Source organism: Hakea prostrata, chromosome 4 (genome assembly GCF_041222555.1).
Source record: "Hakea prostrata isolate BN-2017 chromosome 4, UWA_Hpros_2, whole genome shotgun sequence".
NCBI classification, from domain to species: domain Eukaryota; kingdom Viridiplantae; phylum Streptophyta; class Magnoliopsida; order Proteales; family Proteaceae; genus Hakea; species Hakea prostrata.
Window position 1 is genome coordinate 29,505,391 of NC_142603.1, and position 72,089 is coordinate 29,577,479.

The following is a 72,089-nucleotide window of genomic DNA, read 5'->3' on the forward strand; positions in this document are numbered from 1 at the left end:
GCTTAGTCGACTCCTTGGTCGACTGGGCCAGTCGACCAAGCACTCGACCAAAGGTTTGCTAAATCCGAGAAAATGCAATTTTTGGGTTTTTCACTTTTATTTAAACCCTACTTCGTGTTTCTTAGTTACAGCAGCCTCCTAAACACTTTTTGAACGTGAGAAGACCTCTCCGAAACTCTCTTTGGTGATTCGAATGATTTCTCTGTAGATCTGAAGCATCTCATCTCTAATCTGCCAATTCAAGGTTATTAATCACTTCGACATTACGAATTTCTTTTCTTTAATCTTATTCTTGTTTGAGATTACGAAGAAGATGCTGCATCCTTACAACCACCCCCTCATGATCTCATTCTATTCTTTAAGATCTATGACATCGTCATGATCTTAACCCTAACCCAAAACTTTTCTTGAAACCATGGTATGATCTTTCTGGAAACCTTTGGTAACCTCCAATGCGAGGGAAACCTCATGGGCAATGTTTAGATTAATCCAAACTTGTTTTTCAATGATTTTCTTGTTATTTTTGGCCAAGCAATTTATTCCCTTTCATCCTGTGATCATAGCCTTTTCATGGGAGCCATAAGGTTGAAACCCTAGTTTCTTGGGTCAAATCAAGAACCCATCTTTTGACCATGACTTGATGTTTTTATCTTCCTAAATGATTCTAATACATTCTAGGAAGTTCCCCTTCAAATTTCGGATCAATCCGACTTCAAACGAAGGAGTTATGACCAAATCAGTTTCCGCAATTCCGTACTGACTCGGTTGGTCGACTAGGTCAGTAGACCAAGCACTCGACCAAAGGAGGCAGTAGCTTCATTTTTTGCCCGATTCGATTCGTTTGCTCTCTGATCTTTTAGATATCTTTCCTAATGTTGTATCTATGCTTGTTAGGAGTCTATTTGCTAAGTTTGGAGTTGCTCTCTTTGATCTTTGGATTATCTTCGGCGATAATCAAGGTAAGGACAGTTATTTCATAATTACATAGATCGTATACTCTCTGGTTTCTACTTTATGAAACTCTAAGTTTATGTATTGTTCTTGTAATATCCAGCCCTATTCTAACCCTGACCCTAACCCGGATCCACTGTTGTATTCAGGTCCGAAGACCCGAAGCGGTGGTAGAAGAGACCTATAGACCATTCTGGTTGATGATCATGATTCGGAGACTGAGCCTATGGACATTGATGATGATACCCCTTGCTTAAATGCATTATCAGTGTTTAAGGAAAGTCTGCGCATCGGAGAAGATTAATCTAGTTGATGTACCTAATGACCTCCTGTGTACAATCCAAATTGACCTTGTATAGCCTTTCAAATCCCTACTTGAAGTTGCTGAACTAAACCTGTTTTTCTGCTGAGAAACATTTTGGTCAATCCTTTTGATCTATGCCATCGACCAAAGTTTCCCAGTCTGCCAAGTTAAAGATTCCATGGAATATTCCTATTCTATTTATTATGACCTCGAGCCTTGAGCCTTGTGCAATCATTTTTCTCACCTGAAACTGTGGGGAGAGCTTCCCAAGGCACCTCCTTGGCTAATGTGAAGGGAACCTCATCAAAAACACATTGTTTACTATTGATTATTTTCTACTTCTTCCACACTAAGGTATGAATCACCATTCCACTCTCTATCCTACCATTTTCTACTCTTTTCTATTCCTTTCTTGCTGGTGAGATATTGGAAATGTTGTTGCAACCTTGCAACCACCACTCCAAGTGTCTACACATGATTAACCTATGATTTCTTAGCCATCCATTGATGCTATGCCTCCACCTCATGCCTAGCATATGTATTCCTCTATTTTTCTATTAACATCATGTCATTTTGTACCAAACTGAGTTGTAGGACATGCTATGTTCATGTTTATCACTTCTATATGATTCCAATCGAAATTCTATTAGTTCCCCTAGCTATTACATGCCATTTCCATGACAATGCAATCAATCCCAATTCATGCCATGATGTTTGTCACTTGAACTTGTTAGCTCAATTTGGGGCTTTTTGTTTGGACCATTGGATTGGGTAAATTTCTTGACTTATAGTGTCCTACTACTGTTGTTAAGTGTTCGTCCAAGTTTTAGATTGATCCGAACACCAGAAAACCAATTTAGGATGAAAATACCCCAAATCCATTATTATGTCCCTTAGGAAATTTTGGTCGATCCTTTTGGTCGATACCATCGACCAAAACCATCGACCAAAGTTGTTGCTGACAGCAACCTTGGCCAGTTTTGATCCAATTGATATCCAATCTTCCTAATTTCTTCTCTAACTTATTATTGATGTTTGTTTAGGGCCTTAACAATTATTTTGGACTATTTCTTGGTACTCTCAATTCATCATCAATTCAACCCAAGGTAAGGATGGTTATCTCCATAAACATATAAATCACCAACTTATGATTTATGTTATTGTCTATGAATAGAACCTTTTGATTACTTTTAGATCTTTATAAGACTGTTATATATATGTTAGAACAGTAGTATTGACATCTTCATACTTTTGTCATGTTACCTTACTATTCTTGTTTACTTACGTCTATGATGATTCATTTCAATATCATGATTTAAATTTTATGATAAGATGCATTGGATGCATGAAAGATGATGAACTTGAATATGTGATTGCTTACGTATGACTTGGGATTGGGGAGTGTTCTATTGACATTTCTGTCCTTAGGCCTCAGAGGGAATAGTATGGGATGTTTTCCGATGCTGCCTATAGACACTTTCCCGGGTTATTGGATGACATACATAGGACTGTCTAGTTGGTTGGCTAGGTTTATGCTTGTCGTGTCAAACCCGTATCGGAAGGGCATTGAGACCGAACAACCCGTGGTAGTGTATGGTTGGATGGGCGCTCTAGGCCGGTAACCAATCCGATAGGGGACATAAATCATGCTACGGATACCCGAAAGGGGCCATTTATTGGTAGGGTTGCAAATGGCTAGACTTGGGTTCACGGGCGCTCAAGACCGGTAACCAATCCGTGAGAGGACGTGAGAGCTTCCCGTTTACTATTTGTGGATGACCAATAGGGTTGATGAGTCCGAAATCCGAGATTTCGCTGACTCTAGTGTGAAGGATACCGGAAAGGATCGCCAGGGGCGAGGAATGGACGTATCTGGATCTGACTTGACCAACTGAGTAGATGACTTGCATTGGGCTAGGCTTTACTGTGACATGCGCCAGTACTTATACCAAATGGTGATGTGAGAGAGTGGTGACCTATTCCCTTACCATGGTTTTTTAGATGACTTTATCGAACTTCCCTAGCAGACCCAAGATATCTTGTATGATTGAGGGGGAGTGACTGACCACCCAAAGAAGTATGGTGCTATGACTTAAAGCATGTCTACCCTAGAGACTAGCATTTATAGAGTTAGAATCATACTGCATCATATGTTCCATATCACATTGCATTATGTATGTTCTGTATGTGTATGATTTGTAATTATGGAATAACTGCCTTGCTGAGTTCTTCGAACTCATTACTTTTGTACAAATGTTTTTAGATTATCCTACAGGTACCGAAGACTACGATGGCACCCCCTTCGAGACGGACTATGATTCCGCATACTACCCTTCGAGTAGTGGCATCTGTGAAGATCCGAGTGTTGGTGCCGAGGAGGATTACTATCCGGACCGGGTTAGCCCCACGGTTGTGAGGGGAGCGGCAAAGCTGGGTTTACTTCATCCGTACCATTGAGGAGACTGTTATTAGAGTAGAGGAAACCCTAGCTTAGTGCCCCATTTCTCTGGTGTATTTATGGAACCTTTGGTCATGTAACTAACTTGTCTTTGGGATTATCTTTTGATACTTGAACTTGTAATTAACATAATCACACTTCTTTTCCGCTGCTCTGAGAGAGTGGTTATCATACCTTCTCTCACCTTTATGATTATATTCACACTTTACTGTTATTGTCTTCCGCACTCTGATTTATTTAATCTTATCTTATTCATGATACTTAGTATTAAATGTTTTACTTTGATTATCTTTGTTCATGATTATGTCATTGTGTATGTGGGAGGCATGGACCTACGAATCTTGATCCTTGGACTGTGGATCACATTCCCGGGTATTCCAAATGGGGTACCGGCTGGGTGGATGTGACAGTTCTTGTACTTTATACTTCTGATGTACTACTGTAAATATAGTAGCACTTCACTTATGTTTTCTTTTTCATTATTGAACCTTATATGAATTGCTTATTACTATATTGATTTATGATTAGATCATGACTTTATATTCTCTTTTATATGATGAACTGTTGATTGTGTATGACATGACTGATCTGAGAATGTGTTTGATTAAGTATGGTTTGGGATTGAGAGGTGTCCTTTTGACACTTCTGTCCTTGGACATTATCAGAAATAGTATGGGATGTTTCCGGGGTTGCCCATTGACGCTTTCCCAAATCATTGATTGTCATACCTAGGAATGTCTAGCAGTGTTTGGCTAGGATGTCCCAGTTATATCAGACCCGAACCGAAAGGGTATTGAGACCGAATGACCCGTGGTAGCAATGTGATTCACAGGCGCTCAAGACCGGTAACCAACTTGTGAGAGGACGGGAATCATATTGTGGGGGCCATTTATTGGAGGGTTGCAAATGAATAGACTTAGGCTCATGGGCGCTCAAGACCGGTGAGTTATATCCGTGAGAAGACATAAGAGCTTCCCGTTTACCATATGTGGATAACCAATAGGGTTAATGAGTCCGTAGTCCGAGAGGGAATACGCTGACTCTAGTGTGAAGGATACCGGAAAGGATCCCAAAGAGGAGGAATTGACGTATCTGGATCTGAATTAATGTAACTAAGTAGATGACTTGCATTGGGCTAGGCTTAACCCTGACATGCACCAGTACTTAGACCAATGGTAATGTGAGAGAGCGGTGACTTAACCCCCAGCCATGGAATGTCCCGAGGGATGCCGGACCCACTACCAAAAGGCGTTGTGTAATTGACCTACCCAAAGAAGTACGGTGCTATGACTTAAAGCATGTCTGCCAATAGAGACCAGCATACATAGAGTTTAGATGCATACATACATTATCTATTTCATACTACATTGCATCTTGTTATGATTTGCCGCATGCTATTTATGTTGTTATGAGTTAACTTGCCTTACTGAGTTTCTTTCGAAACTCATTCCTTTTTTGTACAATGTTGTGTTAGATTATCCTACAGGTACTAACTACTATGAAGGACAGTACGATGAAGTGCAAACCGATGAAGCGTACTACACGCAAGGTGTTGGCGACAATCAAGATTACCTTGATGATCCCTCGAGCGATCAAGTTGCGTACTACGATTAGACGTAATGTAGAGCTGGAACATCTATGTTGGACTGACGAAGTCCACTATTTTGAAGATGTCATCTATAAGATAGAAAACTCATAATTTTGTTTGATCTTCTTTCCTTACTTTTCTTTAGAATCATTGTAATTCATTTTAGACTTATGCACTACATTTCCGCTGTATCTGTGGAGTGAGTTTCCGCCTCTCTCTACTCTATTTTGATATCTTCGGATATCTGGTATCATTTTCCGCACTCTGATTATATTGATTATTCATTTCCTGATTTGGATATTTTGTTTATAATATTAAACATTGATTATTTCCTGTTTATGATTATGTTATTGTCTGTGTGGGAGGATGATTTCCTTGATACTTGATCTTCGAGGCTGTGGATCACACTCCCAGGTATGCCAGTTAGGGTACCAGTTGGGGGAATGTGACAGATGGAGTCACGGCAGGATAGGATAGAGTCACAGATTACTCAGATGGCCGAGGACTTCAGAACATTCAGAGATTAGAGGAGATCACCTAGATAGATTGTACTTAGGATTTCCCTTTATGCTAAAACTTTTCTTAAAGTTAACGAAGTTCTTTTTGTTTCACTTTATTATTGTGTATTATGCACTTTTCTTTTATTACATTATATGATAGTTGTTAAAATATAATTATTGTACAATAACATAATCATAAACAGGAAATAATCAATGTTTAATATTATAAACAAAATATCCAAATCAGGAAATGAATAATCAATATAATCAGAGTGCGGAAAATGATACCAGACATCCGAAGATATCAAAATAGAGTAGAGAGAGGCGGAAACTCACTCCACAGATACAACGGAAATGTAGTGCATAAGTCTAAAAAGAACTACAATGATTCTAAAGAAAAGTAAGGAAAGAAAATCAAACAAAACTACGAGTTTTCTATCCTATAGATGACATCTTCAAAATAGTGGACTTCGTCAGTCCAACATAGATGTTCCAGCTCTACATTACGTCTAATCGTAGTACGCAACTTGATCGCTCGAGGGATCATCAAGGTAATCTTGATTGTCGCCAACATCTTGCGTGTAGTACGCTTCAACGGTTTGCACTTCATCGTACTGTCCTTCATAGTAGTCAGTACTGCCAGAATAATCTAACACAACATTGTACAAAAAAGGAATCAGTTTCGAAAGAAACTCAGTAAGGCAAGTTAACTCATAACAACATAAATAACATACGGCAAATCATAACAAGATGCAATGCAGTATGAAACAAATAATGTATGTATGCATCTAAACTCTATGTGTGCTGGTCTCTATTGGTAGACATGCTTTAAGTCATACCACCATACTTCTTTGGGTAGGTCAACCACACAACGCCTTTTGGTAGTGGGTCCGGCATCCCTCGGGACATTCCATGGCTGGGGGTTAAGTCACCGCTCTCTCACATCACCATTGGTCTAAGTACTGGCGCATGTCAAGGTTAAGCCTAGCCCAATGCAAGTCATCTACTTAGTTACATCAATTCAGATCCAAATACGTCAATTCCTCCCCTCTCGGGATCCTTTCCGGTATCCTTCACACAAGAGTCAGCGTATTCCCTCTCGGACTACGGACTCATCAACCCTATTGGTTATCCACATATGGTAAACGGGAAGCTCTCATGTCCTCTCACGAATATAACTCACAGGTCTTGAGTGCCTATGAGCCCAAGTCTAGTCATATGCAACCCTCCAATAAATGGTGTCACATCGTCCCAGCTGGTACCCTATCTGGCATACCCGAGAGTGTGATCCACAGCCCGAAGATCAGGTATCGAGTAATCAACCTCCCACATAAACAATAACATAATCATGAATAATAACAATAAAAGTGCGGAAGATAAACCATAGATCCAATAAGGAAAGAATGAATCATATATAAATCAGAGTACTAGATATAATCAGAGTGTCAAAACAGATAAGTAAAGTGAGGCAAAATCCCACTCTACAACCAGCGGAAAAGTAGTTCTAAAAGAGAATAAACTAGACAAAATCTAATCCCAGTAGCAAGTACAATGGGTAACTAAATTGTTCTCCACTTTATAGACAACATCCCTATAAGTATAAATCTCATAAACGGCACAAGGGCGCTTCCACTCAATGGTCGGACTAAGCATCGTACGGAGCATAACCACTCGCGGGATCTTCACTGTAATTGTTGTAACCGCAATCACCTTCCTGGAGATATGCCTCTTCGCCTTGCGCTTCTTCATAGGGACCGTCATAATATTCAGTACTGCAGAATAGTCTAACAAACATTGTACAATAAAGGAATGAGTTTCAAAGAAACTCGATAAGGCGATTAAATCCATAATAACATAAATGGCGGATTTCGGAACAAACATAAATGCAATATGGTATGAGACAATCAATGAATGAATGAATCTTACTCTATATATGCTGGTCTCTATTGGCAGACATGCTTTAAGTCATAGCACCGTACTTCTTTAGGAAGGTCTCAATCACTCATCATCAGTTGGTAATGGGTCCGGCATCCCTCGGGACATTCCATGGCTGGGGGTTAAGTCACCACTCTCTCACATCACCATTGGTCTAAGTACCAGCGCATGTCAGGGTTAAGCCTAGCCAAATGCAAGTCTTCTACTTAGTTACATCAAGTCAAATCCAGATACGTCCATTCCTCGTCCCTGACGATCCTTTCCGGTATCCTTCACACTAGAGTCCTCATAGTCCCTGACTACGGACTCATCAACCCTATTGATCATCCACATATGGTAAACGGGAAGCTCTCACGTCCTCTCACGGGTTGGTTACCGGTCTTAAGCGCCCGTGAGCCCAAGTCTATCCATATGCAACCCTACTAATAAATGGCCCCCACAATGTGATTCATGTCCTCTCACGGGTTGGTTACCGGTCTTGAGCGCCCATGAATCCCCATTGCTACCATGGGTCGTTCGGTCTCAATACCCCTCCGATTAGGGTCTGACATAACAGGACATCCTAGCCAAACACTACTAGACAATCCTAGATATGTCATCCAACAGTTTAGGAAGGTGTCCAGAGGGCATCTCCGGAAACATCCCATAATATTTCCGTAGTAGTCCAAGGACAGAAGTGTCAAAAGGACACCTCTCCTTTCCAAACCATACTTAATCATACACATGCATCAATTCATATCATCACATATATGGTAACTTCATATATGGAAAGAAATCAATAATTACAATCACTTTGTATATAATTGGTAAGTAAATCATACATGAGTCAATTCAATATGATTAAGTAATGCTACTGATATCAAGATAGTACCACAGTAGTATAACATCATCAGAATCTAATTAAAGAAATAACTTAACAAGGTTCTAATATAGAAACTAAGATATGCAATTTATGTTGTTAAAGAAGTAACCATCCTTACCTTTTATAACTCGCAAAGGAGTCCTAAGAAATCAAGTAAGATCTTAGCAAACTTGAGAAGAAGGTCCTAAACAAGTGTATACAACATATTAGGAAAGATCCCTAACAGAAAAGATACCAAAACATCCAACACAGACCAATTCTGGAGTTGCTGTACTCATTGGTCGAGTGGATTGGTCGACTGGTCCAGTCGACCAATCAGTCGACCAATGCAGATAATAGCCTAAACAAAACAGAGTTTTAAGATATAAAATCCGAATTTGGTGGTTCAAAAGGGTACTAATCAAGGGGTAAACTACATCAGTAGTATCCTAACATAAAGGGAACCTCAAAACACTAATCCAATCAAGCCATCAAGATCCAAATTAGGAAACAAAAAGTTACCATAATTAGATCAACCATGGATCTTGAAGAATTCAAGATAGAAATCAAAGACAAGAACAAAGGAAGAATGGATCATTGCTTTAGGTAAAGGTATCATGAAAAGCATACTTAGATCTTCAAGGAATTGGGCTTAAAAGCATAAATCTAAATAAGGAAACAAAACCTACCATATATGTAACTATCATGATTCATGAAGAAAACATGGTATGGTAGAAGAGAAACAACTAGAGATTGATAGATCATGAATCATGAAAAGAAAACACAGCAATTGACTACTAACATGATCAATATAGAAGATCCAAGGAGATCAGAATTCAAATCATAAGTTAAACAGAGACTAGATCATGGTTTGATCATGATTCCTTCAAAAGCTTGCAATGATCATGGTTAAGATCATTGTTCTAGCCATTAATCCTTAGGATGATCATGAGAGACAAGTCCAGAGATGTTTGCAACAGAGAATGCAGCATCTCCTCTGCTGTCTCAACTCAAAAAGGAAAGAAAAACAGAGATGGAGGAGAAGAAGAGAGTGTAGACATACCTTTGATGCAAAAGGAAGAGTTTCGACGAAGATCCGTCAAGAAAATCACCAAGGATGCAAGGGAGATGACTTGCAGAGGTCTTTGGTTCGTTCCAAAGAGTTTCGAGGCAGCAAATACAAAGTAGACTCGAGATTGGACTTAAATAGAGCAAACAAGACCTAATTGCCAAAGACAGCACTCATTGGTCGAGTGGATTGGTCGACTGGTCCAGTCGACCAATGCTGACAGCAATTCCAAAACAGGGAATTGAAGACCCAGATCAAATCCAATCCTAAAGGGGTTTTGCACACATAACAAATGACTTACCTAATAGGTAGAAATGCCTTCAAACCATGATAGAGAGCACTCCAAGTCCATCAACTAATCCGATCTTCATCAAGATTCAGTTTCCATAAATAGAACTTCATCATCAACTCTCATGGATTCAAAGCCAGACACCAAGTCCTCCACTGGGATGGCCCAAAGCTGACTTCTTACTTTACTTCGGGTCACTTGGACCTACAAATAACAAGGTTTCCGGGTCAAGGTTAGGGCTGGGTTTTACATTCTCCCCCCCTTAAAGAAATTTCGTCCTCGAAATTGAAAGCGTACCTGTGTTTCCAAAGAGGTAAGGAAACTTCTCCTTCATGTCTTCTTCCTTCTCCCAAGAAGCTTCTTTAGGGGTATGGTTCTTCCACCGAATCTTCACCAAAGGGATGGTGCGATTCCGCAGCTGCTTGTCCTTCCTATCCAAGATTTCGGCCGGTTTTTCATCGTAGGTCAAATCAGCACTAAGTCCTTCAGGTGCTTGCTGCAAAATGTGTTCCGGATTCTCTATGTATTTTCGGAGCATCGAAATATGAAACACATTGTGAACACTAGCAAGAGGCGGAGGTAATGCTAATCGATACGCAACAGGTCCAACCTTTTCCAAAATCTCGAAAGGTCCAATGAAACGAGGGCTAAGCTTTCCCTTAACATTGAATCTCATCACACCCTTCATTGGTGAAACCTTCAGAAAAACTTTCTCTCCAACTTGAAATTCCAAATCGGTCCTTCTCTTATCAAGCATAAGATTTCTGTCTTGATAGGCGGACTTAATCCTTTCTCTTATCATATCTACCATAGCACTCGTAGCTTCAATCATTTCAGGACCTAAGACTTTTCTTTCACCTGTCTCGATCCAGTACAAAGGTGTCCTACAAGTACTTGCCATACAAAGCCTTGAATGGAGCCATGCCTATTGTTGCTTGATAAGCTGTTGTTATAGGCAAACTCAACCGGAGCTAGGTGTTCATCCCAATTACCACCCATATCCACCACACAAGATCCGAGCATGTCTTCCAATGTCTGAATTGTCCGCTCGGATTGTCCATCGACTCGTGGATGATGAGCTGTACTCAAGTTCAATTGGGTTCCCAAGGCCTTCCGCAAACTATTCCAAAACCTTGAGGTGAACCTAGGATCACGATCCGAAACAATACTCAATGGCACACCATGCGGGACGAACCACATTATCCACGTAAAGCCTCGCTAGCTTATCCAGTATGAGTGATCTTCATAGGAATGAAGTGGGCTGATTTGGTCAACCTATCAACAATCACCCACACAGTGTCATTGCCTTTACTTGTCCGAGGCAAGCTAGTCACAAAGTCCATAGAGATATCCTCCCACTTCCAACTAGGAATAGGAAGAGGTTGAAGTAATCCAGATGGGGGTTGTCGAACGGCTTTCACACGTTGGCAAGTCTCACACTTGGCAACAAAATCATCAACATCAACCTTCAGACCAATCCACCAAAAATGTTCCTTCAAGTCCTTGTACATCTTGGTGCTTCCCGGGTGCATAGTAAAGACTGACTGGTGTGCTTCCTTTAATATTTCTTTCTTAACTTCTTCATTTGCAGGCACGCACAGTCTTCCTCTAAACAATAAAGCACCATCCATGGATATACCAAAGTCGGGGTCCGACTCGAGATTCGAAGAAATCTTCTCAACTTTGATCAAAAGCTCTTGATCGGAACTCTGTGAGCAACAATCTTATCTCTAAGACCAGATCTTGCCGTCATGGCGAAAGAATAAAATCAGAATTCTCAGGGACAATTTCCAAATCAAACTCTCAATAGAAGACCACAATGGTAAACTCAAAGCATTCAAATCCAAAGTCTTCTTCTGGTTCTTCCTACTAAGAGCATCAGCAACAACGTTTGCTTTCCCATGGTGATACTGAATATCACAATCATAATCGGAGACTAGTTCCAACCATCTCCTTTGTCTCATGTTCAACTCCTTTTGGGTAAAGAAGTATTTCAAACTCTTATGATCCGTGAAAATGGCAATCTTCTCACCGTAGAGGTAATGTCTCCAAATCTTCAAAGCAAAGACAACAGCGGCAAGTTCTAGATCGTGAGTGGGATAATTCCGCTCATAATCTTTCAATTGCCGAGAAGCATAGGCTATGACCTTGCCATGTTGCATCAGTACGCAACCCAATCCAATCTTTGACGCATCGGTATAAACTTGTCATACCACCGGAACTATCGGGTATAGTCAAAACCGGGGCACTTGTCAATCTATCTTTCAACTCTTGGAAATTCTTCTCACAGGCGTCAGACCAAACAAACTTTTCTTCTTTCCTGGTCAACTTAGTCATAGGAGCAGCCAACCGAGAAAAGTTCTCAATAAACCTTCTGTAGTAACCCACCAATCCAAGAAAACTTCTTATTTCCGTTACCGACTTCGGTCTTTCCCAATCAGCCACAGCTTGAACCTTTTCAGGATCGACACGAATACCTTCGGCTGAAACCACATGACCAAGGAATACTACTCTCTTAAGCCATAAATCACACTTGCTAAACTTAGCGAACAACTTCTTTTCTCGCAACCTTTGCAAAGTGAAACTTAGATGACTCGCATGCTCTTCTTCGCTCTTCGAATAGATCAAGATGTCATCAATGAAAACAATCACAAACTTATCAAGCACATCGTGAAATACTCGGTTCATGAGGTCCATGAACACCGCAGGAGCATTGGTCAATCCGAAAGGCATGACTCTAAACTCGTAGTGACCATACCGCGTTCGGAAAGCTGTCTTGAAGATATCACTAGACTTCACTTTCAATTGGTGATATCTGGACCTTAAGTCAATCTTTGAGAACACAACTGCACCCTTCAGCTGATCGAAGAGATCATCAATTCTGGGCAGCGGGTATCTATTCTTGATAGTCAGCTTATTCAACTCACGGTAGTCGATGCACAAGCGCATACTACCGTCTTTCTTCTTGACAAACAAGACCGGAGCTCCCCAAGGTGACACACTAGGCTGTACGAAACCTCTATCAATGAGCTCATTCAACTGATTTTGCAACTCTTTCAACTCAGTAGGAGCCATCCTATACGGAGCTTTAGATACCAGAGCGGCACCAGGGACGAGATCAATAGAAAACTCGACATCCCTGTCTGGAGGCACTCCCGATAGATCATCAGGGAAGACATCAACAAAGTCGCAGACAACCCTGACTTCATCGACTCTTTTCTCCACTTTACCCTTGCCTTCAGATGAAGCATCATCCACTAGGGCATAGACTTGCATCAGTGCGAACAGCACCTTCTTACAAACCCTTCTCTTTTCCCCCTGAAATTCTAAGACCGGACTTCCACAAATATGGAACTGAATCTTCCTTGAGGAACAAAGGAACACAACTTTGTGGGCTGTTAACCAATCAATTCCCAAAATAATATCGAAGTCCTTCATATCAAGAATTACAAAATTGGCTTCCAAGTTCTTCTCACCAATCAACACAGAACATTTAGATAACCCCTTATCTAGTTTCACAACAAGACCAGTAGGTGTACTAATCAATAAACAACTAGACAACTTCACAGGGATTAGGTTAGTCTTCTTGATGAATGCGAGATGACATGAACGAATGAGATGCACCCGTATCAAATAAGACAAATGCAGAAATAGAAGCAACTAACAATGTACACCGTAATCACTTCATGGCTTGGATCCTGCTCAAGCCTTGAAATATTGAAAACTCTACCAGAGGGAGGAGCAGGAGCACTCTTCACCACTGGAGCGAGGCTGCTTGGCGCGGGCCGCTTCGGACAGTGCACGAGCGAAATGACCAGCTTGCTTGCGGTAGAAACAAACAGGATTGCTTTGGGTCCAACAGGGGTGGCTGCAACGAGAGGGCTTCCCGAACAAAAAGGCCTAGCACTTGCACTTGCACTTGCTGGTGGTCGGTTTCCGCCATCTTGTCTAAACCGACCGGGCTGCTTTGAAAACCCGAGTTCGACCTACACTCTTAGGCTGAAAGGTAGGAGTGGGGTAGGGTGTAGGTCTCACAAAACGCCGATCATTACGATCCACCAACCCGAGTTCCTTGGCTGCCGGGGCTTTTGCACACGTGCACTTTCCTTCTCCGTTTCTTCCAACTTCTTCGAGTTACTCACCACTTGAGCATAGCTCACTATAGGCTGAACTTGTGAGGTAAGCTTTAATGGCGGGCGCAGTCCTTTGAAGAACTTCTTCGCTTTGGCGAGGTCATCCTTCGAGAGAATCTGGAGCAAAGAAATGAAGCTCCTCGAACTTCGTTTGGTACTCCAACACGACGAGAGATCCTTGTGTAAGAACCATGAACTCAGCTTCCTTCGCATCTTTCACCGCCTCGGGAAAGTAATTCATACAAAAAGCCTCTTTGAACAATTCCCAAGTTACAACTCCCGCATGCAAACCTTCCAAAACAGGCCGAGTGGAGATCCACCATGCATCGGCTTCTTGTTGCAACTTCGTTCAGCAAACAGAATCTTCGAGCTTCCGAGCATTGCGGATGTCGGAAAGCCTTCTCCAACTCACGAAGCCACTTGTTAGGAAACAAGGGGTCCTTGGTAACTCCGGTGAAAGTGGGTAATTGCATCTTCGAGAAAACTCTCCATCGAGGCGAGTATGAGGAGTTCCAGCTAAACCTCCCGCATTCGGGACTGCGGCATGAGGATTCACATTAGCACCAGCTCGAGTCTCATTATGCGAGTCATGAAACCCACCAACATCTGGTTGAACCGAGCTGCTTGTTGCTTTGCATCATATTGCCCATAATATTGGCAATATCTCGGAAACTTCCGACATTCGGGGCACCAGGTATCTCATGGGTACCCTGATCAACATTAGGTATCTCACCACCTCCATGAGGTACTTCACCACCTCCTTGAGGTATTTCACCACCTCCTTGACCACTGGATTCACCACGCCCACTTCTCAGAGTAACCATTCTGCAAAACTAAGAACATCAATATACCGAATTTCGAAGTTTCAACATAAACCACAAGTTCAAATGATTTGAAAACTTAAATCATGCTTAAATATATACATATAGTCATCAAACAATAATCCATAAGGCAAAATCACATTTTCCAAAAATTCAACAGCAAAAGAGGTCTCTGTGACCATTGGTCGAGTGATTGGTCGACTGACCCAGTCGACCAATGAGTTGACCAATGCAGACAGAATGCGAAAATTCGCATTATAAGCCTCATTTCCACATTCCAACTTCATTCTAACTTCTTCCAAAGGTGAGAGAGCTCTAGGGAAAGTCTCCAAAGGTTCTCACAAGTGTTCTTGAGGTGTTTTGGTGCTTCAACAACAACACACAATCATCACAAACAAGGTAAATCTCTCATTCTTTCTTCCATTTTCATCTTCTCATGCTTGCATTTCAATCAAAACCATGCTTTGCTTGTATCCAATGCTAGAAATCATGCTTAGGAATGCTTAGAAACATATTCCCTAGGTTTTAAACACAATGACATGCATAGACAACAAGTTCTAACATATTGGTGTTCATCTCGCAACGTTTTCATACCGAAATCGTTATCTTTAGAAAAATTTCGTTTTCTCTCAAACCGCTTGAAATTTTCGCACGAGATCAAATGCTACATGCTCAAGATGATATTGTAGATAGGTCCATACAGTTTGATTAAACCAATTTCAACTTTTCAAAAATCCAATTTTGACCTAAATTGCAAAATCCCCAAATTTCCTTCTTGCTGAATTTTCGCTTTAATCCAAGTTTTCGATCGATTTTCTTCAAACAAACCTCATAGACATGAAATTCCAAGTATTGCGCACATGCTAGTATGTTCAAATCAAATTTCCCCTAAATTTGAAATTTTCCGAAAAATTACGAAAATACCCTTTTGGCTCAAATCTTAAGGTAGCACTAACTGGAATTGTCTCTTGTCTCTTTCACAGGTACACACTATGCAGAGGGGAGGGCGAGGACGAGGTAGATGTCACGCCCTCCCAGCCGGTACCCTATCTGGCATACCCGAGAGTGTGATCCACAGCCCGAAGATCAGGTATCGAGTGATCAACCTCCCACATAAACAATAACATAATCATGAACAATCATAACATGAGTGCGGAAGATAAATCATAGATTCAATAAAGAAAGAATGAATCATAACTGAATCAGAATAATAGATATAATCAGAGTATCAATCAGATAAGTAAAGCGAAGCAAAATCCCACTTTACATCCAGCGGAAAAGTAGCTCTAAAAGAATAAACTAGACAAAACCTAATCCCAGTATCAAGTACATTGGGTAACTAAATTATTCTCCACTTTATAGACAACATCCTTGTAGGTGTAAATCTCATAAATAGCACAAGGACGCTTCCACTCAATGGTCGGACTAAGCATCGTACGGAGCATAACCACTCGCGGGATCTTCAGAGTAATTGTGGTAACCGCAATCACCTTCCTGGAGATATGTCTCTTCGCCTTGCGCTTCTTCATAGGGACCGTCATAGTACTCGGTACACAGGGATAGTCTAACAACATTGTACAATAAAGGAATGAGTTTCAAAGAAACTCGGTAAAGCGATTAAAATCCATAATAACATAAATGGCGAGAATTCCGAACAAACATAAATGCAATATGATATGAGACAAACAATGAATGAATGAATCTAACTCTATGGATGCTTTGGTCTCTATTGGCGGACATGCTTTAAGCCATAGCACCGTACTTCTTTAGGAAAGTCCACTCACATCCTCAACCATTTAAGATATCTTGGATTCTCTCACGGATCATTTCACCGGTCTTGAGCAGCCGATTGGTAATGGGTCCTTCATCCCTCGGGACAAACCTTGGCGGGGGGTTAAGTCAACACACTCTCTCACAACCATTTGGTATAAATCTTGGCGCATGTCAAGGTAAAACCTAGCCAAATGCAAGTCTTCTACTTAGTTACATCAAGTCAGATCCGGATACTTCCATTCCTCGTCCCCGACGATCCTTTCCGGTATCCTTCACACTAGAGTCGGCGTATCCTATGGCACCAACCAACTCGGACTACGGACTCATCAACCCTATTGATCATCCACATATGGTAAACGGGAAGCTCTCACGTCCTCTCACGGGTTGGTTACCGGTCTTAAGCGCCCGTGAGCCCAAGTCTAACCATATGCAACCCTACCAATAAATGGCCCCCACAATGTGATTCCTGTCCTCTCACGGGTTGGTTACCGGTCTTGAGCGCCCATGAATCCCCATTGCTACCACGGGTCGTTCGGTCTCAATACCCCCTCCGATTAGGGTCTGACATAACAGGACATCCTAGCCAAACACTACTAGACAATCCTAGATATGTCATCCAACGGTTTAGGAAGGTGTCCAGGAGGGCATCTCCGGAAACATCCCATAATATTCCCGTAGTAGTCCAAGGACAGAAGTGTCAAAAGGACACCTCTCCTTTCCAAACCATACGTAAGCATACACATGCATCAATTCATATCATCACATATATGGTAACTTCATATATGGAAAGAAATCGATAATTACAATCACTTGTATAACATCGGTAAGTAAATCATACATGAATCAATTCAATATGAATAAGTAATGCTACTGTAATCAAAGTTATGCAACAGTAGTATATCATTGTAAGAATCTAATTTAGGAAACATATTAATGATATTCAAATATAGAAACTAGATTCATGCTATCTATGTAATTAAGGAAATAACCATCCTTACCTTTTATAACTCGCAAAGGAATCCTAAGAAATCAAGTAAGATCTTGGCAAACTTGAGAAGAAAGTCCTAAACAAGTATATACAACATATTAGGAAAGATCCCTAACAGCAAAGATATCAAAACATCCGAAACAGACCAAATCTGGAGTTGCTGTACTCATTGGTCGAGTGGATTGGTCGAGTGGTCCAGTCGACCAATCAGTCGACCAATGCAGACAGTAGCCTATAAAATCAGAGTTTTAAGATATGGAATCCGAATTTGGTGGTTCAAAAGGATACTAATCAAGGGGTAGACTACATCAGTAGTATTCTAACATATAGGGGACCTCAAAACACTAATCAAATCAAGATATCAAGATCCAAATTAGGAAACAAAAAGTTACCATAATTAACTCAAACATGGATCTTGATGAATTTGAAATAGAAAACAAAGACAAGAACAATAGGAGGATGGATCATTGCTTTTGGTAATGAAAACATGAAAACATACATAGATCTTCATGGAATAAGGCTTAGAAGCATAAATCTAAATAAGGAAATAAAACCTACCATATATGTAACTATCATGCATCATGAAGAACACATAGTATGGTAGAAGAGAACAACTAGAAATCTATGGATTATGGATCATGGAAAGAAACACAGTAATTACTACTAACATGATCAACAAAAGAAGATCCAAAGAGATCAGAATTCAGATTAGAAGTTTAACAGAGATTAAATCATGGTTTGATCATGAATCCTTCAAAAGCTTGCAATGATCATGGTTAAGATCATTGTTCTAGCCTTAAATCCTTAGGATGATCATGAGAACATGTTCAGAGATGTTTGCAACAGAGGATGCAGCATCTCTTCTACTGTCTCAACTCAAAAAGGAAAGAAAAACAAAGATGGAGGAGAAGAAGAGAGAGTAGACATACCTTTTGATGCAAAAAAAAGAGTTTCGACGAAGATCCGTCAAGAAAACACCAAGGATGCAAGAGAGATGACTTGCAGAGGTCTTTGGTTCGTTCCAGAGGGTTTGGAGGCAGCAAATACGAAGTGGACTCGAGGTTGGACTTAAATAGAGCAAGAACAACCTAATTGCCAAAGACAACACTCATTGGTCGAGTGGATTGGTCGACTGGCCCGGTCGACCAATCGGTCGACCAATGCGACAAACAAGGCCAAAACGAGGGAATTGAAGGTCCAGATCAAATCCAATCCTAAAGGGGTTTTGCACACAAGTCAAGTGACTTACCTAATAGGTAGAAATGCCTTCAAACCAAGATAGAGAGCACTCCAAGTCCATCAACTAATTAGATCTTCATCGGGATTCAGTTTCCATAAATAGAACCTCATCATCAACTTTCATGGATTCAAAGCCGGACACCAAGTCCTCTCTTGGGATGGCCCAAAGCTGACTTCTTACTTTACTTAGGGTCATCGGACCAAAAAAAAAACAAGGTTCCGGGCCAAGGTTGGGGGCGGGTTCCACGGTAAACCAAAAAAAATTCTCCCGGGTCGGTGGTGGGGGGGGTTTCCCAGTGAGGTCGTGGTCGCATTGTAGGGGCACTTAGGGGCGGAGGTCGGGTTCCTTCCGAGCCTAGACGGGAGGTTAGGAGACCGGACATGTTCGACACACCTCGGGCCGAGTTCTCCGTACGAGGCCTACTTTAGTTACTTGCAATATCGAGATGGGACGTCTACTTCACTTACGCCAGCTCGAGTCTTTAGGATTCGGCGAGAGATTCGACACGTTGCGGTGGACTCATCTCTTCACCGAGGATCCGCCGGTATACCGGAGCTAGTGAGGTTGTTCTTCAGCAACCTTACCTACACGAGGAGGCTCGAGGCCAAGGACATCCACTTAGACTTGTCCTAAGGAGCAGGGGTCTTCCGGACTCGGATTCGCTTCTCCACCCGAGCACTTGGCTGAGATCTTGCGGGTTCCTTACTATCCACGGCGGTGTGCGTGGATACCTGCGGGAGCAGATCTGGACAGCCATCCGATGACGTACGAGCTTCGCGAGATATGCTCTACGCTATGGGATAGTCGTCGATGCTTCACTCCGTGGACTAGCGGACGGATGACGGATTCTCGCAAGGATTATCGGTCGCATAGTCGGCCGAAACATTATGCCGAAGGCCGGTCATCACCATCGGGTCACGGTGATGGAGGCCTTAGTCATCTACCGCATCTACATGGGCTTCGAGATCGATCTCTCCTACATCATTCAGCGGGTCATGCTGGACTTGGTTCTGCGGCCTAGCATGCGGAACCTTTGCTATGGGAGGCTACCGACCTTGATCTTCGGGCATTTCGGGGTGAGTTTCGAGGATACACCGGTGGACACCGGTTCACGGGGATACTCAATCGGGACTCGAACCATTCGTCGATGATGAGGCTGCGGCGATCGAGAGATCTCCTGGTCCGGAGGGTGAGGATGATGAGGAGTCGGAGGATGAGGATCGGGGGTCGGAGGATGGAGGAGAGGATATCGGTCCCGATAGTGATGATCGGGCCGGAGATGATGCGGATATGCACGAGGCTGAGCCGGTGCATCACGAGTTTCCTTCATCACACTTTGAGGCGGGTGGCCCTTCACATGCGGTTCCAGAGACTTCAGATCTTGGTGCACGAGATGAGATCGATGACTTCCATGCTAGAGAGAATGGAGGTCGGACGGGAGCAGATGTACGAGAGGATGGAGTCACGACGGGATAGGATAGAGCATCGGGTGACTCGGCTAGCGGAGGAGTTCGGAGCATACGAGAGATCGAGAAGATCACCTAGATAGACTGTACCCTAGGATTTCCATTTATGCATTTCAAATGTAATCGTTGTAAAAGCTTTTGAAATTAATGAAGTTCATTTTGTTTCACTTAATTATTGTATATTATGCACCTTTCTTTTCTTTGCATTAGTGACATTTGTTTAAGTATAATTATGGTATGTTATTCGGAAATGTTCTGTTATGCTTCATAGATTAAGTTTCTAATCCAAGTGTTCTATTATTCACTTCTAATAGTAGAAGAGTCATTTCAGATCCATGACTCAGGAATGTTCAGTTATTGTCTTTTGTGGTTCGGATTTCCTCGAACCTTGGGCTCTGATACCAATCTGTCACATCCTCCCAGCCGGTACCCTATCTGGCATACCCGAGAGTGTGATCCACAGCCCGAAGATCAGGTATCGAGTAATCAACCTCCCACATAAACAATAACATAATCATGAATAATAACAATAAAAGTGCGGAAGATAAACCATAGATCCAATAAGGAAAGAATGAATCATATATAAATCAGAGTACTAGATATAATCAGAGTGTCAAAACAAATAAGTAAAGTGAGGCAAAATCCCACTCTACAACCAGCGGAAAAGTAGTTCTAAAAGAGAATAAACTAGACAAAATCTAATCCCAGTAGCAAGTACAATGGGTAACTAAATTGTTCTCCACTTTATAGACAACATCCCTATAAGTATAAATCTCATAAACGGCACAAGGGCGCTTCCACTCAATGGTCGGACTAAGCATCGTACGGAGCATAACCACTCGCGGGATCTTCACTGTAATTGTTGTAACCGCAATCACCTTCCTGGAGATATGCCTCTTCGCCTTGCGCTTCTTCATAGGGACCGTCATAATATTCGGTACTGCAGAATAGTCTAACAAACATTGTACAATAAAGGAATGAGTTTCAAAGAAACTCAGTATGGCAGTTAAATCCATAATAACATAAATGGCAGGATTTCAGAACAAACATAAATGCAATATGGTATGAGACAATCAATGAATGAATGAATCTTACTCTATATATGCTGGTCTCTATTGGCAGACATGCTTTAAGTCATAGCACCGTACTTCTTTAGGAAGGTCTCAATCACTCATCATCAGTTGGTAATGGGTCCGGCATCCCTCGGGACATTCCATGGCTGGGGGTTAAGTCACCACTCTCTCACATCACCATTGGTCTAAGTACCGGCGCATGTCAGGGTTAAGCCTAGCTAAATGCAAGTCTTCTACTTAGTTACATCAAGTCAGATCCAGATACGTCCATTCCTCGTCCCTGACGATCCTTTCCGGTATCCTTCACACTAGAGTCCTCATAGTCCCTGACTACGGACTCATCAACCCTATTGATCATCCACATATGGTAAACGGGAAGCTCTCACGTCCTCTCACGGGTTGGTTACCGGTCTTAAGCACCCGTGAGCCCTAGTCTATCCATATGCAACCCTACCAATAAATGGCCCCCACAATGTGATTCATGTCCTCTCACGGGTTGGTTACCGGTCTTGAGCGCCCATGAATCCCCATTGCTACCACGGGTCGTTCGGTCTCAATACCCCTCCGATTAGGGTCTGACATAACAGGACATCCTAGCCAAACACTACTAGACAATCCTAGATATGTCATCCAACAGTTTAGGAAGGTGTCCAGAGGGCATCTCCGGAAACATCCCATAATATTTCCGTAGTAGTCCAAGGACAGAAGTGTCAAAAGGACACCTCTCCTTTCCAAACCATACTTAATCATACACATGCATCAATTCATATCATCACATATATGGTAACTTCATATATGGAAAGAAATCAATAATTACAATCACTTTGTATATAATTGATAAGTAAATCATACATGAGTCAATTCAATATGATTAAGTAATGCTACTGATATCAAGATAGTACCACAGTAGTATAACATCATCAGAATCTAATTAAAGAAATAACTTAACAAGGTTCTAATATAGAAACTAAGATATGCAATTTATGTTGTTAAAGAAGTAACCATCCTTACCTTTTATAGCTCGCAAAGGAATCCTAAGAAATCAAGTAAGATCTTAGCAAACTTGAGAAGAAGGTCCTAAACAAGTGTATACAACATATTAGGAAAGATCCCTAACAGAAAAGATACCAAAACATCCAACACAGACCAATTCTGGAGTTGCTGTACTCATTGGTCGAGTGGATTGGTCGACTGGTCCAGTCGACCAATTAGTCGACCAATGCAGACAATAGCCTAAAAAAAACAGAGTTTTAAGATATAAAATCCGAATTTGGTGGTTCAAAAGGGTACTAATCAAGGGGTAAACTACATCAGTAGTATCCTAACATAAAGGGAACCTCAAAACACTAATCCAATCAAGCCATCAAGATCCAAATTAGGAAACAAAAAGTTACCATAATTAGATCAACCATGGATCTTGAAGAATTCAAGATAGAAATCAAAGACAAGAACAAAGGAAGAATGGATCATTGCTTCAGGTAAAGGTATCATGAAAAGCATACTTAGATCTTCAAGGAATTAGGCTTAAAAGCATAAATCTAAATAAGGAAACAAAACCTACCATATATGTAACTATCATGATTCATGAAGAAAACATGGTATGGTAGAAGAGAAACAACTAGAGATTGATAGATCATGAATCATGAAAAGAAAACACAGCAATTGACTACTAACATGATCAATATAGAAGATCCAAGGAGATCAGAATTCAAATCAGAAGTTAAACAGAGACTAGATCATGGTTTGATCATGATTCCTTCAAAAGCTTGCAATGATCATGGTTTAGATCATTGTTCTAGCCATTAATCCTTAGGATGATCATGAGAGACAAGTCCAGAGATGTTTGCAACAGAGAATGCAGCATCTCCTCTACTGTCTCAACTCAAAAAGGAAAGAAAAACAGAGATGGAGGAGAAGAAGAGAGTGTAGACATACCTTTGATACAAAAGGAAGAGTTTCGACGAAGATCCGTCAAGAAAATCACCAAGGATGCAAGGGAGATGACTTGTAGAGGTCTTTGGTTCGTTCCAAAGAGTTTGGAGGCAGCAAATACAAAGTAGACTCGAGATTGGACTTAAATAGAGCAAACAAGACCTAATTGCCAAAGACAGCACTCATTGGTCGAGTGGATTGGTCGATCGTCCACGGTCCATCGATCGACCAATGCTGACAGCAATTCCAAAACAGGGAATTGAAGACCCAGATCAAATCCAATCCTAAAGGGGTTTTACACACATAACAAATGACTTACCTAATAGGTAGAAATGCCTTCAAACCATGATAGAGAGCTCTCCAAGTCCATCAACTAATCCAATCTTCATCAAGATTCAGTTTCCATAAATAGAACTTCATCATCAACTCTCATGGATTCAAAGCCAAACACCAAGTCCTCCACTGGGATGGCCCAAAGCTGACTTCTTACTTTACTTCGGGTCACTGGACCTACAAATAACAAGGTTTCCGGGTCAAGGTTAGGGCTGGGTTTTACAAATGGCCCCCACAATATGATTCCCGTCCTCTCACGGATTGTTTACCGGTCTTGAGCGTCCGTAAATCACATTGCTACCACGGGTCGTTCGGTCTCAATACCCTTCCGATTCAGGTCTGATATAACGGGGACATCCTAGCCAAACACTGCTAGACAGTCCTAGGTATGACACCAAATGATTCGGGAAAGCGTCAATGGGCAACCCCGGAAACATCCCATTCTATTTCCGGTAATGTCCAAGGACAGAAGTGTCAAAATGACACACCTCCCAATCCCAAACCATACCTAGTCAAACACATTCTCAGATCAGCCATGTCATACACAATCAACGATTCATCATATAAAAGAGAATATAAAGTCATGATCTAATCATTAAACAATATAGTAATAAGCAATTCACATAAGCTTGAATAATGAAAAAGAAAACATAAGTGAAGTGCTACTGTACTTACAGTAGTACATCAGAAGTATAAAGTACAAGAACAATATAAACTCAGAGTTTCATAAAGTAGAAACCAGAGAGTATACGATCTATGTAATTATGAAATAATTGTCCTTACCTTGATTATCGCCGAAGATAATCCAAAGATCAAAGAGAGCAACTCCAAACTTAGCAAATAGACTCCTAACAAGCATAGATACAACATTAGGAAAGATATCTAAAAGATCAAAGAGCAAACGAATCAAATCGGGCGAAAAATGAAGCTACTGCCTCCTTTGGTCGAGTGCTTGGTCTACTGACCCAGTCGACCAAGCAGTCGAACAACCGAGTCAGTACGGAATTGCAGAAACTGATTTGGTCATAACTCCTTCGTTTGAAGTTGGATTGATCCGAAATTTGAAGGGGAACTTCCTAAAATGTATTAGAATCATTTAGGAAGATAAAAACATCAAATCATGGTCAAAATATGGGTTCTTGATTTGACCCAAGAAACTAGGGTTTCAACCTTATGGCTCCCATGAAAAGGCTATGATCACAGGATGAAAGGGAATAAATTGCTTGGCCAAAAATAACAAAAAAATCATTGAAAAACAAGTTTAGATTAATCTAAACATTGCCCATGAGGTTTCCCTCGCATGGGAGGTTACCAAAGGTTTCCAGAAAGATCATACAAGGTCAGGGTTTCAAGAAAAGTTTCGAGTTAGGGTTAAGATCATGACGATGATCATAGATCTTAAAGAATAGAATGAGATCATGAGGGGATGGTTTCAAGGATTCAGCATCTTCTTCCTAATCTCAAACGAGAATAAGATTAAAGAAAAGAAATTCGTAATGTCGAAGTGATTACTAACCTTGAATTGGCAGATCAGAGATGAGAAGCTTCAGATCTACAAAGAAATCGTTCAAATCACCAGAGAGAGTTTCGGAGAGGTCTTCTCACGTTCAAAAAGTGTTTAGGAGGCTGCCATAACTAAGAAACACGAAGTAGGGTTTAAATAAAAGTGAAAAACCCTAAAATTGCATTTTCTTGGATTTAGCAAACCTTTGGTTGAGTGCTTGGTCGACTGGCCCAGTCGACCAAGGAGTCGACCAAGCAGAACAGCAAGGCCAAAATAGGGAAATGGAGGATCAAATGGACTCTAAACCGCAAGGGCTTTTGCACACATATCAAGTGACATACCTAGTGTATAGAAATGCCTTCAAACCAAGTCAGATAATACTCCAAGTCCTTCAACTAATCTCATCTTGAGACAGGTGTAGCCTTCTTTCCAGATCAGCACAGGCTTCCAAGATTTGAACTCCACCATCAATATCCATGGGTTCAAAGTCAAACACCATGTCTTCTATTGAAATGGCCCACAGTTGGCTTCTTCCTTTACTCCGGGTCTTCGGACCTACAAACAACCGGGTTTTCGGGTCAAGGTCAGGGTTAGGTTAGGGATGGGTTTCACAATACGGGGTCAAATTGAGTGGGGTTTCTCCTACAAGTCAATCAAGAAGTCTAGTTTCCAGAAATACATTCGGATTGAGCACGGGAGTTCATTAGGTACTTCAAATAATTCACCCCTCTTCGATGCGCAGTTTCTCACTAAACACTGACAATGCTTCCAAGTATAGAGCACCATCAACAATATCCATGGGTTTCGGGTCACACACCATGTCTTCTATAGTGAGGGCCCACAAAGACTTCTTCTTTTACTTCGGGACCTTGGATTTACCCTAAGTAAAGGTTTGACATAACTTCCTAAGGCTTTCAAAGAGTAGTAACACTGTTATCAAGGTCAAACATTAAACTAACCTTTCTTCACCCAAAACAGATAGGGTGTCCTGGCTAGGTTTGGGCGGGATTTCACAGTGCCAATTGTTACTGTTGAATTCTGTTGGTCCACACAATCAACTGTACTTGCAAGAATGTGCTCGACCGAGGTGGTCGAGTTGCACATCCGAAGATCAAGTCAGTTGAGTATTCAACCTAGAAATCGAGAAGGTTGATTGCGACGGGTTAGATAGCTTTAATCTCAAAGAATGTACCTCCTTAAGGATGATGGCATAGCTATTTATAGTTTGGAATTACCTGAGTCCTCTTGTCATTGAGTTCGATTTGAACTTTCATAAAGAGGAAGAGTTCGACTTGGACTTCAATAATGATTGAGTTTGACTTGGACTCCAATATTGATTTGATCCTTTTGATTCTTATCCCTAATTTCAAGGGAGTTAACTTAGAATATTTCGAGGCTAAAAATATCTTAGGTCGTTCTGGTTCGACCAGTTGACCAAATCGAACCTGGTCGGTCTTCGTCAACTTGGTCCAAAGGACTTTATCCATATCAAACAATTACCCCCAATAACTTATAGAGATTAAGACAGCAAAGTTATCAACATAAACTATCAATTCATCACTCATCCTAGTATTTAAGAGCTGCCTACATAATGAATTTTCAGTACAAAGCTGAGGTGATGGATCTCACAATAAAGAGTTCATCACACTTATTTTTGTTGCTAAAAAACCTTTACAGCACAAAAGAATCTGATCTTCAGAATTGCACTCTAAATGAAATTGTCAATGTAACTAGTCTGTCGCCAAATGCTCTCTGTTCAAGAACATGAACTGCCTTTGAGATGAATCTCAAACCAAATAGGGAAGCGACCTCTGGAATACCCCATGAAGAATCAATCAGAGATACCACATTGAGCATCTGAGTAGCTCCTGTGAGATATATGAGTTCTGAAAAATCTGGAAATTGTATACCAGCCTGAGTTATCAAACAGTAGCAGTGGAGAAAATAGCATTCCTTTTCTTGATTCATGATTCATTTTTAAAAACTTTCTAAACACTCCATTGGTTATCTAGTAAGCAGTTGCTCTTTATGTTGTTAGTGTTATCTAAATATCCAGAATATAACAAAACTTTCTCATAACTGCAATTAAAGGACAAACGGTATATGTGCTTCATCTGGTGCCAGCAAAAGGGGCACGTTTTTGAGCTCAAAAAATGTCAGTATATAACATTTGCAAACAGGCTCCATGTTTCACATGATATGGGTGAAGAAGTATTCTGAAATACATCTTGAAAGTAACAAACAGGATTTCCCCTATAAATGTTGCGAATTAAGAACTTGGTAGAATAACTACAACAAATCCAGGGAGATGTCTCAAATATAGCATACTTTATTACTGAAGTGTCATGCACTACATTAGGCAAGTACAGAAGTCAACAACCGGACACTGCAGAACTACTTTCATAGGCAAGCAACTTGGCTTTGTTAGCCATTGACACTAGTTATAAGAATGAAAGGAAGCTGACATCTCTCTCTCAAACATTTCATTTCCACAGCCACACGCACGCAGAATTACACTTTAACACACATTTATTTTCTCTGTGCGGGATCAAGTATCAAAAAAGCTCGTATACTTATATGTCTACAGTTAGTGAACCAAATACAATTAATTCAACATTGTCTGGCAACTCTTATTTCTCGTTTATTTTATATGTGCTCTTTGGATATACCATTTCTTGCACAGGCACATGAGTGAGTGAGTGTGTGTGTGTCTGTGTCTGAAAGAGAGAGAGAGAGAGAGAGGGGTTCACAAGCATCATCGATTTGAGTCGTCATCCACTACTCTCAAGCATTCAGAATTTCAATTCTGGATCCCCATCAAAAACCCATTTCTTATGATTAAGAAAAACAGCACCACAAAGCAAAATATTGAAAGATCTTTGTGTGCATTCAAAAGAATACACCATGCATGGTTATTCACTTCTAACACTCATGCTGGAGAAGATAGTAGCGCTTTCAATTGAGGGAAACATCCAGAGGCCAGATATAACCCCTTCAAATCAATAAAAGTATCAACTGGCACAAACCAATCTATTGCTTCCAGTAGTGACCATAATGTTTCTTCCTTAGTCAATGTTCAGCAGCCTGACGAATGTATTCCAATTAGTTTTTCAAATGTTCTCTCTCTAGTGCACTCAGCTTTTTCCTCATCTCTCAAATACTTTTTCTGTTTTCGTAGTGTCTAAGGATGAAGAGAAAAGAACCAACAGTGTTGGGATTGCCAAAAATCATTTATTTGCATTAAGAGTTTTCTAATTGATTATCAAAAAACCTGTACATATTTCCCTAGCAGTCACAATGTCTTGACTTCAAAGGTCTCCATGCAAAACACAATAAAAGCATCACCTCATGGAAGAAAAATACAAGGATTAAAAGTTCTCAATGAAAGCATGTGGATTGATTCTATTAACTCTGTCTGAAAGATTTCATTCATGAAAAGACGTTATGAGGGGTTCTGTGGAGTCTCTGGATATGTTGCTGTAATAGCCATACAACATTAATTGTGTTACCCCCAGAACAGATCCGATCCCATTTGGCACCTGAAGATTAATCAACACAAAATAATAATTCGAAAGAAACAAAACATTGAACATTGAAGAAGCATCAACTGAAGGAAATCCTAAATTTGGTTGTTGAGAATACTTACATAAACAAAAGGATCACCCTTAAGGATTCCATAGGCAAAGAAAGATATGCTCATCAAAAATGTTGAAAATGAAAGATGAAATGGCATGAACTCAACACTCCGTGTTCTGATCACCAATTTCTGGCAACAATAATATATCATATATTAACATAACAAAACGGCAAAACCAAATAATCAGGGCATTTGCTCAAGTGCAGGCGTAGGATCTCCAAGAAGGTGGACATACTACAGATGAGTGCTATATAGAAACAAAGCATGAGTGACATTTTGGATAGACGTACAATTATAAACAATGGGGAAGCAAACATGGATATGAGCGAAGCAGCACTCAAGTATCCAACAAAGATCTCTCGCATAGGAGAATCAAGCAGCCTCAAGCTGACAAATACAATCAAGGCAAATGTGCATAAAACGGCAAGCAAAAGTCCTAGCATTTTCACCTGTCATTAACATAGAGAGATTATATCAATGGATCTTCATTGTATCAAATACAATTACAGACATGAGAGCAACAACATTTGCAGATAAAAAAGGAAAACTAATACCTTCTTTTGTTTCTCGGTATATGTAATAAACGTGATTATATAGGTAAACTGGAAAAGTGCCCCAATGGAATTGACAGTCGCAACCAATATAATATTAGGTGATACAATGGGCACCCCATACCAGAAGCAGATCAAGCAACTCAACAGAGCATAAATATAAGGCAAACCAGAGAACTCTTCTGTTGATTTGTTTCTGATGATTCTTCTAAATGTGGGTCTGCCAAAGGAGACAGTAAGTTCTTTACCTCATTGACAAAGAGTTCTTTTCTTTTAGAATCTTCGCAAGATGAAAATAGACAAGAGGAGGGTTTAATCTTACATAGGCGAAAGAAACAACACAAATGCAAACACATTTCCTGCATTAAACAAAAGGGTATTAGATAGCTTTTCCCGAGCATTTTACAACAAAGTTAAGAAGACTGTCTTGAAGAATATTAGTACTTCACCCAAAAAAAAAAAAAGAATATTAGTAAACAAGAAGCAATATTATGGAGACTAGAGGTATCAAACAAGAAAAGCTTTCAGAGGCTTTTTATTGTTGATTGGCTTATTATCTGTAACAAGCCTCCTGTTCTGCAAGTTCTCCTTAATACAGTGAATCGAGAGAGTCCATTTTTAAAAAAAAAAATTTATTGACCTTTTCTAAATTATAAAAAAAATAAATAAATAAATAAAAAGCTCCTTTTCTTCAGTGAATCGAAAAAGATAAACCCATCCAACAATTATTCCCCATTAAAATCAAATTGCTTGTTTTTTGTAAAATCTGATTGTGAGCGTCCAACTCAAATTCGATATTCTTCTTCTTCATATCTGTTTATTTTGAACAGTTGGTTTTCTGGTGGTAGAAGACCCCAATTCTTTAGAACATAATAGGCAAGACCTATTTTCAGAAATAAACGAATGCCGCCAGGAAAACGGCACAATCTGTAACTAATACCATGAAACACAAACATCCCTACAAGGAAACAATTTGAGCTAAAAAACTAAAGAACCGAAAAAAAAAATTCTAGTTTGAAGTTTATTTCCATAAATATTACAAAGCTTTTTCTTTAAAATAAACAATACAAAGGAAAGAAGTAGAGCGAAAATAAAATCAAGATTCCAGCAATCAAAAGTTAAAACTAACAGTACCGGCGATTCCAGCTGCATCGCTGAGAACTGAATGAACAGAAGTAAGTTCAGAAGTAATCATCAATCGCTTCTACTACTTCTAACCAGGAGACCAAGTACAGTAGGCTACTTTTACCAAAAAAATTCCAGTAGGCTACCGATAAATCAAGTCTTAAAAGTTATAACTCTTTAAGTCTCATCTCTCGCAAATCTTACTTTTATGAAAACAGACCATAATTAATCAGCAATCTATAAGCACACGGCTCTTGTAGCCTCGTGTGTCTCACAGATTACCCAGAATAAATTAAAAACTGTTTTATCCTATTTATTTATTTGTTATTACTATTTTTTATTGAAATTCGCCTTGCGTGCTTTATTTTTTTGTGTGTTAACGGTGCGTGCATATTTCATGAGATTCTTATTTCTAAAGAGGTTCCAGATTTTCAATTGCAGTTTACCAAACAGTTGCGATACCACGTGGAATCATCCTTTTCTTAGGATTACTTTTGAAATGGAATGTGTGGTAGAAGGTAGTGTCAATCTATCCTTCTTCAAGTGGTTGCCTTAATAAAAGGTGGTCCTTCTACGGTGTGTCCCACAATCTATTTTTGTTTTATTGGTTTAGCTACAATTTGTATGGGTTTTACTTGGGAGCAGTGTCACAAGCAGCAACTACTTGAATTTAATCTTGACCGTCATTTTTTTGCATGTGCATAAATGCTCTTTAAGTGGCATTGACTTGGTTTGCTTTGGCTTTAAGTTGGACCATAGAATCAGTTCATTTTGAACCAAACAAACCATAACCATATGAAACAGTATATTGTCGTTTTGTGTACTTGTAAAATGGCACTATGCCCTTTCACTCTGTGGTCACAGTGATAAAAAGACATGGTGCTTTTTTCATGCACTTGTAAAACGGCATCATGTTGTTTCATTTCTGTGGTCACAGTGATGAAACATCATGGTGTCTTTTCAGTTTGAGTTTAAGCAAGTAAACTGGGACTGGTCCTCACTTAAAATCTGAAGTTTTGCACATGCACGAAATCCATGGCAAGAATTTAATCTAACACCCAACTTTAAATCTTGGTCGTTTGTTGCTTGGAGCAGTGCCTGCTCCAAAGCAAAATCTTGAAAATCCCTTGAAGAAAATGTATTTAATTATAATATTAGCATTTAGACCCTAGTGTTGCTCTAGAAAACCTAATCACTACTATCCTTGAAGATGGGAATTTGCAAAACAACTTGGCCAACCACCGGTGGTTTAGGGGATGTCTTCGACGATTAAGTCAGTGGTAACACAACATCTTTGAGGAATGACTCTGGATGTGAGTCATCTCAAAGCTGAACACTAAGAGTGAATAGTGAGAACCTACCTCTATATGTTGAATAGTTGGGTTTATATAGATTTAAGGCGTTTACCGTAGTCTATTAGATGTATAGTAGTTCTTGAATTTTTTATCATAGGATGTAGGGCATCCCCATGTGTCATAGTGTCCCACTCAAATATGGTATGCGGCTATTAGACCTAGTCAATCCACGACTGTTTGGGATTTCCTCTATAAATCTTGGAGTGCTCGTCGAGTATCTCATAACCTCACTGGATTCAGACTCCTTGGAAATTGTGCGCATAACTGTCAAGCCAAGATTTCAGACCGTTCAATCTCAATCGTAATTTCGATCTAACGGTCCGAGATGTGTGGCTTGATGGTTTTGCGCATTTAATGCGCAGGACCCAAGCAAGACCCATTTAGGCCACTTACCCTAGTCGACCAGATCAACCATTTCTAAGTTGCCTTGCTAGTCCTATTCAGTCCAACTGTATTATTAGTCCCCCAACCTATGAGTCTGGGTGAATATGGGACTCGTGCTTATGGGAATGGTATGCAATATCACCAAATTTTGGCGGTTTCGGTTCATGGCGAATCGAAACCGAAGGTGATATTTGAACTGGTGGGATATCGTTGAGATATCGCACAATATCTCTCCATTTTATCATCAAACTGGCGATATTTTCAGTGATATAAGTGAGAAGTCGCTGAATTTTGGGTGAATTATCTCATTATTCTTGGGATTTTCTCTTTCCTCTCCAAACCTCCCCCAAAGCTTCTCTCTCTCCTAATTCTTGGCATTTTTGCCATATTTTCATTTGATCTTTGACATAAAACCTTAGTTGTGAAACCCGGCCCTAACCTTAACCCGGAAACTCTGTTGTTTGTAGGTCCAAAGACCCGAAGTAAAAGTGAAAGTCAACTATGGGCCATATCAGTGGAAGACATGGTGTTTGACTCTGAACCCATGGAGATTGACGATGATGCCCCATACTTGGAGACCTTGATGGAGTTAGGAAAGAGACTACACCTTGATGAAGGGATGTATGGTTGATGAACTTAGAGCTTGGTTGGACATGGTTTGAAGGCATTCCTCCATGCTAGGTGAGTTATAGTTTATGTTGTGAGAAGCCCATTTGATTTTGACAAGAGTTGGACCTTCATTTTTCTGATTTAGGCTTTGCTGACAGTCTGGGTCAACTACCTGGGTCAACTAGGCCAATAGACCCACAGAGATAGAATCTGTGCAAGATCCTCTGTTTAAGTTTATGATGCTCTATATAATAGAACTTCATGTTTCTTAGCCTCCTTTGTTTCTAAAACCCCTAGAGAACGTGGAGAACTCCTCTCAAAACCTCTCCTTGATGTTGGTGAAGAGCTCTTGTGAATTCTCAAGTTTCCTCTCTTGTTCTTCAATCAAAGGTTAGTAATCTCTCTTGTATGATATTGATCTACTCTTACTATGATCTATTCTCTCGTATTGAGATTATGAAGAAGATGCTGCATCCTTGCAATCATCTCTTCTATAATCTCCATTCATTCTTATATGCTATGATCTTCATACTTAATCTTAACCATGATTCTTATGATTTCTTCATGAAACTATGATCATACTCTTGATTTGATTTCCCTAGCATAATAGATGCATCTTCATGATTATTCATATCCTTGATTTATTGTGTTAATCTACTAGAATGAGATCTCATCATCTCTAGTTCTTTTCTTGAGTTCATAGCTTGTTTTCATTGAAAACTATGATTTTATCAAATTAAAAAGTTATGATTCTAAATTAGTAAGTATTGGTTTTGATCGTTGTTTGATGTATAATCTATGCTAGTTAGTCTTAGATTACTGTTTTAGAGATTCCTCCAAGTTTCGTAGCAATCCGAATCTTGTAGAATAGGTTTCGGATAAAAAATCAGATTTTGGATGCGTACTATTCATTGGGTCGACTGCCTGGGTCGACTGGACCAATCTGCCCAGTCAGTCTTCCCAGCATGACAGCAAGGGATTTCTTCATCTGTCTTGATCCATTTGATGTCTATTCATTTAGGATTGCTTCCTAATGATTCTTTAATGCTTGTTTAGGGTTTGTTTTCTAACTTTGGATCGGTTCTTTTGTTCGTTCAAAATATCTTCAAATCTATTTAAGGTAAGGATAGTTGTTTCCATATTAACATAGATTGCATGAATCCTAGTTTCAAAATTGGGAAACACATAGATTTGCTACTGATATTGTAGTTTCTAATTATGATATGACCGTTGTAAGTACAATAGGATCTTACTTTTATATTTCCTTTATGTACTTGATCATGTATGGGCTTTTACTCATATATATTGCATATTCAATTAATCTTGTTTTATTGTATTCTTATATGATGAGATATCAGTTGTGTATGTTATAACTGAATTGGGATGCGATTGATTTAGGTATGATTTGGGATTCGGGAATGTCCTTTTGACATTTTTGTCCTTGGACATCAGTGGGAATAGTATGTGATATTTTTTTATGGTGCCCTTTGATGCTTTCCCGGATTATCGGTTGTCATACCTAGGACTTGTCTAGCAATGTTTGGCTAGGATGTCCCTGTTATATCGTACCCGATTCGAAAGGGTATTGAGACCGAGTAACCCGTGGTAGCAATGGGGATTTATGGGCGCTCAAGACCGGTGAGTTATATCCGTGAGATGACATGAATCACATTGTGGATACTCGTGAGAGACCATTCATTGGTAGGGTTGCAAATAGTAGACTTGGGCTCATGAGTGCTCAAGATCGGTAGCCAACTCGTGAGAGGACATGAGAGCTTCTCGTATATTATTTATGGATGACCAATAGGGTTAATGAGTCTGTAGTCCGAGTTGGTTGTAGCCATAGGATACGCTGACTCTAGTGTGAAGGCTACCGAAATGTATCTGGATCTAAGTTGATATAACCAAGTAGATGACTTGCATTTGGCTAAGCTTTACCTTGACATGCGCCAATACTTAGACCAATGGTGATGTGAGAGAGCGGTGACCTAAATCCCAGCCATGGAATGTCCCGAGGGATGCAATACCCAACTATCACCGGCAAAGCCCAAGATACCAAGATGGTTAAGGGAGAGTGAATGACCTACCCAAAGAAGTATGGTGCTATGATTTAAAGCATGTCTACCTATAGAGACCAGCATACATAGAGTTAGACTCATACATGCATTGTCTATCTCATATCATTTTGCATCATGCTATGTTTTTTCTATCATGTTATTTATGTTGTTATGGAATAACTTGCCTTGTTAAGTTCTCTTGAACTCACTCCTTTCGTGCAAATATCTTTTGTTAGATTATTTTACAAGTGTTGATGACTATGACAGCCAATATGAGAAATCGCCAACCGATGAAGCATACTTCACTCAAGGTGCTAGCGATTCTAAAGATTTCGGTGATGATCCCTCGGGTGATCATGCTACGTACTAGGATTAGCCCTACCTTGGAGTGGAAGCGGCCGTCCTTAATTTCTGAAGTTTATGTTTATGAAGACGTTCTTTATAAAGTAGAAGAAACTCTAGTTTAGTTTGATTACTTCTTTCTTTCCTTTCTTTTGGGAATCAATTGTAATCTTTTCTTTTAGTTCCAAGCTACATTTCCGCTGTGACATGTGGAGTGATATTCCACCTCACTCTACCTTTTGATTATATATATTGGTATCATTTCCGCACTTTGATGTTATTTTGTTACATTGCTTTGATCTTCTAAATAATATTGATAACCTTGATTTAGTCTTGTTCTTGATTATATTATTGTGAATGTGAGAGGTTGATTTCCTCGATCTTGATCTTAGGGGCTGTGGATCACACACTCGGGTATGCCAGATAGGGTATCAACTGGGTGGATGTGACATTAGTTCTCACTTCATTATTGACGGGTATAGCATTTTCGCGATATTTCACACAGATCTGGGTGTTTTGTGGAGTTTTTCATCTGAGAGATAACTATTGTTCTCTAAACTTTTTATTTTATTTTATTTTTTAAATGTATGCCATAATGTTGTTGGATGGGTATGAAATTAATATATGTTGGTACAGTAGGCTGATCTACAAACTCATGGAGTTGGAATTTTTTTTGCCAAGTAATTTATTTATTTATTTTCAGGCGTCAAAAATTGTATTTTTCTACATTGCAAGTGCTTGCTTTTTGCATGATATATGTGTTGTATCGTGATTGAAAAAATATATGTGAATCTCTATGGGCCCATCTACAGACTCACGGAGTCGGAATATTTTTCGACCCAATAAATAATTATTTTATTTTTTGAAATTTATTAAATATTAATATAAAATATATTAATAATTATAAAAAAGAGAGGAAAAAACTAGGTACAAATAAGGGAAATGATTTTGAAAATTAGAGAAAATTATGAAATACCTATATAATTATTTTCAAGTGCTGCTCGTGTGGTTTCATTGTCGATTTTGATATGGTAGCCTTTTCTTTTTTTGAAAAAAATTTAAATATTGTTTAAAATATTATTTTGGTATTGTTTAATTGTTTATGCAATCATTTTTGTTGCAATAGTTATCATGTCTAGCAATGGCAGAGGAGCAGGTTCATAGGGAGTACAACAGGGCTAGGGACAGCCACAGCCACAGGGAGTTGGGCCTGCAATGAGGGGGAGGGATTGATCCTGCATGGCATTATTGTGTTGCTATTGATGGCAACAAGAGAAACAAATACAACTTCTGTGGTAAGGAGTTGAACTCAGGTGACACAAGCAAGTTTAAGGCTCACATCACTGGTAGTTCAAAGGATGTAGCCACGTGCATTGAGGCGAATGCTGATATCATGAAGGCAGTTAGAGAGATGGAGAAAGAAAAGGGGAAGAAGAAACAAGAGAAGAGGAGGGTGAATGATGCATTGGATGAGGCGGGATTTTTTTTTTGTTTGTGGGGGGTGGGTGGGGGGGTGGGGCGGCCAACCCCCCCCCCCGGGCGGGGGTGGTGGGGGGGGGGGGGGGGGCGGGGGGAGGGGGGGGGGGGGGGGGGCCCCCGGGGGGGGGGGGGGGGGGGGGGTTTGTCTGGGGGTGGTGGGGGTTTTTTTGGGGGAAACAGAATCCTGATGAAGATCTAATTAGTTGATGGACTTGGAGTGCTCTTTATCTTGGTTTGAAGGCATTTCTACCTACTAGGTAAGTCACTTGACTTGTGTACAAAACCCCTTTAGGTTTGGATTTGATCTGGGCCTTCAATTCCCTGTTTTGGCCTTGTTGTCTCGCATTGGTCGACTGATTGGTCGATCGGGCCAGTCGACCAATCCACTCGACCAATGGGTGCTGTCTTTGGCAATTAGGTTGATTCTTGCTCTATTTAAGTCTAACCTCGAGTCCACTTCGTATTTGCTGCCTCCAAACCCTCTGGAACGAACCAAAGACCTCTGCAAGTTATCTCTCTTGCATCCTTGGAGTTTTCTTGGCGGATCTTCGTCGGAACTCTTCTTTTTGCATCAAAAGGTATGTCTACTCTCTCTTCTTCTCCTACATCTTTGTTTTTCTTTCCTTTTTGAGTTGAGACGTGGAAGAGATGCTGCATCCTCTCGTTGCAAACATCTCTGAACATGTTCTCATGATCATCCTAAGGATTTAAGGCTAGAACAATGATCTTAACCATGATCATTGCAAGCTTTTGAAGGATTCATGATCAAACCATGATTTAATCTCTGTTAATTTCCTAATCTGAATTCTGATCTCTTTGGATCTTCTTTCATTGATCATGTTAGTGGTTAATGGTGGTGTTTTCTTTCTATGATCCATAATCCATAGAATTCTAGTTGCTCTCTTCTACCTTACTATGTGTTCTTCATGATGCATGATAGTACATATATGGTAGGTTTTATTTCCTTATTTAGATTTATGCTTCTAAGCCTTATTCCATGAAGACCTATGCATGTTTTCATGTTTTCATTACCAAAAGCAATGATCCATCCTCCTATAGTTCTTATCTTTGTTTTCTATTTCAAAATTCATCAAGATCCATGTTTGATTTATTTATGGTAACTTTTTGTTTCCTAATTTGGATCTTGATACCTTGATTTGATTAGTGTTTTGAGGTCCCATATATGTTAGAATACTACTGATGTAGTCTACCCCTTGATTAGTACCCTTTTGAAGCACCAAATTCGGATTTCATATCTCAAAACTCTGATTTTCTAAGCTACTGTCTGCATTGGTCGACTGATTGGTCGACTGGACCACTCGACCAATCCACTCGACCAATGAGTACAAAGCAACTCCAGAATTGGTCTGCTTCGGATGTCTTGATATATTTTCTGTTAGGGATCTTTCCTAATATGTTGTATATACTTGTTTAGGACCTTCTTCTCAAGTTTGCCAAGATCTTACTTGATTTCTTTGGATTCTTTGCGAGTTATAAAAGGTAAGGATGGTTATTTCCTTAATTACATAGATAGCATGAATCTAGTTTCTATATTTGAATATCATTAATATGTTTCCTAAATTAGATTCTTACAATGATATACTACTGTTGCATAACTTTGATTACAGTAGCATTACTTATTCATGTTGAATTGATTCATGAATGATTTACTTAACATTGTTATACAAGTGATTGTAAATATTGATTTCTTTCCTTATATGGAGTTACCATATATGTGATGATATGAATTGATGCATGTGTATGCTTACGTATGGTTTGGAAAGGAGAGGTGTCCTTCCGACACTTCTGTCCTTGGACTACTACGGGAATATTGTGGGATATTTCCGGAGATGCCCTCTGGACACCTTCCTAAACTGTTGGATGACATATATAGGATTGTCTAGTAGTGTTTGGCTAGGATGTCCTCGTTATGTCGACCCTAATCGGAGGGGTATTGAGACCGAACGACCCGTGGTAGCAATGGGGATTCATGGGCGCTCAAGACCGGTAACCAACCCGTGAGAGGACAGGAATCACATTGTGGGGGCCATTTATTGGTAGGGTTGCATATGGTTAGACTTGGGCTCACGGGCGCTTAAGACCGGTAACCAACCCGTGAGAGGACGTGAGAGCTTCCCGTTTAACATATGTGGATAACCAATAGGGTTGATGAGTCCGTAGTCCGAGTTGGTCGGTGCCATAGGATACGCTGACTCTAGTGTGAAGGATACCGGAAAGGATCGTCAGGGACGAGGAATGGAAGTATCTGGATCCGACTTGATGTAACCAAGTAGAAGACTTGCATTTGGCTAGGTATTACCCCCGACATGCGCCAAAGTACTTATACCAAATGGTTGTGAGAGAGTGTGTTGACTTAACCCCCTGCCAAAGGTTTGTCCCGAGGGATGAAGGACCCATTACCAATCGGCTGCTCAAGACCGGTGAAATGATCCGTGAGAGAATCCAAGATATCTTAAATGGTTGAGGATGTGAGTGGACTTTCCTAAAGAAGTACGGTGCTATGACTTAAAGCATGTCTCGCCAATAGAGACCAAAGCATACTTAGAGTTAGATTCATTCATTCATTGTTTGTCTCATATCATATTGCATTTATGATTGTTCGGAATCCCGCCATTTATGTTATTATGGATTTTAATCGCCTTTACCGAGTTTCTTTGAAACTCATTCCTTTATTGTACAATTTTGTTAGACTATCCTGCAGTACTGAGTACTATGACGGTTCCTATGAGGAAGCGCAAGGCGAAGAGACATATCTCCGTGAAGGTGATTGCGGTTACCACAATTACTCCGAAGATCCCACGGGTGGTTATGCTCCGTACGATGCTTAGTCCGACCATTGAGTGGAAGCGTCCTTGTGCTATCTATGAGATCTACACCTACAAGGATGTCGTCTACAAAGTGGAGAATAATTTAGTTACCCAATGTACTTGCTACTGGGATTAGATTTTATCTAGTTTATTCTTTAGAGCTACTTTTCCGCTGGATGTAAAGTGGGATTTTTGCTTCACTTTACTTATCTCGTTTGACACTCGATTATATCTATTATTCCGTTTCGTTTATGATTCATTCTTTCATTATTGGATCTATGATTTATCTTCCGCACTCTTGTTATGGTTGTTCATGATTATGTTATTGTTTATGTGGGAGGTTGATCACTCGATACCCGATCTTCGGGCCGTGGATCACACTCTCGGGTATGCCGGATAGGGTACCGGGCCGGGAGGGCGTGACATGATTGGTATCGAGCCCAAGGTTCGAGGAGATCCTAACCACAAAAGACAACAACTGAACATTCTCGAGTCATTGATCCGAAATGACTCTTCTACTCTTAGAAGTGAATAATAGAACACCGAATTAGAAACTTGAACTTTGAGGCATAACAGAACATTTCCGAATAACATACCATAATTATACTTGAACAAATGTCACTAATGCAAGGAAAATAAAAGTGCATAATATACAATAATTAAAGAGAAACAAAATGAACTTCATTAATTTCAAAAGTTTTTACAATGATTACATCCGAAAAGCATAAATGGAAAATCCTAAAGTACAGTCTATCTAGGTGATCTACTCGATCTCTATATGCTCCGAACTCCTCTCGCTAGCCGAGTCACCGACGCTCTATCCTCGTCTGTCGAGACTCCATCCTCTCGTACATCTGCTCCTGTCCGACCTCCATCCTCTCTAGCATGGAAGTCATCGATCTCATCTCGTGCACCAAGATCCGAAGTCTCCGGAACCGCATGTGAAGGGCCGCCCGCCTCGAAGTGTGATGAAGGAAACTCGTGATGCACGGGCTCAGCCTCGCGCATATCTCAGATCATCTCCGGCCTGATCATCACTATCGGGACCGATATCCTCTCCTCCATCCTCTCGATCCCTCATCCTCATCCTCCGATTCATCATCATCCTCACCCTCTCGGACCAGGAGATCTCTCTAACCGATGTAGTCTCATCCGTCGAATGGTCCGAGTCCCAATGGGGTATCCCCGTGATCTAGTGTCCATCGGAGTATCCTCGAAACTCACCCCGAAATGCCCGAAGATCAAAGTCGAAGCCTCCCATAGCAAAGGTTCCGCATGCTAGGCCGCAGAACTAAGTCCAAGCATGACCCGCTGAATGATGTAGGAGAGATCGATCTCGAAGCCCATGTAGATGCGGTAAATGACCAAGGCCTCCATCACCGTGACCCGATGGTGATGTCCAGCTTTCGGCATGATGTTTCGGCCGACTATGCGACCGATAATACGTGCAGAACCCGTCATCCGTCCGCTAGTCCACGGTGTGAAGCATCGGCGGCTATCCCATAGCGTAGAGCATATCTCGCGAAGCTCGTACGGCATCGATGGTCTGTCCAGTCCTGCCCGCAGTATCCACACACACCGCTGTGGGTAGTAAGGGACCCGCAAGATCTCGGCCGTTGTCCGGGTGGAGAAGCGAATCCGAGTCCGAAGGACCCCGCTCCCGAGGACAAGTCCGAGTGGATGTCCCCGGCCCCGAGCCTCCTCCGTGTAAGTAAGGTTGCTGAAGAACAACCTCACTAGCTCCGGTATACCGGCAAATCCTCGGTGAAGAGGTGAGTCCACCGTAAAGTGTCGAACCTCTGCCGGATCCCCGAAGGCTCCGAGCTGGCGTAAGTGAAGTAGACGCCCCATCTCGATGTTACAATAGCTGAAGTAGGCCTCGTATAGAAACTCGGCCCGAGGTGTGTCAAATAGGTCCGGTCTCCTAACCTCCTCTCCGGGCTCGAAAGGAACCCGACCTCTCGCCCCGAGAGCACCTACGATGCGACCTCGACCTCTACCTCCTCCTCGTCCTCCCCTCTCGCATGATGTATCCGTGGAAGAGACAAGAGACATTTCCAATTAGTGCTATTTCAAGATTTGAGCCAAAAGGGTATTTTCGTAATTTTTTTCGGAAAATTTCAAATTTGGGGGAAATTTGATTTGAACATACTAGCATGTGCACAATACTTGGAATTTCATGTCTATGAAGTTGTTTTGATGAAAATCGATCGAAAACATGGATTAAAGCGAAAAATTCAGCAAGAAGAAATTTGGGGATTTTGCAATTTAGGTCAAAATTGGATTTTTGAAAAGTTGAAATTGGTTAAATCAAATTGTATGGACCTATCTACAATGTCATCTTGAGCATGTAGCATTTGATCTCGTGCGAAAATTTCAAGCGGTTTGAGAGAAAACGAAATTTTTCTAAAGATATCGATTTCGATATAAAACTTTGCGAGATGAGCACCAAATGTGTTAAAACTTGTTGTCTATGCATGTCATTGTGTTTGAAACCTAGGGAATATGTTTCTAAGCATTCCTAAGCATGATGTCTAGCATTGGATACAAGTAAAGCATGGTTTTTATTGAAATGCAAGCATGAGAAGATGAAAATGGAAGAAAGAATGAGAGATTTACCTTGTTTGTGAAGATGGTGTGTTGTGGTGTTGTTGTTGAAGCACTAAATCACCTCAAGAACACTTGTGGGAACTCTTGGATATTTTCCCTAGAGCTCTCTCACCTTTGGAAGAAGTTAGAATGAGGTTGGAATGTGGAAATGAGGCTTATAATGCGAATTTTCGCATTCTCGTTTTCATTGGTCGACCGATTGGTCGACTGGGTCACTCGACCAACCACTCGACCAATGGTCACAGTGACCTCATTTGCTGTTGAATTTTTGGAAAATGTGATTTTTGCCTTATGGAATATTGTTTGATGACTATATGGATATATTTGAGCATGATTTAAGTTTTCAAATCATTTGGACTTGTGGTTTATGTTGAATCTTCGAAATTCGGTATTTTGATGTTCTCGGTTTTGCGTAATGGTTACTCCGAGAAGTGGGCGTGGTGAATCCAAAGTGGTCATGGAGGTGGTGAAGTACCTCGGGAGGTGGTGAAGTACCTCATGGAGGTGGTGAGATACCAAATGCTGATCGGGGTACTCATGAGATCCCCCGGTGCCCCGAATGTTGGAAGTTTGAGTTCGAGATATTGCCAATATTATGGGCAATATGATGCAAGAAAGCAAGCAGCTCGGTTCAACCAGATGTTGGTGGGTTTCATGACTCGCATAATGAGACCCGGGCTGGTGCTAATGTGAATCCTCATGCCGCAGTCCCGAATGCGGGAGGTTTAGCTGGAACTCCTCATACTCGCCCGATGGAGAGTTTTCCCAAGATGCAAGTACCCACTTTTACCGGAGTTACCAAGGACCCCTTGTTTCCTAACAAGTGGCTTCGTGAGTTGGAGAAGGCTTTCCGGCATCTGCAATGCTCGGAAGCTCGTAAGATTTTGTTTGGTTTGAGCGTGTTGCAACAAGAAGCTGATGCATGGTGGATTTCCACTCGTCCTGTTTTGGAAGGTTTGCATGCAGGGAGTTGTAACTTGGGAGTTATTCAAAGAGGCTTTTTGTATGAACTACTTTCCCGAGGCGGTGAAGGATGCAAAGGAAGCTGAGTTTATGATTCCGACTCAAGGAACTTTGTCCGTGTTGGAGTACCAACAGAAGTTCGAGGAGCTTCATTTCTTTGCTCCGCATTCTTTGAAGGAAGACCTCGCGAAAGCAAAGAAGTTCTTCAAAGGACTGCGCCCGCCATTAAAGCTTATCTCACAAATCCAGCCTATAGTGAGCTATGCTCAAGTGGTGCAGAACTCGAAGAAGTTGGAAGAAACAGAGAAGGAAAGTGCTCGTGTGCAAAAGCCTTGGCAACAAGGAATTCTGGTTTGGTGGATCGCAATGACCGTCGTTATGTGAGACCTACACCCTACCCCACCTCCTACCTTTCGTGCTAAGAGTGTAGGTCGTAACACGGGTTTTCAGCAGAGTCCGGCCAGTTTTAACAAAGATGGCGGAAACCGACCACCAGCAAATGCAAGTGCAAGTGCAAGTGCGAGTGCAAGGCCTTTTGTTCGAGAGCCCTCTCATTGCAGCCACCCCCGTTGGATCCAAAGCAATCCCGTTTGCTTCTACCGCAAGCAAGCTGGTCATTTTGCTCGTGCTCGTCCGGGCGGCCTCGCCCAAAGAGCCGCCCCACGGGTGAAGAGTGCTCCTGCTCCTCCCTCTCGGTAGAGTTTTCAGTATTTCCAAGATCGAGCAGGATCCAAGCCATGATGTGATTACAGGTACATTGTTAGTCGCTTCTATTTCGCATTTGTCTTATTTGATACGGGTGCATCTCATTCGTTCATGTCATCTCGCATTCATCAAGAAGACTAACCTAATCCCCGAGAAGTTGTCTAGTTGTTTATTGATTAGTACACCTACTGTCCTGTTGTGAAACTAGATAAGGGGTTATCTAAATGTCCCGTGTTGATTGGTGAGAAGAACTTGGAAGCCAATTTTGTGATTCTTGACATGAAGGACTTCGATGTTATTTTGGGAATTGATTGGTTGACAGCCCACAAAGCCGTGTTCCTTTGTTCCTCAAAGAAGATTCAGTTCCATATTTGTGGAAGTCCGGTCTTTGAATTTCAAGGTGAAAAGAGAAGGGTTTGTAAGAAGGTGCTGTCTGCGACCGATGCAAGTCTATGCCCTAGTGGATGATGCTTCATCCGAAGGCAAGGGTATAGTGGAGAAAAGAGTCGATGAAGTCGAGTTGTCTCCGCGACTTTGTTGATGTCTTCCCGATGATCTATCGGAGTGCCTCCGGACAGAGATGTCGAATTCTCTATTGATCTCGTCCCCGGTGTCGCTCCGGTATCTAAAGCTCCGTATAGGATGGCTCCTACCGAGTTGAAAGAGTTGCAAAATCAGTTGAATGAGCTCATTGATAGAGGTTTCGTGACAGCCTAGTGTGTCACCTTGGGGAGCTCCGGTCTTGTTCGTCAAGAAGAAAGACCGTAGTATGCGCTTGTGCATCGACTACCGTGAGTTGAATAAGTTGACTATCAAGAATAGATATCCGCTGCCCGTAATCGATGATCTCTTCGATCGCTTGAAGGGTGCAGTTGTGTTCTCGAAGATTGACTTAAGGTCCGGATATCACCAATTGAAAGTGAAGTCTAGTGATATCTTCAAGACAGCTTTCCGAACGCGGTATGGTCACTACGAGTTTAGAGTCATGCCTTTCGGATTGACCAATGCTCCTGCGGTATTCATGGACCTCATGAACCGAGTATTTCATGATGTGCTTGATAAGTTTGTGATTGTTTTCATTGATGACATCTTGATCTATTCGAAGAGCGAAGAAGAGCATGCGAGTCATCTAAGTTTCACTTTGCAAAGGTTGCGGGAAAAGAAGTTGTTTGCTAAGTTTAGCAAGTGTGATTTCCGGCTTAAGAGAGTGGTTTTCCTTGGTCATGTAGTTTCAGCCGAAGGTATTCGTGTCGATCCCGAAAAGGTCCAAGCCGTGGGCTGATTGGGAGAGACCGAAGTCAAGAACGGAAATAAGAAGTTTTCTTGGATTGGCGGGTTACTACCGAAGGTTTATTGAGAATTTTTCTCGTTTGGCTGCTCCTATGACTAAGTTGACCAGGAAAGAAGAGAAGTTTGTTTGGTCTGACGCCTGTGAGAAGAATTTCCAAGAGTTGAAAGATAGATTGACAAGTGCCCCGGTTTTGACTATACCCGATAGTTCCGGTGGTATGACAGTTTATACCGATGCGTCAAAGATTGGTTTGGGTTGTGTACTGATGCAACATGGCAAGGTCGTAGCCTATGCTTCTCGGCAATCGAAGGATTATGAGCGGAATTACCCCACTCACGATCTAGAACTTGCCGCCGTTGTCTTTGCTTTGAAGATTTGGAGACATTATCTTTACGGTGAGAAGATTGCCATTTTCACGGATCATAAGAGTTTGAAATATTTCTTTACCCAAAAGGAGTTGAACATGAGACAAAGGAGATGGTTGGAACTAGTCTCCGATTATGATTGTGATATTCAAGATCATCCTGGGAAAGCAAATGTTGTTGCTGATGCTCTTAGTAGGAAGAACCAGAAGAAGACTTTGGATTTAAATGCTTTGAGGTTACCATTGTGGTCTTCTATTGAGATTTTTGGTTTGGAAATCGTCCCCGAGAATTCCGATTGTATTCTTTCTCGCCATGACGGCAAGATCTGGTCTTAGAGATAAGATTGTTGCTCACAGAGTTCCGATCAGGGAGTTTTTGACCAAAGTTGAGAAGATTTCTTCGAATCCCGAGTCGGACCCCGACTTTGGTATATCCATGGATGGTGCTTTGTTGTTTAGAGGAAGACCGTGTGGCCTCGCAAATGAAGAAGTTAAGAAAGAAATATTGAAGGAAGCACACCAGGTCACTCTTTATCAGACACCCGGAAGCACCAAGATGTACAAGGACTTGAAGGAACATTTTTGGTGGATTGGTTTAAAGGCGGATGTTGATGATTTTGTTGCCAAGTGTGAGACTTGCCAGCGTGTGAAAGCCGTTCGACAACCTCCATCCGGATTACTTCAACCCCTTCCTATTCCTAGTTGGAAGTGGGAAGATATCTCCATGGACTTTGTGACTAGCTTGCCTCGGACAAGTAAAGGCAATGACACCGTGTGGGTGATTGTTGATAGGTTGACCAAATCAGCCCATTTCATTCCTATGAAGATCACTCATACTCTGGATAAGCTAGCCAGGCTTTATGTGGATAATGTGGTTCGTCTGCATGGTGTGCCATTGAGTATTGTCTCGGATCGTGATCCTAGGTTCACCTCAAGGTTTTGGAACAGTTTGCGGAAGGCCTTGGGAACCCAATTGAACTTGAGTACAGCTCATCATCCACAGCCGATGGACAATCCGAGCGGACAATTCAGACATTGGAAGACATGCTCAGATCTTGTGTGGTGGATATGGGTGGAAATTGGGTTGAACACCTAGCTTTAGTTGAGTTTGCCTATAACAACAGTTATCAAGCAACAATAGGCATGGCTCCATTCAAGGCTTTGTATGGCAGTACTTGTAGGACACCTTTGTACTGGATCGAGACAGTGAAAGAAAAGTCTTAGGTCCCGAGATGATTGAAGCTACAAGTGCTATGGTAGATATGATAAGAGAAAGGATTAAGTCTCGCCATCGAGACAGAAATCTTATGCTGATAAGAGAAGGACCGATTTGGAATTTCAAGTTGGAGAGAAAGTCTTTCTGAAGGTCTCACCAATGAAGGGTGTGATGAGATTCAATGTTAAGGGTAAGCTTAGCCCTCGTTACATTGGACCTTTCGAGATTTTGGAAAAGGTTGGACCTGTTGCGTATCGATTAGCATTACCTCCGCCTCTTGCTGGTGTGCACAATGTGTTTCATATTTCGATGCTCCGAAAATACATAGAGAATCCGGAACACATTTTGCAGCAAGCACCCGAAGGACTTAGTGCTGATTTGACCTATGATGAAGAACCGGCCGAAATCCCGGATAGGAAGGACAAGCAATTCATGGAATCGCGCCATTCCTTTGGTGAAGATTCGGTGGAAGAACCATACCCCTGAAGAAGCTTCTTGGGAGAAGGAAGAAGACATGAAGGAGAAGTTTCCTTACCTCTTTGGAAGCACAGGTACGCTTTCAATTTCGGGGACGAAATTTCTTTAAGGGGGGGAGAATGTGAAACCCAGCCCTAACCTTGACCCGGAAACCTTGTTATTTGTAGGTCCGATGACCCGAAGTAAAGTAAGAAGTCAGCTTTGGGCCATCCCAAAGAGAGGACTTGGTGTCCGGCTTTGAATCCATGAAGGTTGATGATGAGGTTCTATTTATGGAAACAGAATCCTGATGAAGATCTAATTAGTTGATGGACTTGGAGTGCTCTTTATCTTGGTTTGAAGGCATTTCTACCTACTAGGTAAGTCACTTGACTTGTGTACAAAACCCCTTTAGGTTTGGATTTGATCTGGGCCTTCAATTCCCTGTTTTGGCCTTGCTGTCTCGCATTGGTCGACCGATTGGTCGATCGGGCCAGCCGACCAATCCACTCGACCAATGGGTGCTTGTCTTTGGCAATTAGGTTGATTCTTGCTCTATTTAAGTCTAACCTCGAGTCCACTTCGTATTTGCTGCCTCCAAACCCTCTCGGAACGAACCAAAGACCTCTCGCAAGTTATCTCTCTTGCATCCTTGGAGTTTTCTTGGCGGATCTTCGTCGGAACTCTTCTTTTTGCATCAAAAGGTATGTCTACTCTCTCTTCTTCTCCTACATCTTTGTTTTTCTTTCCTTTTTGAGTTGAGACGAGTGGAAGAGATGCTGCATCCTCTGTTGCAAACATCTCTGAACATGTTCTCATGATCATCCTAAGGATTTAAGGCTAGAACAATGATCTTAACCATGATCATTGCAAGCTTTTGAAGGATTCATGATCAAACCATGATTTAATCTCTCATTAATTTCCTAATCTGAATTCCGATCTCTTTGGATCTTCTTTCATTGATCATGTTAGTGGTTAATGGTGGTGTTTTCTTTCTATGATCCATAATCCATAGAATTCTAGTTGCTCTCTTCTACCTTACTATGTGTTCTTCATGATGCATGATAGTACATATATGGTAGGTTTTATTTCCTTATTTAGATTTATGCTTCTAAGCCTTATTCCATGAAGACCTATGCATGTTTTCATGTTTTCATTACCAAAAGCAATGATCCATCCTCCTATAGTTCTTATCTTTGTTTTCTATTTCAAAATTCATCAAGATCCATGTTTGATTTATTTATGGTAACTTTTTGTTTCCTAATTTGGATCTTGATACCTTGATTTGATTAGTGTTTTGAGGTCCCATATATGTTAGAATACTACTGATGTAGTCTACCCCTTGATTAGTACCCTTTTGAAGCACCAAATTCGGATTTCATATCTCAAAACTCGATTTTCTAAGCTATCGCATCTGCATTGGTCGACCGATTGGTCGATTGGACCACTCGACCAATCCACTCGACCAATGAGTACAGCAACTCCAGAATTGGTCTGTTTCGGATGTCTTGATATATTTTCTGTTAGGGATCTTTCCTAATATGTTGTATATACTTGTTTAGGACCTTCTTCTCAAGTTTGCCAAGATCTTACTTGATTTCTTTGGATTCTTTGCGAGTTATAAAAGGTAAGGATGGTTATTTCCTTAATTACATAGATAGCATGAATCTAGTTTCTATATTTGAATATCATTAATATGTTTCCTAAATTAGATTCTTACAATGATATACTACTGTTGCATAACTTTGATTACAGTAGCATTACTTATTCATGTTGAATTGATTCATGAATGATTTACTTAACATTGTTATACAAGTGATTGTAAATATTGATTTCTTTCCTTATATGGAGTTACCATATATGTGATGATATGAATTGATGCATGTGTATGCTTACGTATGGTTTGGAAAGGAGAGGTGTCCTTTCGACACTTCGGTCCTTGGACTACTACGGGAATATTGTGGGATATTTCCGGAGATGCCCTCTGGACACCTTCCTAAACTGTTGGATGACATATATAGGATTGTCTAGTAGTGTTTGGCTAGGATGTCCTGTTATGTCAGACCCTAATCGGAGGGGTATTGAGACCGAACGACCCGTGGTAGCAATGGGGATTCATGGGCGCTCAAGACCGGTAACCAACCCGTGAGAGGACAGGAATCACATTGTGGGGGCCATTTATTGGTAGGGTTGCATATGGTTAGACTTGGGCTCACGGGCGCTTAAGACCGGTAACCAACCCGTGAGAGGACGTGAGAGCTTCCCGTTTACCATATGTGGATAACCAATAGGGTTGATGAGTCCGTAGTCCGAGTTGGTCGGTGCCATAGGATACGGCCGACTCTAGTGTGAAGGATACCGGAAAGGATCGTCGGGGACGAGGAATGGAAGTATCTGGATCGACTTGATGTAACCAAGTAGAAGACTTGCATTTGGCTAGGTATTACCCCGACATGCGCCAGTACTTATACCAAATGGTTGTGAGAGAGTGTGTTGACTTAACCCCCGCCAAGGTTTGTCTCGAGGGATGAAGGACCCATTACCAATCGGCTGCTCAAGACCGGTGAAATGATCCGTGAGAGAATCCAAGATATCTTAAATGGTTGAGGATGTGAGTGGACTTTCCTAAAGAAGTACGGTGCTATGACTTAAAGCATGTCTGCCAATAGAGACCAGCATACTTAGAGTTAGATTCATTCATTCATTGTTTGTCTCATATCATATTGCATTTATGATTGTTCCGGAATCCTGCCATTTATGTTATTATGGATTTTAATCGCCTTCTCGAGTTTCTTTGAAACTCATTCCTTTATTGTACAATGTTGTTAGACTATCCTGCAGTCGTGAGTACTATGACGGTTCCTATGAGGAAGCGCAAGGCGAAGAGACATATCTCCGGGGAAGGTGATTGCGGTTACCACAATTACTCCGAAGATCCCACGGGTGGTTATGCTCCGTACGATGCTTAGTCCGACCATTGAGTGGAAGCGTCCTTGTGCTATCTATGAGATCTACACCTACAAGGATGTCGTCTACAAAGTGGAGAATAATTTAGTTACCCAATGTACTTGCTCTTGGGATTAGATTTTATCTAGTTTATTCTTTAGAGCTACTTTTCCGCTTGGATGTAAAGTGGGATTTTTGCTTCACTTTACTTATCTCGTTTGACACTACGATTATATCTATTATTCCGTTTCGTTTATGATTCATTCTTTCATTATTGGATCTATGATTTATCTTCCGCACTCTTGTTATGGTTGTTCATGATTATGTTATTGTTTATGTGGGAGGTTGATCACTCGATACCCGATCTTCGGGCTGTGGATCACACTCTCGGGTATGCCGGATAGGGTACCGGCTGGGAGGGCGTGACAGATTGGTATCGAGCCCAAGGTTCGAGGAGATCCTAACCACAAAAGACAACAACTGAACATTCTGAGTCATTGATCGAAATGACTCTTCTACTCTTAGAAGTGAATAATAGAACAACTGAATTAGAAACTTGAACTTTGAGGCATAACAGAACATTTACGAATAACATACCATAATTATACTTGAACAAATGTCACTAATGCAAGGAAAATAAAAGTGCATAATATACAATAATTAAAGAGAAACAAAATGAAATTTTTTTTATTTTAAAAGTTTTTACAATGATTACATCTGAAAAGCATAAATGGAAAATCCTAAAGTACGGTCTATCTAGGTGATCTACTCGATCTCTATATGCTCCCGAACTCCTCTGCTAGGCTGAGTCACTCGACGCTCTATCTGTCTGTCGAGACTCCATCCTCTCGTACATCTGCTCTGTCCGACCTCCATCCTCTCTAGCATGGAAGTCATCGATCTCATCTGTGCACCAAGATCCGAAGTCTCCGGAACCGCATGTGAAGGGCCGCCTGCCTCGAAGTGTGATGAAGGAAACTCGTGATGCACGAGGCTCGGCCTCGCGCATATCTGTATCATCTCCGGCCTGATCATCACTATCGGGACCGATATCCTCTCCTCCATCCTCTGATCCCTCATCCTCATCCTCGATTCATCATCATCCTCACCCTCCGGACCGGGAGATCTCTCTAACGATGTAGTCTCATCGTCGAATGGTCCGAGTCCCAATGGGGTATCCACGTGATCTAGTGTCCATCGGAGTATCCTCGAAACTCACCCCGAAATGCACGAAGATCAAAGTCGAAGCCTCCCATAGCAAAGGTTCCGCATGCTAGGCCGCAGAACTAAGTCCGGCATGACCTGCTGAATGATGTAGGAAAGATCGATCTCGAAGCCCATGTAGATGCGGTAAATGACCAAGGCCTCCATCAACTTGTGACCCGATGGTGATGTCCGGCTTTCGGCATGATGTTTCGGCCGACTATGCGACCGATAATACGTGCGAGAACCCGTCATCCGTCCGCTAGTCCACGGTGTGAAGCATCGGCGGCTATCCCATAGCGTAGAGCATATCTCGCGAAGCTCGTACGGCATCGGATGGCTGTCCGGGTGCTGCTCCTGCGGTATCCACACACTGCTTTGCTGTGGGGTAGTAAGGGACACTGCAAGATCTCGGCCGGTGTCCGGGTGGAGAAGCGAATCCGAGTCGAAGGACCACAGCTCCACGAGGACAAGTGCGAGTGGATGTCCACGGCCCCGAGCCTCCTCTGTGTGTAAGTAAGGTTGCTTTGAAGAACAACCTCACTAGCTCCCGGGTATCACCGGCAAATCCTCGGTGAAGAGGTGAGTCCACTTTGTAAAGTGTCGAACCTCTGCCGGATCTGAAGGCTACGAGCTGGCGTAAGTGAAGTAGACGCCCCATCTCGATGTTACAATAGCTGAAGTAGGCCTCGTATAGAAACTCGGCTCGAGGTGTGTCAAATAGGTCCGGTCTCCTAACCTCCTCTCCGGGCTCGAAAGGAACCCGACCTCTGCCCCCAGAGCACCTACGATGCGACCTCGACCTCTACCTCCTCCTCGTCCTCCCCTACTGCATGATGTATACGTGGAAGAGACAAGAGACATTTCCAATTAGTGCTATTTCAAGATTTGAGCCAAAAGGGTATTTTCGTAATTTTTCGGAAAATTTCAAATTTGGGGGAAATTTGATTTGAACATACTAGCATGTGCACAATACTTGGAATTTCATGTCTATGAAGTTGTTTTGATGAAAATCGATCGAAAACATGGATTAAAGCGAAAAATTCAGCAAGAAGAAATTTGGGGATTTTGCAATTTAGGTCAAAATTGGATTTTTGAAAAGTTGAAATTGGTTAAATCAAATTGTATGGACCTATCTACAATGTCATCTTGAGCATGTAGCATTTGATCTCGTGCGAAAATTTCAAGCGGTTTGAGAGAAAACGAAATTTTTCTAAAGATATCGATTTCGATATAAAACTTTGCGAGATGAGCACCAAATGTGTTAAAACTTGTTGTCTATGCATGTCATTGTGTTTAAAACCTAGGGAATATGTTTCTAAGCATTCCTAAGCATGATTTCTAGCATTGGATACAAGTAAAGCATGGTTTTATTGAAATGCAAGCATGAGAAGATGAAAATGGAAGAAAGAATGAGAGATTTACCTTGTTTGTGAAGATGGTGTGTTGTGGTGTTGTTGTTGAAGCACTAAATCACCTCAAGAACACTTGTGGGAACTCTTGGATATTTTCCCTAGAGCTCTCTCACCTTTGGAAGAAGTTAGAATGAGGTTGGAATGTGGAAATGAGGCTTATAATGCGAATTTTCGCATTACTGTCTTCATTGGTCGGCGATTGGTCGGTGGGTCACTCGACCAACCACTCGACCAATGGTCACGGTGACCTCATTTGCTGTTGAATTTTTGGAAAATGTGATTTTTGCCTTATGGAATATTGTTTGATGACTATATGGATATATTTGAGCATGATTTAAGTTTTCAAATCATTTGGACTTGTGGTTTATGTTGAATCTTCGAAATTCGGTATTTTGATGTTCTCGGTTTTGCGAGAATGGTTACTACGAGAAGTGGGCGTGGTGAATCCGGTGGTCATGGAGGTGGTGAAGTACCTCGGGGAGGTGGTGAAGTACCTCATGGAGGTGGTGAGATACCAAATGCTGATCGGGGTACTCATGAGATCCCTGGTGCCCCGAATGTTGGAAGTTTCGAGAGATATTGCCAATATCATGGGCAATATGATGCGACGACAAGCGGCTCGGTTCAACCGGATGTTGGTGGGTTTCATGACTCTGCATAATGAGACCCGGGCTGGTGCTAATGTGAATCCTCATGCCGCGATCTGAATGCGGGAGGTTTAGGCTGGAACTCCTCATACTACTTTGATGGAGAGTTTTACGAAGATGCAAGTACCCACTTTCTTGGAGTTACCAAGGACCCCTTGTTTCCTAACAAGTGGCTTCGTGAGTTGGAGAAGGCTTTCCGGCATCTGCAATGCTCGGAAGCTCGAGAAGATTTTGTTTCTTTGAGCGAAGTTGCAACAAGAAGGCTGATGCATGGTGGATTTCCACTCGTCTGTTTTGGAAGGTTTGCATGCGGGAGTTGTAACTTGGGAGTTATTCAAAGAGGCTTTTTGTATGAACTACTTTCCCGAGGCGGTGAAGGATGCAAAGGAAGGCTGAGTTTATGATTCGACTCAAGGAACTTTGTACGTGTTGGAGTACCAACGAAGTTCGAGGAGCTTCATTTCTTTGCTCCAGATTCTTTGAAGGAAGACCTCGCGAAAGCAAAGAAGTTCTTCAAAGGACTGCGCCACTGCCATTAAAGCTTATCTCACGATCCGGCCTATAGTGAGCTATGCTCAAGTGGTGCGAGAACTCGAAGAAGTTGGAAGAAACGAGAGAAGGAAAGTGCTCGTGTGCAAAAGCCTTGGCGATCAAGGAATTCTGGTTTGGTGGATCGCAATGACCGTCGTTATGTGAGACCTACACCCTACCCCACTCCTACCTTTCGGGCTAAGAGTGTAGGTCGGAACACGGGTTTTCAGCAGCCCGGCCGGTTTAAACGATATGGCGGAAACCGATCACCGGCAAATGCAAGTGCAAGTGCAAGTGCGAGTGCAAGGCCTTTTGTTCGGAAGCCCTCTGTTGCAGCCACCCCTGTTGGATCCGGCAATCTGTTTGCTTCTCTGCAAGCAAGCTGGTCATTTTGCTCGTGCTGTCCGAAGCGGCACTGCCCGGCATTGCCCCGGTGGTGAAGAGTGCTCCTGCTCCTCCCTCCGGTAGAGTTTTCGGTATTTCCGATGCTTGAGCGGGATCCAAGCCATGATGTGATTACGGGTACATTGTTAGTCGCTTCTATTTCTGCATTTGTCTTATTTGATACGGGTGCATCTCATTCGTTCATGTCATCTGCATTCATCAAGAAGACTAACCTAATCCACGAGAAGTTGTCTAGTTGTTTATTGATTAGTACACCTCTTTGGTCTGTTGTGAAACTAGATAAGGGGTTATCTAAATGTCTGTGTTGATTGGTGAGAAGAACTTGGAAGCCAATTTTGTGATTCTTGACATGAAGGACTTCGATGTTATTTTGGGAATTGATTGGTTGACAGCCCACAAAGGCTGTGTTCCTTTGTTCCTCAAAGAAGATTCAGTTCCATATTTGTGGAAGTCCGGTCTTTGAATTTCAAGGTGAAAAGAGAAGGGTTTGTAAGAAGGTGCTTTATGCTGCTTGATGCAAGTCTATGCCCTAGTGGATGATGCTTCATCTGAAGGCAAGGGTATAGTGGAGAAAAGAGTCGATGAAGTCGAGTTGTCTGCGACTTTGTTGATGTCTTCCACGATGATCTATCGGGAGTGCCTCCGGACGAGAGATGTCGAATTCTCTATTGATCTCGTCCACTGGTGCCGCTCCGGTATCTAAAGCTCCGTATAGGATGGCTCCTACTTTGAGTTGAAAGAGTTGCAAAATCAGTTGAATGAGCTCATTGATAGAGGTTTCGTACAGCCTAGTGTGTCACCTTGGGGAGCTCCGGTCTTGTTCGTCAAGAAGAAAGAGCGGTAGTATGCGCTTGTGCATCGACTACCGTGAGTTGAATAAGTTGACTATCAAGAATAGATATCCGCTGCCCGAGAATCGATGATCTCTTCGATCGGTTGAAGGGTGCGAGTTGTGTTCTCGAAGATTGACTTAAGGTCCGGATATCACCAATTGAAAGTGAAGTCTAGTGATATCTTCAAGACGGCTTTCCGAACGCGGTATGGTCACTACGAGTTTAGAGTCATGCCCTTCGGATTGACCAATGCTCTGCGGTGTTCATGGACCTCATGAACCGAGTATTTCATGATGTGCTTGATAAGTTTGTGATTGTTTTCATTGATGACATCTTGATCTATTCGAAGAGCGAAGAAGAGCATGCGAGTCATCTAAGTTTCACTTTGCAAAGGTTGCGGGAAAGGAAGTTGTTTGCTAAGTTTAGCAAGTGTGATTTACGGCTTAAGAGAGTGGTTTTCCTTGGTCATGTAGTTTCAGCCGAAGGTATTCGTGTCGATCTGAAAAGGTCCAAGCTGTGGCTGATTGGGAGAGACCGAAGTCGATAACGGAAATAAGAAGTTTTCTTGGATTGGCGGGTTACTACCGAAGGTTTATTGAGAACTTTTCTCGGTTGGCTGCTCCTATGACTAAGTTGACCGGGAAAGAAGAGAAGTTTGTTTGGTCGGCGCTTTGTGAGAAGAATTTCCAAGAGTTGAAAGATAGATTGACAAGTGCCCCGGTTTTGACTATACGATAGTTCCGGTGGTATGACGGTTTATACCGATGCGTCAAAGATTGGTTTGGGTTGTGTGCTTGATGCAACATGGCAAGGTCGTAGCCTATGCTTCTCGGCAATTGAAGGATTATGAGCGGAATTACCCCACTCACGATCTAGAACTTGCCGCCGTTGTCTTTGCTTTGAAGATTTGGAGACATTATCTTTACGGTGAGAAGATTGCCATTTTCACGGATCATAAGAGTTTGAAATATTTCTTTACCCAAAAGGAGTTGAACATGAGACAAAGGAGATGGTTGGAACTAGTCTCCGATTATGATTGTGATATTCGGTATCATCACTGGGAAAGCAAATGTTGTTGCTTGATGCTCTTAGTAGGAAGAACCAGAAGAAGACTTTGGATTTAAATGCTTTGAGTTTACCATTGTGGTCTTCTATTGAGAGTTTTGGTTTGGAAATCGTCCCCGAGAATTCTGATTTTATTCTTTACGCCATGACGGCAAGATCTGGTCTTAGAGATAAGATTGTTGCTCTGCGAGTTACGATCGGGAGTTTTTGACCAAAGTTGAGAAGATTTCTTCGAATCTGAGTCGGACCCCGACTTTGGTATATCCATGGATGGTGCTTTGTTGTTTAGAGGAAGGCTGTGTGTGCACACAAACGATGAAGTTAAGAATGAAATATTGAAGGAAGCACACCGGTCGGTCTTTCTTGTACACCGGGAAGCACCAAGATGTACAAGGACTTGAAGGAACATTTTTGGTGGATTGGTTTAAAGGCGGATGTTGATGATTTTGTTGCCAAGTGTGAGACTTGCCAGCGTGTGAAAGCCGTTCGACAACCTCCATCTGGATTACTTCAACCCCTTCCTATTCCTAGTTGGAAGTGGGAAGATATCTCCATGGACTTTGTGACTAGCTTGCCTCGGACAAGTAAAGGCAATGACACTTGTGTGGGTGATTGTTGATAGGTTGACCAAATCAGCCCATTTCATTCCTATGAAGATCACTCATACTCTGGGATAAGCTAGCCGGGCTTTATGTGGATAATGTGGTTCGTGCTGCATGGTGTGCCATTGAGTATTGTCTCGGATCGTGATCCTAGGTTCACCTCAAGGTTTTGGAACAGTTTGCGAAGGCCTTGGGAACCCAATTGAACTTGAGTACAGCTCATCATCCACGGTCGATGGACAATGCGAGCGGACAATTCGGACATTGGAAGACATGCTCGGATCTTGTGTGGTGGATATGGGTGGAAATTGGGATGAACACCTAGCTTTGGTTGAGTTTGCCTATAACAACGGTTATCAAGCAACAATAGGCATGGCTCCATTCAAGGCTTTGTATGGTAGTACTTGTAGGACACCTTTGTCTTTGGTGAGGCAATTGAAAGAAAAGTCTTAGGTCTGAGATGATTGAAGCTACAAGTGCTATGGTAGATATGATAAGAGAAAGGATTAAGTCTGCTTGATCGAGGCAGAAATCTTATCTTGATAAGAGAAGGACCGATTTGGAATTTCAAGTTGGAGAGAAAGTCTTTACGAAGGTCTCACCAATGAAGGGTGTGATGAGATTCAATGTTAAGGGTAAGCTTAGCCCTCGTTACATTGGACCTTTCGAGATTTTGGAAAAGGTTGGACCTGTTGCGTATCGATTAGCATTACCTCCGTCTCTTGCTGGTGTGCACAATGTGTTTCATATTTCGATGCTCCGAAAATACATAGAGAATCCGGAACACATTTTGCAGCAAGCACTGAAGGACTTAGTGCTGATTTGACCTATGATGAAGAACCGGCCGAAATCCTGGATAGGAAGGACAAGCGGTGCGGAATCGCGCCATTCCTTTGGTGAAGATTCGGTGGAAGAACCATACCCCTGAAGAAGCTTCTTGGGAGAAGGAAGAAGACATGAAGGAGAAGTTTCCTTACCTCTTTGGAAGCACGAGTACGCTTTCAATTTCGGGGACGAAATTTCTTTAAGGGGGGAGAATGTGAAACCCAGCCCTAACCTTGACCCGGAAACCTTGTTATTTGTAGGTCCGATGACCCGAAGTAAAGTAAGAAGTCAGCTTTGGGCCATCCCGGTAGAGGACTTGGTGTACGGCTTTGAATCCATGAAGGTTGATGATGAGGTTCTATTTATGGAAACAGAATCCTGATGAAGATCTAATTAGTTGATGGACTTGGAGTGCTCTCTATCTTGGTTTGAAGGCATTTCTACCTACTAGGTAAGTCACTTGACTTGTGTACAAAACCCCTTTAGGTTTGGATTTGATCTGGGCCTTCAATTCCCTGTTTTGGCCTTCTTTGTCTGCATTGGTCGGCGATTGGTCGGCTTGGGCCGATCGACCAATCCACTCGACCAATGGGTCTTGTCTTTGGCAATTAGGTTGATTCTTGCTCTATTTAAGTCTAACCTCGAGTCCACTTCGTATTTGCTGCCTCCAAACCCTGCGGAGCAGACCAAAGACCTCTGCAAGTCATCTCTCTTGCATCCTTGGAGTTTTCTTGGCGGATCTTCGTCGGAACTCTTCTTTTTGCATCAAAAGGTATGTCTACTCTCTCTTCTTCTCCTACATCTTTGTTTTTCTTTCCTTTTTGAGTTGAGACAGTGGAAGAGATGCTGCATCCTCTGTTGCAAACATCTCTGAACATGTTCTCATGATCATCCTAAGGATTTAAGGCTAGAACAATGATCTTAACCATGATCATTGCAAGCTTTTGAAGGATTCATGATCAAACCATGATTTAATCTCTGTTAATTTCCTAATCTGAATTCCGATCTCTTTGGATCTTCTTTCATTGATCATGTTAGTGGTTAATGGTTGTGTTTTCTTTCTATGATCCATAATCCATAGAATTCTAGTTGTTCTCTTCTACCTTACTATGTGTTCTTCATGATGCATGATAGTACATATATGGTAGGTTTTATTTCCTTATTTAGATTTATGCTTCTAAGCCTTATTCCATGAAGACCTATGCATGTTTTCATGTTTTCATTACCAAAAGCAATGATCCATCCTCCTATAGTTCTTGTCTTTGTTTTCTATTTCAAAATTCATCAAGATCCATGTTTGATTTATTTATGGTAACTTTTTGTTTCCTAATTTGGATCTTGATACCTTGATTTGATTAGTGTTTTGAGGTCCCCTATATGTTAGAATACTACTGATGTAGTCTACCCCTTGATTAGTACCCTTTTGAACCACCAAATTCGGATTTCATATCTCAAAACTACTGATTTTCTAAGCTACTTTCTTGCATTGGTCGGCTGATTGGTCGTTGGACCACTCGACCAATCCACTCGACCAATGAGTACGGCAACTCCGGAATTGGTGCATTTCGGATGTTTTGATATATTTTCTGTTAGGGATCTTTCCTAATATGTTGTATATACTTGTTTAGGACCTTCTTCTCAAGTTTGCCAAGATCTTACTTGATTTCTTTGGATTCTTTGCGAGTTATAAAAGGTAAGGATGGTTATTTCCTTAATTACATAGATAGCATGAATCTAGTTTCTATATTTGAATATCATTAATATGTTTCCTAAATTAGATTCTTACAATGATATACTACTGTTGCATAACTTTGATTACGGTAGCATTACTTATTCATATTGAATTGATTCATGTATGATTTACTTACCAATGTTATACAAGTGATTGTAAATATTGATTTCTTTCCATATATGGAGTTACCATATATGTGATGATATGAATTGATGCATGTGTATGCTTACGTATGGTTTGGAAAGGAGAGGTGTCCTTTTGACACTTCGTCCTTGGACTACTACGGGAATATTATGGGATATTTCCGGAGATGCCCTCTGGACACCTTCCTAAAGCTGTTGGATGACATATATAGGATTGTCTAGTAGTGTTTGGCTAGGATGTCTGTTATGTCGGACCCTAATCGGAGGGGTATTGAGACCGAACGACCCGTGGTAGCAATGGGGATTCATGGGCGCTCAAGACCGGTAACCAACCCGTGAGAGGACGGGAATCACATTGTGGGGGCCATTTGTTGGTAGGGTTGCATATGGTTAGACTTGGGCTCACGGGCGCTTAAGACCGGTAACCAACCCGTGAGAGGACGTGAGAGCTTCCCGTTTACCATATGTGGATAACCAATAGGGTTGATGAGTCCGTAGTCCGAGTTGGTCGGTGCCATAGGATACTGCTGACTCTAGTGTGAAGGATACCGGAAAGGATCGTCGGGGACGAGGAATGGAAGTATCTGGATCGACTTGATGTAACCAAGTAGAAGACTTGCATTTGGCTAGGTATTACACGACATGCGCCGGTACTTATACCAAATGGTTGTGAGAGAGTGTGTTGACTTAACCCCCTGCCAAGGTTTGTCTCGAGGGATGAAGGACCCATTACCAATCGGCTGCTCAAGACCGGTGAAATGATCCGTGAGAGAATCCAAGATATCTTAAATGGTTGAGGATGTGAGTGGACTTTCCTAAAGAAGTACGGTGCTATGACTTAAAGCATGTCGCCAATAGAGACCAGCATACTTAGAGTTAGATTCATTCATTCATTGTTTGTCTCATATCATATTGCATTTATGATTGTTACGGAATCCTGCCATTTATGTTATTATGGATTTTAAGCGCCTTCTTGAGTTTCTTTGAAACTCATTCCTTTATTGTACAATGTTGTTAGACTATCCTGCCAGTACGGAGTACTATGACGGTCCCTATGAGGAAGCGCAAGGCGAAGAGACATATCTCCGGGGAAGGTGATTGCGGTTACCACAATTACTCGAAGATCCCACGGGTGGTTATGCTCCGTACGATGCTTAGTCCGACCATTGAGTGGAAGCGTCCTTGTGCTATCTATGAGATCTACACCTACAAGGATGTCGTCTACAAAGTGGAGAATAATTTAGTTACCCAATGTACTTGCTACTTGGGATTAGATTTTATCTAGTTTATTCTTTAGAGCTACTTTTCCATTTGGATGTAAAGGGGGTTTTTTTCTTCCCTTTTCTTTTCCTTTTGACAGGGTTTCCTCCTTCTTTTCTACGATTATATCTATTATTCCGTTTCGTTTATGATTCATTCTTTCATTATTGGATCTATGATTTATCTTCCGCACTCTTGTTATGGTTGTTCATGATTATGTTATTGTTTATGTGGGAGGTTGATCACTCGATACCCGATCTTCGGGCTGTGGACCCACCCCCGGAAGCCCGGGGGGGCGGGGGGGGGGGGGCGGGGCCCCCCGACCCCGGGGGGGGGGGGGGGGGGGAGCGGGGGGGGGGGGGGGGGGGGGGGGGAGGCCGGGCGGGGGGGGGGGGGGGGGGGGGGGGGGGGTGGTTGTTTGGTTCCCGCCCCCTCCCCCCCCCGGCGGGGCGGCCCCACCACCAAGCCCGGGGCGGCCGCGCCCGGGCCCGGGGGCGGGAGTGGTGTTTGGGCCCCCCCCCCCCCCCCCGGGGGCGGCGCCCCCCCCCCCCCCACCCAAACACCCCCCCGCCTCTCCCCGAAACCCACCCTAACCTTGACCCGGGGGGGGGGGGCGAAAACCTTGTTGTTTGTAGGTCCAAAGACCCGAAGTGAAGGAAGAAGACAACTATGGGCCATCTTAGTAGAAGACATGGTGTTTGACCCCAAACCCATGGAAATTGATGATGGTGTTCCATACTTGGAAGTTTTAGCATGTTTGATAAGAAACTACACCTTGCTGAAGGATAGCTTAGTTGATGGACCTAAAGCCTACTTGAAAATGGTTTGAAGGCATTCCTCTTTGCTAGGTAAGTCAATTGTTGAGTAGGGAGAAGCCGACTTGAATTTGAAGTGATTTAGGCCTTCAATTCCCTATCTAGACTTTGTTGTCCTAGCCTGGTTGACTGGCCAGTCGACCAGCCAGGCTGCCAGTTGCTGACAGAATCCTAGAAAATCTCCTTTTAAAATCTTATGTTTAGGTCTTTTGGTGCTCTATATAATAGAACTTAGTGTTTCTTAGCCTCTTTTGTTTCTAAAACTCTTAGAGAACGTGGGAACCCTCTCTCAAAGCCTCTCCTTGGTGTTAGTGAAAAACTCTTGCAAGATCTCAAGTTCTTCATGTCACATCCACCTAGCCAGTACCCTACCTGGCATATGGGTGTGTGATCCATAGCCCCGAGGATCAAGTATCGAGGAACCAACCTCCCACATATACAATAACATAATCATGAACAAGATTAAATCAGTATAATATCATATAAACAATGAGATCGAGATAAGAATAAGAGAGACAATATAATCAGAGTGCAGAATTTAAATGATACCAGTTACGAAAATCATAAATGTGGAATATATGGAGAAATCATTCCCCAAATCGCAGTGGAAAAGTAGTTCGAATATCATTAAGATTACAATCCAATTTTCAAAAGAAGGAAATAAAGGGATAAACATCTAAACTAATGTTTCTTCGGTCTTATACAAAATATCCTCGTAAGTATAAACAAAAGACACGAGACATGGCCGACTCCGCTTCAGGGTGGGACTAATCCTAGTATGCAGCATAATCCATCGAGGGATCTTCGAGGTAATCTTCGTGATCGCTAGCGCCTTGATGGTAGTATGCCTCATCAACAGTCGTCTCATAGTAGGGGCCATCAAGCTCTTCTGTTCCTGTAGGATAGTCTAACAAAGCATTTGCACAAAAAGGAGTGAGTTCAAAAGAACTCAGCAAGGTAGTTATTCCATAATGACATAAGTAACATGATACAAAACATAGCATAATGCAATATGATATGAAATAGACAATGCATGTATGAATCTAACTCTATGTATGCTGGTCTCTATAGGCAGACATGCTTTAAGTCATAGGACCATACTTCTTTGGATTAGTCTCAGTCACTCGGCTTCGGTTGGTAATGGGTCCTGCATCCCTCGAGACAATCCATGGCTGGGGTTTCAGTCACCGCTCTCTCACACCACCATTTGGTATAAGTATTGGCGCATGTCAAGGTAAAGCCTGGCCAAATGCAAGTCATCTACTCAGTCGTATCAAGTCAGATCCAGATACTTCCTTTATGGCACCAACCAACTCGGTTTAGTATCCTTCACACTAGAGTCACGACCTATGGCTACAACCAACTCGGACTACGGACTCATCAACCCTATTGGTCATCAACAAATAGTAGACGGGAAGCTCTCACATCCTCTCACGGATATAACCCACCGGTCTTGAGCGCCTGTGAGCCCAAGTCTAGCTTTTTGAACTCTACCAATAAATGGCCTCTCATGAGTATCCACAATGTGATCTATGTCCTCGCACGGGTTGGTTACCGATCTTGAGCGCCCACAATTCCACATTGCTACCATAGGTCATTCGGTCTCAATACCCTTTCGAATCGGGTCAAATACAACAAGGACATCCTAGCCAAACACCGCTAGACAAAGCCCTATATATGACATCCAATAATCTGGGAAAGCATCCAAGGGCACCATTGGAAATTCCCATTCTATTCCCACTGATGTCCAAGGATAGAAATGTCAAAAGCACATTCCCCAATCCCAAATCATACTTAATCAATCACATTCCCGATTCAATCATATCATACACAAATGATATTTCATCATATAGAAAGATATATAATAACATGATCAATCGCACATGTAATTAACATATGATATTCATGATCACAAAAGAATACATAAATATGGCATTCTTGTACTTGAAGTACTTACGACAGTCATACAATGCTAAGAAATACAATAATGAAGTGAATCTAAGAAGTTCCCAATTTAGAAACAACATTCGGCACTATTTACATAATTATGGTAACAACCGTCCTTACCTCGAATCGAAGATGGTCCGGATACTAAGGAGAATGGTCCCAAGGTTAGTACTTGAACCCTAGACAATCATATGTGCAAAATCAGAAAGAAGAATCAAGCAAATCGGAGGTCAAATGAATCAAAACGGCCAAATACACAAAGCTATATTCACTTGGCTGATTGGGATTGACCAAGCGATCGACCGAGAGAACGATGGCGGGCAAATTTTGGATTTTTGATCCGAAACCTAGCTTTCGGGACTCGGATCACTCCGAAATTTGAAAGGTATGTTAGGAACAATATACTAAGACTATCTAATGAAGATTTAACATACAACAATGGTCAAATCAAGAATCCCCAATTTGAAACCCTAATTTCTAAATGCTAAAATCATGGTCTTCAATGAAATCAATTGCAAACGCAAAGGGAAATCAAAGATTTAATTAATGAATGATGAGCAAAAGATTAGAAATAATTACTAACATGTAATCAGACCTAGCATACTAGAGAAATTAGTTTAGTAGATGAAATCATGTTGCTATAAAGAAAATCATAGGAATGCAAGGTTAAGAATCAATATAGGGAGCATAGCATTGATAGAATTAGAGGGGTTTATAGAAATGCAAGGAGAGAACACAAGAAGAGGTGGTTGCAAAGTTGCAGCACCATCTTCATAGTCCCAACAGCAAGAATAAGAGGAGGTAAGAGTAGATTAGAGAGAGAATGAGAGATTACATACCTTGGAGGTGATCTTAGGAATGCGAGACAAGGAGTATTGTAAGAATATTCACCACTACCAAGGAGAGGTCTTTAGAGGCTCTTCCCATGTTCTCAAGAGGTCTTAGCAATAGAATAGGGTCCTAACTACGAAGTCTAGTTAAGTAGGGCATAAAATAACCTAAAATCAGTTTTTCTCGGATTTAATAATCACTTGGCTGACTGGGTCAGTCGACCAAGGCAATCAACCAAGCTAGGACAGGAACTTCAGACAGGGAAATGAAAGGCCAGATCAACTCAAAATCAATGGGGCTTCTTCCTACATCTCAAATGAATAGTCTAGGTCAGAGAATTACCTTTGAATCAAGTCTGGAAGCGCATTAGGTCCATCAACTAAACTCCCTTTCTTCAAGGTGTAGTTTCTTATCAAACACTGACAATGCATCCAAGTATGGAGCACCATCATCAATCTCCATGGGTTCGGGGTCGAACACCATGTCTTTTACTGAGAATGCCCACAGTAGGCTTCTTCCTCCATTTCGGCTCTTCGGAACTACAGACATCAAGGTTACCGGGTCAAGGTCAAGGTTAGGCTAGGGTTGGATTTCACATTCTCCCCCCCCCCCCTTAAAGAAATTTCGTCCTTAAAATTAAAAGCATACCTGAGCTTCCAAAAAGATGAGGAAACTTCTCCTTCATGTCTTCTTCCTTCTCCCATGAAGCTTCTTGAGGGGTGTGATTCTTCCACCGAATCTTTACCAAAGGAATGGTACAATTCCACAATTGTTTGTCCTTCTTGTCTAGGATTTTGGCTGGCTCTTCATCATAGGAAAGATCAACACTAAGTCCTTTAGGTGCTTGCTGTAGTATGTGTTCCGGATTCTCTATGTACTTCTAAAGCATCGACACATGAAACACATTATGAACTCTAGCAAGAGATGCGGGTAAGGCCAAACGATATGCGACGGGTCCAACCTTTACAAGAATCTCAAAAGGTCTAATGAACCAAAGGCTAAGCTTTCCTTTCACATTGAATCTCATCACACCCTCATAGGTGATATTTTTAGGAAAATTTTCTCTCCAATCTAAAATTCCAAATCGGTCCTTCTCTTATCCCAAAGGATTTTTGTCTAGACCCAACCAGCACTTAATCCTTTCTCTAATCATATCAACCATTACACTTGTAGCTTCAATCATTTTTGGACCCAAGACTTTTCTTTCACTGGTCTCAGTCCAATACAAGGGCGTTCTACAAGTGTTACCATACAAAGCCTTAAATGGAGCCATGCCTATCGTAGCTTGATAATTGTTGTTATAGGCAAACTCAACCAAAGCTAAGTGTTCTTCCCAATTGCCACCCATATCCACAACACAAGATCTAAGCATGTCCTCCAAAATTTGAATTGTCCGCTCAGATTGTCCATCAGACTGTGGATGATGAGCTGTGCTTAGATTCAATTGGGTTCCCAAGGCCTGTTGCAAACTATTCCAAGACCTTGAGGTAAACCTAGGATCACGATCAGAAACACAACTTATTGTCACTCTGTGTAGACACACCACATTGTCCACATTAAGCCTAGCTAGCTTATCCAAAGTATGAGTAATCTTCATAGGAATGAAATGGGCTGATTTGGTCAACCTATCAACGATGACCCATACAATATCATTGCCTTTACTAGTCCGAGGCAAGCTAGTCACGAAGTCCATATAAATGTCTTCCCACTTCCAAGTAGGAACAGGAAGGGGCTGAAGTAATCCTAACAGAGGTTGACGAATGGCTTTCACACGCTGACAAGTCTCACACTTGGCCACAAAATCTTCCACCTTGGCCTTCAAACCAATCAACCAAAAATGTTCCCTTAAATCCTTGTACATCTTGATACTTCCAGGGTGTACTGTGAAAATAGACTGGTGTGCTTCCTTCAATATTTCCTTCTTAATTTCTTCAACAGCCGGCACACAAAGTCTACCTCTAAACAATAAAGCACCATCCATAGACATACCAAAATCAGGGTCCAACTCAGGATTCGAAGAAATCTTCTCAATCTTCTCCTTCAACTCCTGATTAGAACTTTGCAGAGCAACAATTCTGTCTCTAAGAGTGGATCTTGCCGACATGGCGAAAAAGAACAAAATCTACACCTTCAAGAACAATTTCCAAACCAAGTTCCAAAATTGAAAACAACAAAGGTTGACTTAAGGCATTCAAGTCCAACACTTTCTTTTGACTTTTCCTGCTAAGAGCATCAGCAACCACATTCGCCTTACCAGGGTGATACTGAATGTCACAGTCATAATCAGAGACCAATTCTAACCATCTTTTTTTGTCTCATATTCAACTCCTTTTGGGTAAAGAAGTATTTCAAACTTTTATAATCTATGAAAATAGCGATTTTCTCACCATATAGGTAATGTCTCCAAATCTTCAAAGCAAAGACAACAACGGCAAGTTCTAAATCATGAGTGGGGTAGTTCCGCTCATAATCTTTCAATTGCCGAGAAGTGTAGGCCACCACCTTTCCATGTTGCATCAACACGCAACCTAAACCAATCTTTGAAGCATCAGTGTAGACTGTCAAACCACCGGAATTATCGGGTATAGTCAAAACCGGGGCACTTGTCAATCTAACTTTCAACTCTTGGAAATTCTGCTCACACGCTTCGTCCACACAAACTTCTCTTCTTTTCTAGTTAGCTTAGTCATAGGGGCAGCCAGCCTAGAAAAATTCTCAATAAACCTTTTGTAGTATCCCGCCAATCTTAGGAAACTTCTTATTTCCGTCACGCTCTTCGGTCTTTCCCAATTGGCAACTGCTTGTCCTTTCTCAAGATCAACACGAATACCTTCGGCTGAAACCACATGGCCGAGAAATGCTACCCTTGAGAGCCAAAAGTCACACTTGCTAAACTTAGCATAAAGCTTCTTTTCTCTCAACTTTGCAAAGTGAAATTTAGATGTTCCACATGCTCTTCTTCACTCTTCAAGTAGATCAAGATGTCATCAATGAAAACGATCATGAACTTGTCAAGCACATCATGAAATACTCGGTTCATAAGATCCATGAACACAAAGAGGAGCATTAGTTAAACCAAAGGCATAACTCTAAACTCAAAATGACCATATCTTGTTCTAAATGTTGTCTTGAAAATATCACTTGACTTCACTTTCAACCGATGATATCTAGACCTTAAATCAATCTTTGAGAACATGGCTGCACCTTTCAACTAATTGATTGAAGAGATCATCAATCCTAGGCAGTGGATATCTATTCTTGATGGTCAACTTGTTCAACTCCCGGTAATCAATGCATAGATTCATGCTACCGTCCTTCTTCTTCACGAACAAAATTGAAGCTCCCCAAGGTGATACACTAGGCTGTATAAAACCTCTAACTAGAGCTTATTTAGTTGTGTTTGCAGTTCTTCCAATTCGGTAAGTGCCATTCTATACGGAGCCTTAGATATTGGAGCAGCTCCTTGAATCAAATCAATAGAAAATTCAACATCTCTATCAGGGGGCAATCCCGACGGATCATCCGGGGAAAACATCCGCAAAGTCACTAACACCTTTGACTTCCTCAAGCTTCTTCTCTTCCTTGACCTTGCTTCCAGGTGAAGCACTTTCCGCTAATGCACAGACTTGCATTAATGTGGTCAAAGTGGACGTGAGAGCTTCCCGTTTACTATTTGTGGATGACCAATAGGGTTGATGAGTCTGTAGTCCGAGTTGGTTGTAGCCATAGGATACGGGACTCTCGTGTGAAGGATACCGACTTGACTAAGGGAGAGGTTTGACTTGACTTCCTAGGACCTTCCAAACATATTCACACTACCCTCTAGGTCCCACTTCAAGGTCAAACACCTACAAATCACTTCTTTATCCAAAACAAATAAGGTGTCCAAGCTAGGTTTTGGGCTGGATTTCACAATATCCACTTAGAACTGTGAAACCTAGCCCTAACCTTGATCCGGAAACCCTGTTGTTTGTAGGTCACACAACCCGAAGTAAGGCAAGAAGTCAGCTTTGGGCCATTTTTGTTGAAGACTTGGTGGCTGGATTGGAATCCATGAGTGTTGATGTAAGTGTTCCATTTATGGAAACTGCATCCTGTTGAAGATCGGATTAGTTGATGGACTTGGAGTGCTCTCTGTATTGGTTCGAAGGCATTTCTACCTACTAGGTAAGTCACTTTAGGTGTGTGCAAAACCCCATTATGTTTGGACTTGATCTGAGCCTTCAAATCCACTGTTTGAACTTGCTGTCCTGATTGGTCGACTCATTGGTCGACTAGACCAGTCGACCAGTCAATCAACCAATTGGTTCTTTTTTTGCTAATTAGGTCGTGGCTACTCTATTTAAGTCTAATCTCAGGATTACTCCGCCTCATCTGCCTCCTAAGCCTCTGGAACGAGTTAGAACGTCATTCTAATCAATTTCTTTGCATCCTTGGTTGATATCTCGCAACAACTCAAGTAATTTCCTTCCTCCAGCAACAAAGGTATGTCTACGATCTCTTTTTCTTTTACATCTCTGAATTTCTTTTCTTTAATCTTGTTCTTGATTGAGATCAGGAAGGAGATACTGCATTCTTGCAACCATCTATTCCATGATCTCATTCTATTCTTTGAGAACTATGATCATCGTCATGATCTCAACCCTAGCCGAATTAATTCTTGAAACCCCAACCCTTGTATGATCTTTCTGGAAACCTTTGGTAAGCTCCCATGCGAGGGAAACCTCATGGGCAATATTTCTGTTAATCTAAACTTGATCATTGAATGATTTTCTAGTTGTTTTTGACCAAACAAATTATTCCCTTTCATCCTGTGTTCACAACCTTTTCATGAGAGCCATAAAGGGTGAAACCCTAGTTTCTTGGGTCAAATCAAGAACCCATAGTTTGACCATGATTTGATGATTTTATCTTCCCATATGATTCTAATACATCCTAGGAAGTTCCCCTTCGAATTTCGGATCAATCCGACTTCAAACGAAGAAGTTATGACCAAATCAGTTTCTGCAATTTTCGTACTGACTCGGTTGGTCGACTGGGTCAGTAGACCAAGGCACTTGACCAAAGGAGTCAGTAACTTCATTTTTGCCCGGTTTGATTTGTTTGCTCTCTGATCTTTTAGGCATCTTTCCTAATGTTGTATCTATGCTTGTTAGGGTTTTATTTACCAAGTTTGGTGTCTCTCTCTTTGATCTTTGGATTATCTTCGGCGATAATCAAGGTAAGGACAGTTATTTCTTAATTACATAGATCGCATACTCTCTGGTTTCTACCTTATGAAACTATGAGTTTGTTTACTGTTCTTATATTTTATACTTCTAATGTACTACTGTAACTACAGTAGCACTTCACCTATGCTTTCTTTTTATTATTTAAGCTTATATGAATTGCTTATTACTATATTGTTTAACGATTAGCTTATGCTTTTACATTCTCTTTTATATGATGAATTGTTGGTTGTGTATGACATGACTGATCTGAGAATGTGTTTGATTGGGTATGGTTTCGGATTGAGAGGTGTCCTTTGACACTTCTGTCCTTGGACATTATCGAAAATAGTATGGGATGTTTCCGGGGTTGCCCATTGACGCTTTCCCGAATCATTGGTTGTCATACCTAGGGCTGTCTAGCAGTGTTTGGCTAGGATGTCCCCGTTATATCATACCCAAATCGGAAGGGTATTGAGACCGAACGACCCGTGGTTGCAGTGTGATTCACGGGTGCTTAAGACCGATAACCAACCCGTGAGAGGATGGGAATCATATTGTGGGGGCCATTTATTGGAGGGTTGCATACGGCTAGACTTGGGCTCATGGACGCTTAAGACCGGTAACCAACCCGTGAGAGGACATGAGAGCTTCCCGTTTACCATATGTGGATAACCAATAGGGTTGATGAGTCCGTAGTCCGGGACTATTAGGACTCTAGTGGAAAGGATACCGGAAAGGATCGCCCGGGGCGAAGAATGGAGGTATCTGGACCTGAGTTGATGTAACTGAGTAGATGACTTGCATTGGGCTAGGCTTAACCCTGACATGCGCCAGTACTTAGACCAAATGGTGATGTGAGAGAGAGGTGACTTAACCCCCAGCCATGGATTGTCCCGAAGGATGTCGGACCCACTACCAACAAGAGCCGTACGCTTGACCTACCCAAAGAAGTATGGTGCTATGACTTAAAGCATGTCTGCCAATAGAGACCAGCAAACATAGAGTTTAGATGCATACATATATTATCTGTTTCATATTGCATTGCATCTTGTTATGTTCTACCACATGTTATTTATGTTGTTATGGATTAACTACCTTACTGAGTTTCTTCGAAACTCATTCCTTTTTTTGTACAATCTCTTGTTAGACTATTCTACAGGTACTGACTACTATGAAGAACAGTACAATGAAGCACAAGCCAATGAAGCGTACTACACGCAAGGTGTTGGCGACAATCAAGATTACTCTGATGATCCCTCAAGCGATCACATTTCGTACTACGATTAGAGGCAACGTGGAATTGGAACATCTTTGTTGGATTGATGAAGTCCACTATTTTGAAGATGTCATGTATAGGATAGAAGACTCTTAAGTTTAGTTTATCTTTCATATTTCCTTTGATTTAGTTGTAATTCCTTTTAGACTTACATACTACGTGAATCCTATGTTATTGATATGAATATGGTATGACATTGTATGAGATAAAAGCGGAAGAATGATATTATTATCCTTACCTTGTATTTCTACTAGGGTTGTGGGTTTGCCCATTGCCCTAGTGACTTTATGTGATTGCCTAAGTTATGATTGGGGAGTGGGGAATGCCCTTTTGGCTTTTCCTGTCATAGGACACCGAGAGGAGGTGTTATGGGACGCATTCTTTTTGGTGCCCTAGGCACTTTCCCCGATTCTTGGTTGACATACTTAGTGCATGTCTAGAAGTGTTTGGCTAGGTAACCTCATGAGTACTACTACCCTTCCGATAGGGGTATTAAAACCGGTTAACCCGTGATGTCCTGTGAACATCAAGCAAGCCCACTGCCATAATGAGATGGTAGGGTTGGATATAATAGATAAGGTCTTATGGGCTTTCAAGACTAGTAACCAACCCGTGAGAGGACATGGAGAGCATCTTGTCCATTATATGTGGATAACCATAGGGTTAGGGGTCAACGTAGTTTGAGTTGGTTGGTGCCATAGGATACGTTGATTCTAGGTGGGAAAAGATACTTGAATCGAGTTGGTTGGTGCCATAGGGGAAGTATCCGGACCATATGTAGTACGAGACCGTATGACTTTGCATAAGGCTTAGAGTAATCCTTGACCCGCGCCAGTTCTCATGCCAAAAGGTGACGTGAGAGAGTGGTGACTTATACCCCAGCCATGGATTGATGTGACTTGACCCAACAGCCACAGAGAACCCAACAGACATGTTTTGGTTCCGTGAGGGAAGAGTGACAAAGACCGCCCATAGGAGACGGGTGTATGACTTAATGTGTGTCTACTTTAGAGACTACATTATAGAGTTAGGAACCTCATATCATCACCATGCATATGTTTGTTTATATTATTGATTACATGATTGTCATATGAATTATAATATGGAATATGGATGAATGTATTGACATGAATGTTAGTTACCTCACTGAGTTCTATGAACTCATTCCGTTATTTTGTGTATGTTTCTTAGACTTTTCTACAGATTATGTTGTCCCCTTCCAAGTGGAGGATT

The 72,089-nt window shown here is 41.6% G+C and overlaps 1 protein-coding gene across 1 annotated transcript; it reads right to left on the reverse strand.

The window, feature by feature from the left end:
- Window positions 1-27,725: 27,725 nt before the first annotated feature.
- On the reverse strand, window positions 27,726-30,772 carry LOC149018657 (bidirectional sugar transporter SWEET2a-like). The gene is made up of 6 exons (XM_089154407.1): window positions 30,521-30,772; window positions 29,709-29,745; window positions 29,390-29,606; window positions 29,126-29,284; window positions 28,845-28,964; window positions 27,726-28,737 (listed from the first exon to the last, which is right to left on the reverse strand). Exons 1-6 carry the CDS (start codon window positions 30,579-30,581, stop codon window positions 28,624-28,626), a joined length of 708 nt encoding a protein of 235 aa, XP_089010533.1. The 5' UTR covers window positions 30,582-30,772; the 3' UTR covers window positions 27,726-28,623.
- Between the last annotated feature and the right edge of the window lie 41,317 nt (window positions 30,773-72,089).

What these genes read in the sequence shown, in the direction of transcription:
- LOC149018657 (XM_089154407.1), bottom strand. Translation starts at nt 30,581, where the DNA reads ATGATTACTTCTGAACTTACTTCTGTTCATTCAGTTCTCAGCGATGCA. An exon ending in ATACCGAGAAACAAAAGAAG is followed by an intron (nt 29,285 to 29,389) that starts GTATTAGTTTTC and finishes TGTTAATGACAG; the next exon opens with GTGAAAATGCTAGGACTTTT. An exon ending in CTTCCCCATTGTTTATAATT is followed by an intron (nt 28,965 to 29,125) that starts GTACGTCTATCC and finishes TATTGTTGCCAG; the next exon opens with AAATTGGTGATCAGAACACG.